This window comes from Equus asinus, chromosome 14, assembly GCF_041296235.1.
Source record: "Equus asinus isolate D_3611 breed Donkey chromosome 14, EquAss-T2T_v2, whole genome shotgun sequence".
NCBI lineage: Eukaryota > Metazoa > Chordata > Mammalia > Perissodactyla > Equidae > Equus > Equus asinus.
The window spans coordinates 4,618,731-4,682,935 of NC_091803.1; the positions used below are offsets into that span (position 1 = coordinate 4,618,731).

Below are 64,205 nucleotides of genomic sequence, written 5' to 3' on the forward strand. Positions count from 1 at the left end.
GAGCACCCACCTCAGGGGGAAGCAGGAGGTCAGAATGGAGATGGCGTGGACGGACGGACAGAGACCGCCTTTCAAGGGACTTCGACGCAGTGGGCAGCTCCGTGCTTCGTGTTCCATGCTGCCTGCACAGAAGATAGAATTCTTCCCGGGCTCCGAATCAGCCTTCAGGGATGCTCGATTTCTCCAGTCAAGAGTAGGCAGAATTTACCTGCACTGATGCTACCTCTAAGACTCCTAGTTCCTGAATGGACCCTCCAGGGGATATTTTTAGGAAAAGTCCCCTCCTGGAATCTGGGACTCCGGCCTTGGGGTACCGTCAGGGCTATGAAGGTCTCTGAGTGCAGTTAACTTGCCAAGTTGCTTCCGAGGCTCCTTGCACTGGGAAGTTGGGTCCGAGAATTGCTGGATGGAGTTCTCGCAGCCATCTCTGACGCTCTGAGAAGAGACCCCAGAGCGGGATGCAGTCTTACAGACTCAAGAGCTGTGTCTCTGGCCCGAGAGCCGATATGTGAGACCCCCAGAGAACCCAGAGCTTGTCTGGTTTATTCCTCCGTAAGTGTTTATTGAGAAGTTCATGGATCTTGAAACATAAAAACAGGGTCCAGGATCTGGCTTTAAAGAGCTCACAGGCTAATTGTGGGGGAGGTGGGGGGGGGGGAGGTGGGTGGAAAGTGAAGCAGATGCTAAAATGATATTTCAGAGTGACAGTAGTTGTATCTGAGTGGAGGAAGGACAGGCTACCATCTTAGTCCGTTCGGGCTGCGATAACTAACTGCCACAGACTCGGTGGCTTAGAAACAACAGACATTTCTTTCTGACGCTTCTGGAGGCTGCAAGGCTGAGATCAAGGCTCCAGCAGAGGCCGTGTCCAGTGAGCACCTGCCGCCTGGTTCATAGGTGGCCGCCTTCTTGCTGTGGCCTCACATGGTGGAAGGGGCGAGCGAGCTCCTGGGGTCTCTTTTATAAGAACACTAATCCTGTGAATGGGGGCTCCACCCTCAGGAGGCCTCACCCCCTAAAGCCATCCCACTGGGGATGAGGTTGCAGCATATAAATTTGGGGGGACAAAAACATTCAGTCTCTAGCAGGTATGGTATTTGGGCTGATCACTGACTAATAAAGCGATTAGCAAAGGGCACGGATCTTAAGTATGCATCTTGATGAAGGTTTGCACACGTACATACCCACGTAATTACCACCCAAATCAAGATAGAGAGCATTCCCAGTGCCCAATCTCCCCATGCCCTCTGCCATCCGAATCCTTCCCCCAGGCAACCACTCTTATCACATCGACCACCATAGATTAGCGTGTCATTGGCCTTTATTTCAACGGAGTATGTACTCTTTGTGTCTTGCTTCTTACGCTCCGTAGTATGTCTCTGTTGTGCTTGTTTTTTGCTGGTAACTTTAGTTCCTTCTTTTTCTTTGCTGTGTAGTATTCTATTGCGTGAATATGCCACAAGTTGCATCTATGCCATGTTCACGAACATTTGCATTGTTTTCAGGTTTTGTCTATTGTAAATAATGCTGCCATAAACTCCCTGTCCATTAGTACTCATTTTTTCTTCAAAAGATACCATGTGGCTGCAGTTTAGAGCAATGATTCTCAGCCAGGGGTGATTTTGCTCCCCAGGGCATATTTGTCAATGTCTGATGACATTTATGATTATTACAACTTGCCGGGTGGTGTGTGCAACTGGCATCTAGTGGGTTGGGACAAGGGATGCTGCCAAACATCCTACAATGCATGGGATGTCCTCCCACTGTGGAGAACGATCCAGCTCAAAATGTCAATATCATGGGCCAGCCTGGTGGTGCAGCAGTTAAGTTCGCACGTTCCGCTTTGGCGGCCCGGGGTTCACCAGTTCGGATCCAGGGTGCGGACATGGTGCCGCTTGGCAAGCCATGCTGTGGCAGGCGTCCCACATATAAAGTAGAGGAAGATGGGCACGGATGTTAGCTCAGGGCCAGTCTTCTTCAGCAAAAAGAGGAGGATTGGCAGCAGATGTTAGCTCAGGGCTAATCTTCCTCCCAAAAAAAAAAAAAAAAAAGCCCATATCAGCAGAACGAGGCTGGAGCTTGATTTTGGAGTCCTCATATGCCATACTCAGGTTTACGTTCAGTGGGCCCTGGGGAGCCACAGATGGCTTTGGAGTGGTGAGATTTCCATCCATGGGGGGGAGGATTTCAGGGCAGACACCACCTGGCATCCAGCATTAGGTGACATCAGCCTGGCGGACAGTCCCCGGTGTCCTGTGGCTGACCGCCCGCTGCAGCGCGCCCTGCACGTCCCGGTTCCGCAGCGTGTAGATGGCCGGGTAGAGCAGTGGTGTGAGATTGATGTAGATCAGGGACACGAGCTTGTCCTCCTCGAAGGAGCGGCTGCTCAGGGGTCTGGCGTACATGGCCGTGGCACAGCCGTAGTGGAGCACGGCCACGGTGAGATGCGACGCCACCGTGTTGAAGGCCTTGCGGCGGCCTGCGGCCCCACCGACCCCCAGGATGACCGCCAGCACCCTGGAGTAGGAGAGCAGGATGAGGGCCAGGGGCAACACCAGCAGCACCAGGCACGCTGCCAGCAGGACGCGCTCCTGCAGGTCCCGGTTCCCACAGGCCAACACCAACACCGCCGGGAGGTCACAGAAGACGTGGTTGACCGAGCCCCCGCAGCAGAAGGGCAGCCGGAATATGGCGGTGGTGAGGCCTAAGGCCAGGACTGAGCCCCCAACACAGCAGGAGGCGAGAAGACACCAGCAGAGCCCCGTGGTCATGAGCTGAGGGTAGTAGAGAGGGCGGCAGATGGCCAGGTAGCGGTCCAGGGCCATGGCAGCCAGCAGCAAGCACTCGGAGCCTCCCAGGGCCACAAAAAGGCCCATCTGGGCAGCACAGGTGGAGGGGGCCACCGCGTGGCCGCCAGGAGGCAGGAGGAAGCCAGCAAGCATGCGTGGCGTCAGCACCAGCGTGTAGGCCACCTCCACAGCGGACAGCGCCCCCAGAAAGAAGTACATGGGCGTGTGCAGGGCAGGGTCCGTGACGGCCAGGCCCAGGATGAGCAGGTTTCCTGCCAGTGTGGCCAGATAGAGCGGCAGGAGGAAGGCAAAGAGCAGCCCCCGTAGCCCCTGGGGCCACCTGGAGAAACCCAGGATGACAAACTCCTGTGGGGCGGTCCAGTTTGACTCGGGCCAATGGCTCATGTTGGGACCTGGGGGAAGACAGGCATGCAGGCTGGAGAGGAGAGTCATGGTGACTCCCAAACCCCATTCCAAGAAAATACGCATCCTTGGCCTCTGCTAGGCTGGGAACCTGCTCTCAGGTTTCTATGGCCTGTCCTTGTCTCCCACACCTCCACTCCACCCTCCCCCAGGGACTCAGGGTTTCCTCCCCAGTCCAGTACTTTCCACCCCTCGTTTCCCGCAATCCAGTGTCCTTCAGGAATTCAGATGTCTGGAGCCACTGTCCGCTCTCCCTTCTGGCCTCCTGTGCCCCGTGCTTTGCCAGGCACCCAGGCGTCTCCTCCATGCCTGTCACCCACCCTGCAGTTCGCTCCAGTGTCCTAAATCCCACATGGCCCCTGTCCAAGGAGCCAGGCATCCTGGGTTCCTGCCCCCAGTGATGCAGCTGAGGGCTGAGCACCAGGGTGGAAAATGACTGAAGGCTTCAGATTTCTACCAACAACCTCTTCACTGAGGGGGCTGCTTCCGAGTGAGAGAGAGGGTCCTTCCAGCAGACAGAGCCAGGGGTCAGGGGCTCGAGCGGCATTCGAATCTCCTGTTCACCGAGGCCCACCTGAGCCCCCACGCTCTCCACTCCTGGGGGAGACTCCCCTCCCAGGGCTTGGATGCCAGACCAGGTGGAATCTTCTCTTCACCTGCCCTGATCTTTGCTTTTTATTTGATGTTTTTGTTTTCTTGCTCTTAGCTGGATTCAGGACAAACCCACGGTAATCCGGGGCCTGTCGTTTCTCTCTGACTCAGCTATAGGGAAAAAAACGACAAGGGGAAACGGTCCACCCCTCCCCATGTTCTGATGAACTGTAGACTTCACGAGCGATAGCGCCCACTCCCGGGGCTTAAGCTGTGATGAAAACCCTAAATGTGTCTCAGGACCCACTCCCTTCTGTCAGCTGCAGACGGCAAGCGTTCCCACCATGTCCCACCGACACTTCCAGTGCAATCCGTCCCGGACTACAGGCATTATTTCTAACCCAAACTGCCCCCTTCTTCTGTGAACAGAGTTAGCCCGGCGCCAAAATTGGAAATCAGGAAGTCATGTAGATGAGTTCCCTTTTCTGCACCGTCAAGGACAACCGGGCACCGTGTCCCGTCAAGTGCACCTCAGACTCCAGAATTTCTTCTCCTTTCCCTCACAGACTCTTGTTTTCTCTTTCCTGAATGTTTACAACATATCCCCACTGGTCCTCCTGCCTCCACTCTGCTTCCTTCTCATCGTTCTTTTGTGCCACCCACTGGAAAGACCCTTCTAAGCTGCACATACTAATTCTTTGCTTAACTCTCCCTTCTTTACCTTCAGGATCAAGTCCAAAGTCTTCAGCACAGCACCCGGGGTCCTTCAGCCCTTCCCACTGGGACTTCCAGCTTCATCTCCCGCACCGCAGGCTCGAGCTGGAGTGAGTGACCCACCAGTCCCCAGTGGACAGTGCCTTTGCACGTGCTCTTCCAGAGTCCTGGAACCCTCCAGAGTCCCCTCCTTGTCTACCTGGAAAAGCTGGAAAAATTCTGTTAGCCATCCAAGGCTGAACTCACATGCCGCATCCTGGGTGAAGACTCTTGTCCCCGAGGCAGGTTTGGTGTCATCCTCTGATTCCACGGTTGTTATGGCAACTCCACTAAACTCAGTCTCCTGGAATCAAAGGTTTGAGTCGTATTTGTTGTTTGCTGGATTACTCTAAGTGAAGGAATTAGTTACTCGATCCTCATTTCTCCCAAATATATATCACCTCTCAGTGTCCCTATTAGGTCCCTAAACTGAGTTTCTGGTCCTGGAACCTCAGAGTCAGAGGCCTCACCCCTTTACGACAGCCGATTGCCCCAACTTCTGTCATCTCCTCCCCGAAAATGCCCCTCGGCGTTTACCATCCATGTTGCCATCAGTCTCAGATGGGGTACATGCAATCAGTCATTTTCAGGGTCAATGCTCCTCCCCCCCCCAAAACTACCAGAATCGTGTTCATCTCCTATCCCAGCCATCAAATGTCAATCAATCGTCCTGCTTTCCCTTTAACTCACTCAACTAAGGGACACATTTTTCTCTTCTTCTTTCTCTTCATACACCCTAATCTTAAAACTTGACCCCTTTGAAACCTAATTCAAGCTCCTCTTTCCTAAAGAGCCTTACCTGGTGAGGTCAAATTGCTACCTCAGGCACTTACATACGTAACATAGTGGATGCCCAGCAAACTACCAGATCAGGCTGGCATCGATGTTGATGCTGCCATTCTGCTGTCAACTGAGTCATTCCTTGACATTTAACCAATGGCTCCTCTCCTCTCGGGAGGCTGGCAGTGCATCGAGGTCATTTTTATAGAGCCTAGACCAACACCCACTGCATTGCAAACCATGAAACCCATCCTTGACCATCTACCGTGTGACGGGGAGCTGGTCATGACGTATCATGATGTGCCTGGTTCCTCACCCGAAGACGAGAGAGTTGGATCAGATGATCTTTAAAGTTTCTTCCAGTTCTGATATTTTATGATTCTATCAAAAGTTGTGTTTATGGTTATGCTTTTATTCCCAAGGTAGACCATTTTTTGAAAGATATTTTGGTGTTTCAAGAGCCCATAAAGAAGTCTGAAGACGCCGGTTTAATCTAGAATATTAGGTCTGCAAGGGAGATGTTAGCTCAGGCCCAACGTAGTTGACGTCAATTTACGGATCTTAGATCAGTGCACATATCAAAACAGCTCTTCCTAGACATCCCCGTGTGTTCGTGTAAGGGTCCCTTTGCACATGTGTGTGCGGTGTCCAGTGCATTGTGGGATGCGTTCTGCCTCATCACTCCACTCTGGGCCAGCCTCGGATAACAGGGATGTCTAGGGGCTGTGAAGGGGGTTTGGTTTCTAGTCCTACCTGTGATGTTGCCCAAGTCTCATCCTTTCTCTGGGTCATGGGTTCCTCATCTGTCCCCGTTGCTCAGGGACTCAGGCTCTGTGGCCCCCAAGATAGAATTGTCTAGTTCTCTGGGGACAGGGGCCTCTTCTTTGTTTCTCTCGGAGCCAGGATGGCACAGCGCACAAATGGGGCCTTTGGGTTCACACACCCCTGGGTTTTCATCTCACCTCTTCCACTGACCAGCGTGGAAAGCTTAGAGAGCCGTTAACTTTCTGAAGCACCCACAGCCTCATCCACCCCACAGAATTGCTTTAATCGTTGACCGAAATGATGCGTGGAAAGCTCCTCGCACAGCCGTCCCTGCCTACGGGAAGTATAACTGAATGAAAAACATCACAATATCAAGACACCCTTCGTCCTTTGGTTCGCTTCCGGCTCCCTGTGTGTTTGCTGCGTTTCACCCAGCTGAGAGTCTCAGCATGGAAGGGTTATCTGGAGAAATCGGACAGCCAGGGGGGAGAAGGAAGCGCAGGCCGCTGGGTGGCGGAGGCCACAGTAGAGAGATGACCTTCCCTCTCTGCTCTGATTCCAAGACCCGGATGTCTTCACGTTTCCAGCCACTTGTTTCTCTTCCTCAGTCCCTCCCCCAGCTTCTCCTCCTGGAAAATGGCCCAGAGACACTGACCTTGCCTCCAACTTGCCTTTCATTGGCAATAGCCCTGTATTCCCTCTAAACACCGATGGGACTGAGAGAACAGACTCAAAACAACAACCACCACTGCTATTACCATTACTGCTATCTGTTGAGCCCTGATAATGTGCAGGTATGTTCAAAGCACACTGCATGCACAGTATTGTTTAATCCTTGCAAGATCGCTAAGAAGTAGTGGGCATTACTATGATTCTTAATTTACAGACGAGGAAGCTGACACACAGCGTCTCCCTTAATTAGGATTTGTCTCAGGTCTGACTGGTTTCAAAGTCTGTGCTCTTAAGTAGGGGCAGCCTGCTCTTCTCTGTATCTCTCTTATCTGTCGGTCCTTCCCCGCCCAAATGAGGGGAATGAAATGGGGAGGGACTGGAGGAAAGAGAAGAATCAGACAGAGGCAAAGAGGCACAGACACAGAGGCAGACGACCCGGAAACAGGCAGAGGCGCGTCTGCGGAGGGCGGCGGCCGACAGATTCACAGATTCGGAGTGAAGACGTGTGCTGTTTGGTAGAGCATCCGCAGCCCAGGGGTGCACCAGGCTCTGGGCTAACCGAGAGACAGAGACAGACAGACAGAGAGAGAAACAGAGAAGGAGAGATGAGACAGACAGACAGACAGAGACACAGAGAAAGACAGACACACACAGAGACAGAGAAACAGAGAGAGAAAGCCAGAGATGGAGAGATGACACAGAGACACAGAGAGAGACAGAGAGATAGAGACAGACACAGACAGACAGAGGTGAAGAGACAGAGAGAGACAGAGGGAGAGACAGAGAGAGAGAGACAGAGATAGACAGAGACACAGAAAGAGATAAAGACAGAGAGACAGAGAGAGACAGAGACAGAAAGACAGAGACAGACAGAGAGACACAGACAGAGAGAAATGGAGAGACAGAGAGAGACAGACACAGAGAGAGACAAAGAGAGAGAGAGACACTCTCCCGTGGCCCCCCAGCCTTCTGGCCCTAAGCTTCCCTCCTAAGCTTCCCTGCCCACGAGGGCTTCCGTTGGTGAATTCTGGCTGGGGCTTTGCACACCATCCCTGGCACCCACACCCCGCAGGAGCCATCTTCCACGGCGTCCCTGGAGGAAAAAGACCAGAATATGGAAATTCACTAAAAGGAGACCTCCAGACTCAGGGCCACCAGACCCCGAATTGCGGCCCGACTTAAATCCTCAGCTCCTCATTGGCCAGGTGCATTGCCCAGCCTCCTGTCCTGGAGGGAACAGACGTGCCAGCAATGACTTCTGAGACGGGGGGAGACCCAGTCTGGGTTGAGAAAGTGACTTGAATTCTGTTTGGAAGAGATGCAGGTTCCAACCATCACAATATGGACCCACTGTACCTTTTTGTTCTCATCCTCCACCATCCTCTGCCCCCCTCCTTCCTTGCAAGCCACACAGCAACCTGCACGCGCCACCATCGCTCATTTCTCCCTGACCTTACACTAATTCTCCATATCAGAATGACCTTTCCCCACCTGGAAATCTACTCATTCTTCACGGCCCAAGATCAAATGCGAGCTCGTTTGTGAATAAAAAGAATAAAGTAGCAGAGTAGATCGTGGAAGGATTTTGTAGAAAAAGGGGAGCAGACAGACTCCACCGCATCATTCTCCCTCTTCTCGCCTGATCTTCCCCTCCTGCTCCCAGGGACTCGCAGGAAGAGAAGAGTCACTTAATAGGTTTCCCGGGGCCCACTTAAGGGTCTGGCTTGATCCAAAGCCCCGGGGCCTCATTAGTGATCTTCTCCCCCTACCGTGGACCCTGAGGAGCAGGAGGGTCTCAGAAGGCTGGAGGCTGGAGGGATGAGAAGAGGAAGGACTTGGGAAACCTGAACTGGGGTCTCCCGGGAGAGTCTGAGACGTCGGGGCCGAGGGGACAGGAGGCCACCTGCCGGCAGTGACGAAGAGACTGTCCGCAGCTAGAGCTGGCGGCAAACTTGGACCCGGGGGAGCGAGTAGCACGAAGCAGGTTGGCAGACAGCTCCCTGGAGAGAGGGAAGTTACTGCTCTCTCCACATTTTCCCAAAGTTTGAACCAAGGGTGGCCGAGAGACTGAAGATCTCAGGATGGATTGACTGGTGTGGTCGATGGGGGCAGACATCTTCATCACCATCATCGTCACCGGAAAATACTCCAACGTGCTGAGCAACCAAACCCCACAACACAGACTTCTTGTGTTCTCGTTGTCCATTTGCAGAGAAAATTATAGCAATGCAGAGTGTGTGGTTTTGGGTCATGCTGTTCCCACTTAATATTGAATTCCACACATTTTCCACGTTGCTACGTGTTCTTCTGAACTGTCCATTTCAAGTGTTAATTTCATTTATCTTTTAAGATATGAAATACCTGGTTCACAATTCAAAGGGTGGAAACGTCGAGTCTGCTCCAGGAATCCTGCCTCCTGACTCACCCGGAGGCAACAGCGTTGCTCAGGTCTGCGGTTCTCCTGACAGAGAGATGTGAGATCTATATAGGATAGTACCCACATGGATGTGTTATTTGCTGTTTTAAATTGACAAAATGTTAGCGGTGTCCCCAAACTATTACGTATATGTCCTCTTTCACTTAGCAGTAAATCTTGGAAATCACTTGATATCGATATTTTTTAGTTTAACAAACACTTACGTAGTGTTTACTGTCTCCCAGACACTGTTCTATGGTGATAAAAAACCATCGATCCATTCAATCCTGGCAGTAACTCTATTGTGTAGGCCCCATTATCATCACTAGGGCACTAGGGCATAAAGATGGGGAGTAACTGGGCCGTGGTCGCACAGCTGCTAAGTGGGGAGGTAGGATTTGGACTTAGGTCGTGTGCCCAGGCTTTCATCTATCCTGCTGTGCCTCCGTGTGATGAAGAGTGTCCTTGTCCTTTTATCACATTGCATCACATGTCCTTTTACGTAGAGGCCATAATTTATTTAACAAGTCCCCACTGGAGGACATTTAGATAGTTCCTGATCTTTGGCTCTTCCAATCAATACTGCAATGAATAACCTCGTCCTTATGGCCTTTGCCACGTGTGCAATTAGTAGGTCAAAGGGTCTGTACATATTAAATTGTCTAAGCTTTTTTTTTTTTTTGAGGAAGATTAGCCCTGAGCTAACATCTGCTGCCAATCCTCCTCTTTTTGCTGAGGAAGACTGGCCCTGAGCTAACATCCGTGCCCATCTTCCTCTACTTTATATGTGGGACGCCTGCCACTGCATGGCTTGCCAAGTGGTGCCATGTCCGCACCTGGGATCCGAACCAGCGAGCCCTGGGCTGCCAAAGCGGAACCTGTGCACTTAACCGCTGCGCCACAGGGCCGGCCCTGTCTAAGCTTTTTTGTTAGTTATTGACCTGTTACTCTCCACAGCTACTGTAGCACATTGCGCTCCCACCTGGAATATATGAAAATACCTGTTTCTGCACCCCTTCACCAACCCAGTGCTCATCACATGGTTTTGTCATTGACGATTTGACAGAAATGCGGTGTCTCGGTATAATTTTAATTAGCATTTCTCAACAAGTGACATTGACCTTCTTTTCATATTTTAAAAAGACATTTGTATTTTTTGCACTGTTTATATTATTCTCATATATATATTTTTTGCTTTTGATTCTTTTTCCTATCAATTCTAAGTAGTCTCTAATATACACATTAAACGAATTAAACTTAGTCTGTATAGGAATTGCAAATCGTTTTCCTGGTTTGCCACTTGTCTTCTGATGTGTTAATAGCGGGTTTTGCACTGCAGAATTTTTTATTTCAATGTAGTCAGATTTATCAATATTTTTATATCTTCCAGGTTGTGTTTCATACTTGAAAGACTAGCCACACTCTGCAACTAAAAATTATCTGCCTATGTTTTCTGCTTAAACATTTGTGGTTTGATTTTTTGAACAATTAAATGTTTGACCCATATTCATTTTATCCCTTAAGACGTGGGGTGGGAATCCAATTTGGTTTTTACCAGATGTTTTAAATCTGATGATTTAATCAGATGATTTAAAAACTAACCATTATAATTGACATATAACAGACCTAAGAAAAGTGCACAAAATAACAGTCCAGTTGGATAAATTTTCACAAAGTGACAAAATAAAACATTAGCAGAATTCCACAAACTCTCCTCATCCCCCCTTACCGTTGCCTTCTCTCTTCCCCAAAGGAAAGATTATTCTGTTTGTTAGAAACTTATATTAGTTTTGCTTGGTTTTGAGCTGTAAAGTACAAATTCTTTTGTGTCTGGAAGCAAGGAAAAACTTACAGACACATGGTGAACTATCAGTACCCCGTTTCGTTGTATACAACGGAGACCCAAACCATGGACTGATTCTAAGTAAGTAAAAAACAACCACAACAACAGGGGCCGGCCTGGTGGCATAGTGGTTAAGTGCGCACATTCCGCTTCGGTGGCCCGGGGTTCGCCGGTTCGGATCCCGGGTGCAGACATGGCACCGCTTGGCAAGCCATGCTGTGGCAGGCGTCCCACATATAAAGTAGAGGAAGATGGGCACGGATGTTAGCTCAGGGCCAGTCTTTCTCAGCAAAAAGAGGATTGGCGGCAGATGTTAGCTCAGGGCTAATCTTCCTCAAAAACAACAACAGCAAAAACCAGGATTTAAATAAAAGAAAGAGGGAAAGGAAAGAATAAACACTGCCGACGGTCTGGGAAGAGCGAATCCTATTTGCACATTTTTTCGGGTCCATTGATTAGCTGTAAACTAGCAAGGAGGTCAGAAAAGTCTGACTTTATGTAGGCTGGCTAGTGGTATCAGAGAAAATAATTTCAGTGTTTTTAGATTCACCAGAAAACCTTCAGAGTTTAGCTGTGGAGAATAAATTACAAGCTATCTGTCTGCAATGTCCGATCTGTAATAAAAAATTACCTGGTATGCAAAAAAGCAGGAAGATATCACCCATAATGAGGTGAAAAATCGATCAATCAGAACCAAACCAGAAATGACGCAGAGGATGGGTTCAGTAGACAAGGATATAAAGACGGTTATTGTTGACTGCATTCCACACAGTCAAGAAGCCAGAGGAAAGACTGGACGTGTTAAGGAGAGACATGGAGTATGTAAAAAAGAAGAAAATCAAACTTTTAGAGAAGAAAACTACAACATCCAAATGAAAACCACACTGAATGGGATTAAGAGTAGATTAGACGATGCAGAAGAGATTCATGAACTTGAAGACATTGCAGGAGAAACGATCCAAAATGAAATACAGAGAGAAAAAAAATGACTAAATCAAGTGAGTCATCGAGTTAGAGACAAATTCAAGCAACTTAACATGTGTGTAATCGGAATCTGAAAGGAGAGGAGGGAGCAGAAAAATATTGAAAGAAATAATGATCCCCAAATTTCCAAGTTCAATGCAAACTAAATCCACAAATCCAAGAAGTTCAACAAACCCCAAGCACTAGAAACATCAAGAAAACAATGAAATAGCTTTAAATCAATGGCAAAAAGAAAATATAAAGATATCTAAGTAATAAAGACACTGTATACAGAGGAATAAATACAGGAGCAACAGCCGACTTCTTTTCAGAAACAACGCAAGCCTGAAGACAGTGGAGGGACATCTTTAAAGTATTAAAAAATGTCTGTACCCAGTGAAAATATCTTTCGAGAAAGGAGACAAAATTTTAAAATTTCTGAATGTACAAAGGCTCAAATAATTCATCACCGGCTGTGAATCTTCTAAGATGTGTTGCAACTGATGTTGGCAAAAGTATTTGCAGAGCAGAAAAAGGCTTTGTTTGACAAATGTACAAGGCTTGTGAAGATAGAAGGTTTTTATAGTCTATGGTTATTAACTGCATTATTTATCAGCAAGTACCTTTTGATAACTATTTCAGCCAGTTGTGTTATAAACCAGTAGCGTCCGCCATGAACTTTATTTGCTCTTCTGAACTTAATCTTCTTCTTTGAAAATATTCTCACCTGTTGTTGTTACTTGCTATTTATAGAGGCTAATTCTTCAATCACTTCAAACCTGAGCAGTATTAGTAAAAACCGTCAACTCATCAAGAGGCAAGGAAACCCACTCGAAACCACCTGCCTTACTTTGAAACTGACTATTGATGTTGCTTTCAACGTCCTCAGCTCTTCGAATGACTCCTCTCGCCAGAAGGCTAAAAATCTTAGAATATGTCTATTTTCTCCATACACATTTTCTTTTTCAGCTGCCTCCGTCATGATTTAATGAACTCACCATTGGTAAGTGGCTCTCCTTGCTTGGCTAATATAATGGGCCACTCAGAAACTTCATTTACTTACAGCCTCATTTTTATTTTTTATTTTTGTGAAGATATTCTGATATGACGAGTTGTTCTCTTTTAAACTTTCAAGTTTTTCTAACTGTTGCTTTCCTGTGAATTGGGAATATCACGATGATGAATGTTTAGTCTGGTAACGTTAATGTGTTTTGTATTCTTTAGCACAGCTGTGGTGTCATTACATAATAAACACAGTGCTTTGCCATTGAAATCTATAACAAAATAGTCTTCACTCCACTGGGTCTTTTTTATTAAATTTTTTTTTTTAAAGCATTGGCACCTGAGCTGACATCTGTTGCCAATCATCTCTGTTTCTTTTTTTGTTGTTGTACTTCTCCCCAAATCCCCCCAGTACATAGTTGTATATTCTCATTGTAGGTCCTTCTGGCTCTGTTATGAGGCACGCCACCTCAGCATGGCTGACGAGTGGTGCTAGGTCTGTGCCCAGGATCCAAATTGGCAAAACCTGGGGCCACCGAAGCAGAGCGTGCGAACCTAACCACTTGGCCATAGGGCTGGGCCCCCTCCACTGGGTCTTTAAAGTACAGTATTTGAAGCCCACTTTTCTTGTTTTACAGAATAGATATACACTTGTAAGTTCAAAAACTGTTGCAGTACAGTGATACATATGGCGGTACAGAGACCACATATTGTCTCTCTTGCAACTGCTTGACTCTGCCTTCATAGTGTGGATGATCATGGTTATGTCCCAGTAACACTCTATTTATGGACACTGAGATTTGAACTTTGCATAATTTTCATGTGTCACAAACTATTATTCTTCTTTTGATTTTTCTCAAACATTTAAAGACGTAAAGTTGTTTTCAAGCTAGGGGTGGTACAAAAACCTGTGTTGGGCTGGATTTGTTAAATGGGTCATAGTTTGCCAACGGCTGGTTTAGAGAGAAGATTAGAGTGCTAAATTCCTATGTTAGAAAAGAGAAAAGATGTCAAAATCAATGACCTCAGTTTCCACCTTAAGAAACTAGAAAAAGAATAGCAAATTAAATACAAAGTAAGCAGAAGAAAGGAAAAAATAAAGATCAGAGCAGAAATCACCAAAATGGAAAATGGAAACACAATAGAGAAAACTAATAAAATGGAAAGTTTATTTTTTTGAGAAGAGCAATAAGATTGATAAGCCTGTAGGTGGATTGATCAGGAAAAAAATAAAGACACAAATTATCAACATCAGGTAATATGTGGAGAAATGGAGCCATATGCTCTTCTCAATAGATGCAGGGAAAACGTTTGGCCAAATCCTACATCCATTCCTGGTAAGTTCTCAGCAAACCAGAGAGAGAAAGGAATTTCCTCTGCTTAATAAATAACAAACAAGCTCGAGTGAACTTTGGTGTCTGTATCTTTTGAGGAATTGGTCCACTGTATCTGAATTGTTGGATTTACTGACATAAAACTGTTGACATATTTTAATATCTGCAGGATCTCTGGCTATGTCATCTCTCCCTCTGGACAGTGATAAATTCTGTCTTCTCTCTTTTTTCCAATTCATCTGGCTAGACTATTAATTTTATTGATCTTCTCGAAGAATCAGGTTTTAGTTTCATTAATTTTCTCTATTAGGTTTTCTATTTCATTGATTTCTCCTCAAATATTATGTCATTTCTTCTTCTTGCTTTTGGCGAGTCTGATCTTTTTCTAGCAGCATAAGGTGGAAGCTGACTTCGTTAACTTTAGACCTTTGTTCCTCTCCATTATAGGCGTTTATGGCTACTTCCCTCCAAACACTGTTTTAGCTACATTGCACAAATTTTGATACATTGCATTTTTATCATTCGGTTCAAAATACCTATTCATTTACTTTTTGATTTCTTCTTTGACCAGGTTTTCTGCACATATTTTGGGGCTCTGTTGTTGGGTGTATATATGGTTATAACCGTATGTATTGCTGATGGATCAACCCTTTGATCATTATAAAGTATTCTTCATCTCCAGTTACAATTTTTGGTCTTGGAGTCTACTCCATTTGGTATTAGTGTAGTCATTCCACCTATCTTTTGGTTACTCTTTATACGGTATATCTTTTTTCATCCTTTTACTTTCAATCTATCTTTGTCTTTTAATCGAAAGTGATAATCTCGTCGATGGCATATAGTTGGATCATTTTTTAAACCCATTCTGCCAATCTCAGCCTTTTGATTGGAGTGTTTAATCCATTTACATTTAAAGTAATTACTGGTAAGGAAAGACTTACTTCTGCCATTTTGCTACTTGTTTTCTATGTCTTATGTCTTTTTTATTCCTCTATTTCTCCTTTACCGTCCTCTTTTGTATTAATTAGATATTTTCTAGTGCATTATTTTAATTCCCTTGTTGCTTCCTTTAATACATGTTTTTTGGGTTATCTTCTGAGTGATTTCCCTGGGGATTACGATTAACGTCTTAATTTAAAACAATCTAGCTTGGATAAATACCAACCTAATTTTGATAGAATACAAAAACACTCCTCCAATATACCTACATTCTCTACCCCCCTGCTTTGTCTCTTATCATCCTACTAATTATGTCTTACAAGCCCATCAACACAGTTTTAATAATTTACTTATTTGGACATATTTATAATAGCTTATTTAAAGTCATTGTCTAGTAAATCCAACATCTGAGATTCCTCAGGGCCGGTTTCTATTGACTGCTTTTTATTTTCTGTGTATGGGCCACCCTTCTCTGCATGAGACTTGCAGAGATGTATCATGTGTCATTTACATGATGATGATACATGATACATGCTTTGCATGTATCTTTTTTTTTTGCATAAAACTGGACATTTCAAATAACATGATATGGCAGCTCTAGTAACCAGATTCCCTTCCCCCTCTCAGAGTTTGTTGTTTTTGCTCTGTTATTGTCATGCTGTTGGCTTAAGTGATTTTCTTTGATGGATTCTGTAAATTCTGTGATCTTATTCCTCGTGTGAAGCCCTGCTCAGTTATCTTGGCTCTCAGCTAATGACTGGACAGAGCTTTCCTTATCTGCCTTAAACCAATAAGTCTTCCAGGCCTTGCCAAGAGGCCCCTGTGTGTTGGAGCCACCTTCAACGCCCCTGCAGTCCACAACTCTGCCTTAGCTCTCACCTCCTGCTTGCTCAGAGTCTCAAGGCCAGCCGGGTGTGAGAGGTTACAGCTGTCTAAACATTTCCTGGGCTTGTGCACAGCCCCATGCACGGGCACGGCCTTCTAGATCCCCAGGAACAATATGTCAGAGCCTTGCAAAGCCCCTTGCAGGCTTCTCCTTCCCAAAATTTTCCCTTTTTTTGGTCAGCCTCTTGTTTGCCTCACCTGATACCATCACCCCAGGCAGCTGCAACATTATCCAGCTGCCACTGATTGTTTTTGACAAATGCCAGGGGCAGAGAGCTTTACTCCCGGTGTGAGTTCTTCATCAGAGCGAATGTGGATAGGGACAACTCCTGTGGATGGGGATTTTCTAGGGGGTCACCATACAGGTCAAGTGCTGGCAATGGGGATGGGGCTTTTGGGGGAAGCTTCAAGCCCATGTGGCCCCCTCCAGTGGCTGGTAGGCTGATGCTTTTCACAGCCTCTGTGTTTCCAAGCCTCCTGGTTTCCAAGGCTACCACAAAGCTGGGGAGAAGGGGATGGAAATAGGGCAAATTAAAATGCTCTGAAGTTCACAGTTCTTATAGATACTCAGCCATTTCTCTTGAATAAACTCCCCCCAAACTGTGGTTAATTGCCAAAGTCCTGGAAAAGGTTTTGACGATTTTTGGCAATGTTTTTGTTGCCTTTATGGAGGAGCAGGTTTTCAGAGGTCCTTATTCTTCCATTCTGGGAGGGCTTGTCCCCTCAGATTGACTCTCAATTCAATACACGAAAAAAATGAAGATGCAATATTTTGCTTCTGCGCAAACATCAGCAAAAAGCTTTAAGATGTCTAAATCCAGCGCTGGCAAAGGTGAGAGGAAATGGGCTTTCTCGCACGCAGTTGGTGGGAGTGGAACTTTCCGGATGGAAATCTGGTACTTGCCCCAACAAATTGGAATTTCAAGTCTCCTGTCTGCCTGGTGGAGCCCCTCGGGTCAGAGATTCACAGGGTTGGAGGAGCAGCGTTGTCCTCCCAGGTCCGAGGGCAGAAGGAGGGCGTTTGCAGAGCGGATCATGGGGGGGACCTCCACCTGTTGCCCCCAGAGGGCAGGGCTCTGTGCTGTTCTGTTGGAGGAAGGGGGTGCTGCCCCCAGGGGTCTTCAGGAACCCCTCACAGATGGCTCTGGAAATTGGAGGGATGGAAGGGTCCCCCTTGATTTAAAATGTACCTGGGACTTCATTTCTAGGTATGACTGAGCGAAGACAGGGAGAGGTCCATGCCATTGAAAGAAGTCTATTACTCAAAGTTCCGCAGAAACCAGGGAACATGGAACCCTGCAGGGCCAGGCGAAGCCTCAGTGCACCCAGGAGACGGGGAGAGACACAGGGCCAGAGAGGAGCTGGGACCGTGCCTTCACTGCTGCTGTGGTGGGGAGCAGCCAGGTGGAGGCATTTGTGACCCGGCAGGAAGTGAAACGCACATGTTAGGGTCTGTGGATAAAGGGTTTGCAAGGCGATTTTCGCTTGTCCGCAAGAGCCAGACCCCGGGGGAGATGGAAACAGCTTTGGCTGGTAGTTTGGCCTTGAGATCAAGGGATGCCAGATCATCCATAACTAAATGTGTAAGAATAGGTTAGAACACCCCTTTCGTCACAAGCTTGGGCTCCACACTCTGGGCCAAGCGTAGCAGCCCAAGAGGACGGAATGCTCTCTTGTGGGAACTGGGGGGCCCGTCGTCATTCTGCAGATGGGCAGATGGAGATCCAGACTTACAGAGGAGGGGCGCTCACATCTCCGCAGAGACTATCCTGGGGCAGGACTGGAGCCAGACGTCTGGGCCTGCCTTACGGGCCCCCGTTTCACACCCGCTTCCCAACACTGGACCTCATCCTGCTTCTGTACAGTGGCTGCTGCCCCGGAGGGGCCGGGTGAGTCTGCGCTACTCCTGAACTGTTCTCCAGCTGGAGGGGCCTCCCCAGGCTCCCCATTCTTCCCCACACTACCCAGACTCCTATCTGGGTACAGTTGGGGGAAGCTGTCCCCCTCTCCAGCCACTAGCCCAGTCCATCCCCTCGAGGGCTCTGGAATTCTTTCCAGGGAAGCCTGACTCCTTGATGTAGGTCCTGTATCTGAAACTCTCTGCCTCCATCTCCGTCTGCCTCGGGGCTGGTCTGCGGCGTCAGTGAGAACGGGGTCCCTCCTTTCCCCAGGACCCTCACCTCAGCTCTCACTTTTCCAGACCCAAGGATCCTGGGGGCAGGTCCTGAGGAGGAAGAATGCTTGTGGATCCTCCCTGTGTGGCTTCGGGGACCCCTCCCCCTCCTCTACCCACAGAGTTTGCAAGCACAGGTCTGGGTGATAACAGGAGGTTGGCACCAGGATGAACTGGCTGCCACAGCGAGCAGCCCCCACCCAGGGATGCTGCCACGCAGAATGCGCCAGCTGTTCCCAGCATCCCCATGATGGTTCCCCAAGCTACCGCCTTCTTCCCATACCATACCAGTGCCCTTGGGTCTCAGCCCCAGAGAGAACCTGAGCCTAGAGCCTACCCTTAATCCTAGGCTGGAGCCAAAGCACCCAGGACCCGGACCCCTGAACCCTTCTGCAGGAGATGCACTGGGCCACCCGGCAGCGGCCAGCCCAGAGACCTCGATACCATAGGGAAGCCTGGAGCCCACAGCCCGGTGCTGGGAGCCTGGAATGAGGAAGGGGGAGACCAGAATGGAGAGCCTGGCTAAAACCCCTGCTCCACAGCCCAGAGTGGCACCGGGGACAAAGGCCAGCCGAGTGAGCTCAGCCCTGAGTACCCAGAGGCCATCCTTCAAATCTATCGTGTCCCCTTCACAGCAGTAATGGTTTTTAATAAAACGTCTGTCTGTCTGTCTTCCTTATATGGTTAGGGCACTTAGGGTTGCACCGGCCCCAGGTGGTAGCAGCCCTGGGGGGATATTTCTGGAATGAAGGAACCGGCGTTGCTGGTGTAGTTCCGTGTGCTGCCACCAGAGGGCAGGGCTGACCCCACACGGTTCCCCTGGGACATCAGTGGGCACCCACGCCTTTCCCTGGGGTGGGACCGTTTCTCCTGAGAATCCGCGCTCTCCCGCCTGGGGTGATGGGTGAGGGTGCTCTCGGCTCTGGAGCCGAGCCACCCCTGGGGGCTGTCGTGGTCTCACTGCTCACGCGAGGTTCGTGTTTTCACTCTGGTCCTCCAACTGTGCCACCACCTCCAAGTTCAGAGCCTCTTTCTCCTCCTTCCCGGCTCAGGCTGGGGCAAGTGGCTGCTCTGTGCAGGGTTTGAGGACGCCTGGGCCACTCAGCTGTGTATCCAGGCCTCCTGTTTTCAGCCTCGCTCCTCATCCCCACCCACTGGGGTCCCTGGGTCCCCCAACCCTGAGTCCCCCCCCTTTCGCAGTTACTCCTGCAGGAACTCAAGCTTCTGTCTGTTTTGCTCTGCTTGGGCCCCTCCCATTAGCACATCCATGTTTCCTCGGACATGGGTGGACAACCCTCGGCTGCTCTCAACTGTTTTCATGTTCCCTAACCCTGTGGGTTTTTAAATTTCATTTATTTACTTATTTTTTCATTTATTTACTTACTTATCATCAAAGGTAAGGTGCCCTGATTCTGAACTCTTAAAAATAAATGCTGCCCTACTTTTTTCTTCCTTTTTTTTTGGTGAGGAAGATTGGCCCTGAGCGAACTTCTATTGCCAATCTTCCTCTGTTTGTTTTTTCCTCTCCAAAGCCCCAGTACATAGTTGTATATCCCAGTTGTAAGTCCTTCTATTTCCTCGATGTGGGACGCTGCCACAGCATGGCTCGATGAGCATGTGTAGGTCCACGCCCAGGATCTAAGCCCGTGAACCCCAAGCCACCGAAGTGGTGGGTGTGACCTTAACCACTAGGCCACCAGCCTGGCTCCTACCTTTTTTTTTTTTTTTACTCTTGTAAATTTCAGACTCAACAGATGGGCAATTCCAGTAAAAAAGAAAAAGAAAGAAAAAAAAAAAAGGAAAGGAAATTAATAGGGCTCTTCAACAGTCCCCTAAAACCACCACCCTCCCAACAGCAAATCTGATATCCCCAGGTTGTTCCAAGAAAGGGAGATGGGGGTGGGGGAGGCGGGGGGTGGGGGGAAGAGCTGATACAGAGTAAGACCAAATTGCATGACTTGCTGGAAAAGAAGATAGAAAAACCAGCGGCCTCAGTAGGAACCTGGGGTCCCTCCCCAGCCTCCCTCACTCCCTCCCTCCCCCTCTCAACCCAGCGCCTCTGGTGCTGGTTGTCGAATTTCAACCAGCTAGGAGTTTTGAGCCCAAAACGATTTCGACAGCAGGAAAAACTACCTGTTGCCCTTGAGCACGGCTGCATCGGTAAAGGGGGGGGGGGCCACCCCGTCACTGGGAGAGAGCTCGGAGGAGGAACGGACAGAGGGACACAGAAATGTAAGACTCCTGCCGCCCGGTGCCTTGTCCTTAAGTGGAAGCTCTCCCAGGCCTCAAGGGACATGGACAGAAAAGAGGGTCTCACGTTGCTGGGCCTGGAATGCTGTCCTGGGGGGGCCGGGGAAGGCAGGCTGCTTCTCCCCTCTCAGGTCTACCTCGAACATCACCTCCTCCGAGAGCCCTCTGCCCCCATCCCTCCCGCCCACGGTCGCTGTCATTCTAAGGGAGCGTTTCATTATCTGCCAGTGACTGTGTTTGCTACCCTGTTTCCCTCCAGAACGGGAGCGCCGCTGCCCCACGGCAGAGCGCCCTGATGGTCCCAGATGGCCCGCAGACCCCATCTCAGCCCGGCCCCACGCACCCGGGATGCAGGGCGAGTCCCACCGGCCAAGATGCCGTCTAGGACGTGGTCCTAGGCCTGGGGGGCTGGCCAACCTGGGCGCAGCGGGCTGGGGGAGACCCGGCAGGAGGGGACCCCGCGCCCTATGAGCCGCAGGGCCCCACTCACTAAGTGGTCTAAGCCACTTTCGCCCACTCGTTAAGCCTTTTAAAAAAATAAATTCCTTGTTGTGGGTTTTCAGGCGGAGTGGGGATAAATATGTGTGTTTAACAGCCACGCCTCCCCCACCCCCCGCCCCAGATTGTTCCAGGTGGTCAGTAGGTCTGGGGGAAGCTTAGGTGTCACATCCTGCATGTTCTGGGGGCAATTATAGTTTTGGCCCTGTTGTTATGGAGAAGCGGAGGATGGAGCAGAGCAAAGATGTTGAAGCTGACGCAGACACTCACGTATGCAGCCAGTGTCCATAACAACGCACATCTGGGGGCCCGTGGAAGGCAGTCAACACCTTTCTCTTCCCGTGCTGAGTTTGCGATCCAGAGACACACACACAGGAGTCAGACATGTGGAAGTGACAATACCAGCTTCATTACGACGAATACTGAATGGGAGGCACCACCTGGAGCTGGGACCACATGGGCTGCCCACGTGTGCCTGCCAGCCAGGGGTCTTCTGTGAGGGAAGGGAGAAGGACCTGAGGACCGGCTGCCCCTCGGGGAGACTGGGTGGGGTCTGCCTGGAGTACTCAGTGCCTTCTGTGAGCTCAGCAGCACTGTGTGGCCAGGTGAGCAAAGGGCGGAGGGCGTGGGAAGGCAGTCCATACTTCCTGGAAGTTATCAAAATCCCTTTCCGGGAAACGTGAGGTGTGGGAGACAAGTGTTGCCCATGGCCTAAGATTTTTCCAGATCCCAATTTATTTCCCAGTGGGGAAGGCCACTTTTGTAAATAATCGGATCCCTGGCACCTCATTTTCAGGTAACTGGGCATCATGCATCCCAAATATGGTCAACGGAAACTGATGTATAGCAAACAGTAACACTTTAGTGAAAAAAACCACAGAGAGATGTTGCCACAACTCCGTTGAAGAGCTGCATGCCAGTGACCTAAAAGGCATTGACTGTGTGCACCAGTGGGGTCAGGGCCACGGGGAGTGGTCTTTTCTGAGGAGTGGAAGAGATCTGAAGAGCTCTGTTCTGTTACGGTGACCTCAGCCCCACAGAGGGTGGCCTCGAAGGAGTATGGGGAAGAGGGAACCCCCCGCCTTCCAGTGGGTCTGAAGAGCGATGAGTCCCCTCCATTCCAAGTGACTTGCTCAAGGGGAGACCAGACCCCCGGGGACCCTTTTCTGAAATCTATGAGAAGCTTCAGGAGACCAGACCAGCTGCGCCAATTTCCTTCCACAGAAGCCTTGACCCACAATGACCTGCATCAGGATCTCTCGCGATTACTGCTCTAAAGTGTGCCTTCTAAGACTCAAGGCAGATAATTGTGAAATTATGATTCTGTCCTTTATCTGCCTTCTGCAGAACTTCAGACGTCAGGCCTGTCAGCTTTTTCTCACCAGAACAGCCCTTCCACCCACTGGCCGTGGCTGCAGCGTCCTTTCCCGCCTGCCCCAGGTCTTTGCAGGAAGGCCTGGATGATGTCGGTTCCAAACGGTCTGAGGAGATGAGAAGCAGAAGACGGCACCGTCTGTGAAGATGGAGGGCTGGAGGTGTGGCTCCTACTGGCTCCTGAGAGCCAGTTCTTGACTTTTCAAGGATTTTGTGAGCCGGTTCACATCACATTGGTAGCTTTAGATGGACCAGAGCAGGCTTATTGACACCATAGAAACTGGCAAATGCTATCATTGAGGGCTTTGTGTTCACTCAGAGAGCCGGTTGTTGGTGCTCACCGTCACACCACTGCCCCAGTGCCCTGCTGGCTTTACCACCTTCGGGGACCACACTCGTCCTTACGGAAAGCAGTTTCCCTCCTCCTGAGTGAACCCCAAACCTGCTCCCCCTTCCTCTTGAGCATGCACACACAGCAGTAAGAGCCTACGCAGGTTTCTTTGCAACCATAAAGGCTAGAACCCGTCATCTGGGCAGAAAGGATTGTAAGTCAGTCATCCATTAGCATCTGACACTAGCGACCTGCTTCTCCCTCTGGACACAGGCCCCCGTGCTCTGGCCTCTGTAGGGGTGGCTTGTGGATTTTTCCCCCAGGCGAGCTCCATTCTGGGTGAGGTCCTCAGGAGTGGTGGCTCCACCGTGAATGAACCTTTTGAGATGCCTTTGTCAGCAAATCAGAGTCTTGCAGCAGATCAAAACCAGACTAGAAGAAAGGAACATCTGTCCAGGATAGGTTTCTTCCTTACTCTCTGCAAAATTAACATTTCATCTGAGTCTCATTTTCCCCTGAAGAAAACTAGTCCAGCACTGAAGTTCCACACATGTGAAATCTTATTTCTGTCTTCAGTTACAGGATCCTATTGTGTGGCTCACCAGAAAAGCTGTGTGGCCGGCAACCTATGGCTGAGCGTTTCTACCTAAGTCAGTCATCATTCCCACAATTCCCTGCCTTCTGGTGGTGATTCATTTTGCTAACATCTTAAGATCTTGGCACCTACGTTTATGAAAGATACTGGACCGAAACTTTTCCTGTCTCAAAATTTACTTTTTGGGTTTTGCAACAAGCCTATTCTGGTTTCCTAACACAAGTTTTCCATTCTCTGGAGTTTATGTAAGATTGCCGTTAATATTTTCCTAGATTTACTAATGAGGTCATCTGAGCCTGTAGATTTGTTGGTGGGAAGATTTTAAACTACAGATTCAATTTCTTGTCTCGGTTTCAGTGAGTGTTTTCTAGAAAGTTGCCCATTTTATCCCGATTTTCAAATGTATTGGTATAGAATGTTTGGAACAGCTTCTTATAGGCTCTGTAATGATGTCTCACTTTTCTCCATTCCTGATGGACTGAGGAGAGGACAGAGATGAGCAGGGCAGGCCATGGAGCAGCATGAGCCAAGCCCTGGCACAGAGAATGGACCAAGAGCTGGACCCGATTATTTGGAGGTCTGGGGCATGTGCCCCAAGGCTATAGAGGGTCCCCAGACCAGGCCCTGCTGATACTGGAGGGGTTCACCTATTGGCAGAAGTAGCTGCCATTTGATTGGATGGTTCCATCAGCCTGGGGTCCTGGAAACAACCTGAGTGACTCTGCAGCTTGAAGCCAGAGGCAGGACAACCATCACCCCTCCTACAGGCTCTGCTGCCCTATCGGGGCCCCATTTCCTGGGCCTGACATCTCCGTGAGGCACGCTTACCCCAGGCCCCACCCCCACGCTTGCCTGAGCCCAGCTCATCGTCAACAGTCACACCCACCCATGTCACCTTCTTATGCCAGCCCTGCTCTGCACGGTCCTGCCCTCTCTGGCCTCCAGCTCAACCCCCTGCCACTTTTTCTGATGCCCTCACATCCACCTTGCTCCACCACCCAGCCAGCTGAAGGCAGATGTCACCCTGGGCCACCTGCTCAGCTTGGATCAAGTGGGGACCTATCCAGGCAATAATGGCCAGGACCCTCACAGGCTGGAGCAGAGCTGGCATGGCTGTGCTGCCACAGGACCCAGACATACCCACGGCCTGGTGTCCAATGGACCCCAGAACTCAGGACAGAGCCCAAGGGGAACATGTCATCGCTTTAGCCTCAAAATAACAAATAGTGCTTCTTTGCCTCCGAATAGAGGTGAGTGTCCTCCTTTGTGAATGACCCACTTATTTTCACTCACCCATCCATGTGTGTGCTATCTTCAATTTTCAGCATTAGGATGACAGGACTGTAGCATCTTTAAACAGTCTCACGTGATCACCGTTTTAGGAAATACTGACGCGGAAGCCTGGCGCTGGGGCGTCAGAGAGGGCGTCCCTCCAGTCAGCCGTGGACTCAACTCAACTCAATTCTCGACAACGAGCTGTTTTTGAGAACTAAGCGTGAGCCACGCTCTCTGGTAAGCATCAGGCAACACAGCAGGAAGCAGGACCGGTTCCTGCCTCAGGAGCTTGTAAAAGCAAAGAAATCGTTTCAGTCGGCCGGGTGCTGGGGACAGGTCCCGAGAGGAAGCAGCGCAGATGGCTGAGAGAAAGAACTTGATTTCTCAGTGGCGCTGGGGTGGGGTCTGGGGAGGGTGCACGTCTGTCCCCTGCCAGGGCTCTGATGTCCACCCCCAGCCCCTGCGGCTGCTGAGCCTGGAAAGGGACAACAAGTGGGTCTTGGGGCGGGCCCTTTGGGGCGGGGGAGGCCTCAGGTCCCCGTGCCAGGAGGGCCCCCTTAAGGAGACTGTCGCAGAAGGCTGGTGGCCATGGATGCTTCTGAAGGAGCTGCAGGCCTGCCTCCCAGGCTGCTGGCTGCACCGCCAGGGCAGTCACCTCACGACCTGGGAGGACCGCCAGAGTGAGAGGCCGGATTTGCCAGTGCCACCAGCTCTGCGTCTCCTCCAGCTTGGGCACCTGGTGAAGAGGAACAAGTTGGGCTCCGCGACGGGCTTCCTGGTGCTGGCTAGAAGGGGTGCTGTTCTCCAGCCAGCACTCCTGGTCCTCTGCGCAGTGGCAGTCCTGGGGAGGCACTGAGGTCCACGGGGCAGAGAGGCAGCTGTCCCTGTCCCACAGCAGGTGCCACGAGGGCTCGCAGAAAGTGGTCTGAGTGTTGGATGCCTCTTCGGGCCGGGCCCCATGTCCCTCCCACCCCCTTTCCTCTCCACCCTCTTCCACGATGCTCTGACCCTCAGGGCCGAGCCAGTCCACCCCCCAATCTTGTCCCCTGTTCTTATCTGGGTCCCTATCCCTCTGCCCTGTCCCTATTCCATCCACCATCTCCTTATTCCTGCCCCTCGTCTGTCCTGCTGTACCTCTGTCTGGGTTCCTCGGGCCCCTCCCTATATCGCTGTCTGTCTCTCTGACTTCCTCTCTTGCTGTCTGCCCCCGCCCCTCCTCTCTCTCCTCCTCCTCTCCCCAAACCCCAACAAGAGGCGATTGCAACCTGGGAGTAGGCTCTGCAGGCCGTCCTGGGGTTTGGCGGCCTGGATGAGACTGGCAGTGGGGGCGGGTGCGCAGGGGAGCAGCAGCAGCAGGGGCGGCAGGACCAGCGGGCGCCACATGGCTGGGAGGGCTGGGCAGCTGGGAGGGGGCGAGGGGTGCGGTCAGAGGCCGTGCCCTTTGTCCAGGCCCCGCCCCTTCCCCAGGCCCCGCCTCCCATCCCGCCCAACCCCTCTACATCCCTCTTCTGTCCCCTCTCCCCGGTGTGCCAGGCCCACCGCCCCCGAGACCCCGCACCGCACGCCCAGGCGCCAGTCACTCTTCACTTGCCTGCAGCCCTGCTGTGTCTTCCGGGCGCCTGCGTGTCTGCCCGCGGCCCGGTCACCGGCATCGGCTCCCCAAGGACTGTCAGATCCAGAGAGCGCTCACCTGAGCGCCCGGGAATGCCTCCTTGAGCCCGAGCCACGCCCCCTGATGACCACGCCTCCAGCCCGAGCCACGCCCCTCCACTGCTACACCCTAAGCTTCACACAAAGGCCACGCCCCATGACATAGCCACGCCCCATCCTCTGTGAGGCCCCGTCAATCCTATACACAAAGGCCACGCCCCCATGGCATAGCCACGCCCCATCTTCTACGCCCCACCCACTGGCCACGCCCCACGACCTAGTCATGCCCACATTCTTTAACCACTCCCCTGGAGTCGAGGCAAATCCCCACGCGCTGGCCTCCTCCCTATCGCGGTGGCCACGGCCCCAAGTCAGGGCATCGCCTCTATTTGTTGAGCAAGGCCCTGCAGACCCACCCACCCCTTGCCCCTCTTCCCTGACTCGAGTCCCGCCCTTGTCGCAGCAGGCCACGCCCCCCGAATTAAGTCACCCAGCACTGTCAGCCCGGAACTCCTCCTTCGGGGCAGTCCTGGGTCCCTCACTCCCGTCTCTAAATTCTCCATTCTTCTTGAACATATGGAGTACATTTATAATGGCTGTTTTAACGTCCTTACCTACTGATTCCGTCACCTGTGTTATTTCTGGGTCCTTGTATTGACTGACTTTTCTCATTATGGGTTGTAGCTTTTGGCTTCTTTGCATGCCTAGTAATGTTTTAGTGAAAGCTTGACATTGTGAATTTTATGCTGTCAGGAGCTCACAAGTCAGCAATTCAGTGGTAGTTCACCAATTTGACAGGAACTACATAAATTTGGTTTCTTTAACGCGAAAGATTTTTTTTGTCATGATTACCAAGGTGGCAATTGGAGGGAATTATACTTTATTTCTGTGTGGCTTTCACATAATTTAATTTGGGGACTATGCTAACCATGCTGTCACACTGGTCATGATTTCCCCTCTTTGAAGAGTTTAGTTGGCAGGACAACATACGTGGGCATAATTTGGGATGGAACAAGGAACAGGGAGGGAAGTTTTTGTTCTCAGGTATAGGTGGTCTTGCATTAACGTCTTTTGAACCATTTAAGAGACTTTAGAGAAAAATCTGGAAACTTAACTGCTAAGCGGAACAGTAGTAAATACGGGAATGGGGGGCACCTCATGATGAAGGGCTGGTAGGAAAGGGGGCCTGGCCTTGCTTGACCATCCGCCCTAGTGGCTGAGCCCTAAGCTTAGCCAGCCCTCCCCCTCGCCAGGCCGGGTGCTTTTATCCTTTGTGGTGCAAAGTCTCACTTAACCCTTTCTTCCACTGACTCACATTTATGCTGTTAACTGTGTATCTTACATTTGCTGAAAGGATTACCCAAAAACCTCTTACATATAATTTTTCATCAAATCAAACTCACCGTTATATTTATTTACCTCCAAGAAAGGTCATCTCTATGATAGGGTAATGGTTAAGATGCACCCCGAATTCAGAAATGTGAGAGACAATTTGTCAAAATATGAGAGGTTCACACACATTGGTTCTTTATTGAAGAGGCAGTTCAGATCCATCTACATATGCAAGAAGGTAGGATGACAAACTACGTATGTAATGGCCCTGTCACCTTTCCAAATATTTTACTTAAAATATACATTATATTAAGCTTTAAGGTCACAGTGTAGGAAATCGTAGTAGTTGCCATTAAAAACTACCATAAGGAGTATTTCCTGCACAGAATTATGCAAAATCTTCCATTTAATTCCTGTTGTGCAGCATATTCATATCTATCTAGAAAAATACGGCAAGAGTGCTGAGCAACAAAAATGGTCGACACATGATTTTTAAAAAAATTTTATGAAAGTATAATATACATGCAGAAAAATACACATATCTTAAGTGCATAGAACACTCAGATATCCAGCACCCACACTGAGACAGAGTACCACCAACACCAGATACCACCCCTGCAGCCTTGGCCAAGCCTAACCACGGCCCCAAATTCTACCTGCATAGACAAATTTTGCCTTTCTACTTCACATGAATGGAATCATCCAGGATGTTTGCTTTTGTGTCTGGATTCGTTCACTCAGCATCGTTTGGGAAAGTGAACTAGGTTACTGCATGTACTTAGAATTTGCTTGTTCTCATTGTTTTCCAGTATTCTCTGGAGGAAACATACCACATAAGTTCATTCTACTGCACAGATGCCTTCAGAAAGTTCTCGGCTTTTTGCAGTTTTATGCCATGAACATTCTAGTACATGTCCTCTGGTGGACATACACATGCACGGTGGACATGCATGTGCATTCCTGCCAGGTTTGGGTTAAAGGGGTATACATACATTCAGCTGTACGTCCTAGCTTTCCAAAATTGTCCTATCAATTGGCAATACCACCAGCAGCATGGGAGAGCTCCTGTCGCTTAGATCCTTGCCAAAACTTGATGCTTTCTCATTTTCACCTTTTAGTGGGTGGGTAGTAGTACCACTTGGTGCTTTAAATCTGCATTTTCCTGATTACTAATAAAGTTAACATACCTTTTCGTGTTTCTTGGCCATCTGGCTGTTCCCTTTTGTGAAGTGGATGTCCAAGTCTTTTGCTCATTATTTTTTTCTTGTTGACTTGTAGGTGCTTTATATTTTAGCTCAGAGGTCAGCAACCATGGCCTGCTGGCCAAATCGACTGCCACGAGTGTTTGCGAATAAAGTTTTATTGGGACATAGTTATGTTCATTCGTTTACATACTGTATATGGCTTTCACACTACAGCAGCAGTCAGGCAGTTGACAGAGAACTTCTAGCTTGTAAAGCCCAAAACAGAATCTGGCCCCTTACAAAACGTTTACCAACCCCTCTTCAACTCCCTGCTGACGCATGTATGAATTGCAAATACCTTCTCCCCCCCTGCGGTTTGCCTATTTGTTTTAATGGTGTCTTTTTGATAAACACAAGTTTTTAAACTTAATATGTCCAAATTAACAAGTTTTACTTTATGGTTTAGTGCTTTTGGGGGTCTTAAAACTTTGCTTACTTTAAGGTTACAATCTCCAAAGCTTTCTTAAAGCTTTATTTTACATTTTCATATTTAAACCTGCAATCCATCTAAACTGATTTTCCTGCTAAATTATGAAATTTAATTAACAAGGCTTTTATTGGAAAGAACACTTTCCTTGCCACCACTACACTGCATTATCACCTTATTCTGTCCCATGGCCAATGTGTTTATCTCTGCACCAGGACCGCACCATCATTCCTATGGCTTCATAACAGGTCTTGATATCCTGCTATGTAAGTTCTCTAGCTCCGTCTAGTCTAGAAGAAACCCTTGACTATTAGCAGTCTTCTGAATTTTCACGTTTATAATTAGCTTAATTTTGATTAAAGAACTTGCTAGAACCTTAAGATGGCACTGAATATACGAACTAATTTGGGAGAAGCCGACATCTTTTTAAGATTGTCCTGCAGTCCACAAACAAGACATGTCCCTCTGTTTGGTAGTTTTTGGTTTTGGATACAGTTCTTGAAAATATGGTAGTCAGTACTTTTTCCCCTAGGCACTTGAGGATTTTTGATGCTACTGTAAGCGGTATTGCTTTTAGAAATTTCATTTTTTATGTTTGTTCCTGGTATACTGAAAAAAAATTTTTGCATAATGATCTTGTATGTAGGGACCTTGTTAAATTTACTAATTCTAATTATCTGTATATTCTTCAGAATTTCCTATGTACAAAATCGTGTCATCGGCAAATAAAAGTTTTACAGGTTCTTCCTAATCCTTATGCCTTTTGATTATTTTTTCTTCCCTGACTTCGCCGGCTAGGCCCTTCTGCACAATACTGAATAAAATTAGTGGTAGCAGATAGCCTTGTCTATTTTCCTGATGCTGGGAGAAAACTTTCAGTATTTCACCATTAGGCGTGCTGTTTGTTGTAGTTTAAGACACGGTTCATCCAATTAACAAAGTTCCTTTCTATCCACAGTTTGTTAGGAACATAAGTGGAGGTGGATTTTGCCACACGAATTTCCTGCATACTAGAGAACTTTTCCCCATGGGATGTGTGGCAGTGATTGAGTTGTGATGATTAAAATACCCTCGCATTCCAGTCGCTCACTGTTTTCTCCATTTCTCCAAAATGGAAACCGTCTCCATTTAGTTCACTCAGGTTTGGTTCCCGTGACCACTAGAAATGAGTTCCCGACAATCAGAACGGAATTATGATTGGATGAGACTTATCAGGTTGTACCCTCTGTGTCACGTGAAGAAATGCTAGACACCCAAACTCTTCCAGCGAGGAATGAGGGGAGAAAGGACACAGAGTTAATCAACCAAAGATGCCTGCCAGAAACGTGTGTTTTTTGTTCCAAAATACTGAGACGAAGGGGCAGTGCACAAAATAATGATACTGTATTCACATCAAATAAAACTATAGATAAAATTTCTGAATTACAGAATAGTGGCACACTGCACATTCAAACCTATGGATTAAAAAACAAGAGTGCTCTCAGAGCTGGGAATACAATACAGCTGTCCTCTTACAGGGAAACAGACTTAATTCCAAATTATCTACGTGTAGTTTATGAAAATAGTATGTTTTAAAATCTTTTTTTGCTCAAATGTGGTTGAAAACCTTATAAAAATCACTGGATCCTCTACTGATGAGGCATTCATTAAAAACCCATTTGTAAATGCCCCTAAAGAATAGAAAGTTATGTACTGAACTATTTTGTACCTATCAAACATCTCACCAACAATATATCCTGCGCTAGTACATTTTGCCATCTTAATACTCAGATATTTAATATTGCCTTTTCACAAATTATTCAAATCCAAACTTACATAGAATTGCATAGAATTAGTTACATTGCATTTTTAAAACATGATAGAAACTGCCATATATGTATTTAATGCTACTGTTCTCATCAACTTCTGATGATTTGAAAATTTCATTGTATACAACGGTTTACTTGGAACTGATAGCTTAGGATCTCTTTCCCATAAACATTTGACTTTATATCAGAAATATGGCTTTTAGTATGACGTATTTCCAAGACAACATATTTTTCCACGTTCATCACTTGGACAGATTTCGCCTTGGCATGATTCCCTGATATGTAACTACAATTTGAACCCAAAATAAATATTAAATATTTATAAAGTTTCACTCCTGGAGAAATTACCTAGTGTCCAACGAGTTGTAGGTCTTGCTGAAGGATCTACTACTTGTTGCGTTCTTAGGGATTCTGCTCTGCGAAAATTCAGATTAAAACAACTCTAATGCCTAAAGGCTTTTCCTCATTCAGAAACATAACTTTCAAACGACGACATGTGACTCCCTATTGGATTTCCCGTATCCATTACACTCAGAGGGTTTTCTAAAATAAAACCTGACCTCACAGGAGATTTCCCACATCAAGTACATTCACACTCCCTCTCCTGTGAATTCTCTGATGGCTGTTGAAGGCTGATCTGTGGTGGAATTTCTTCCCACATTCGTTACATTCATAGGGCTTCTCCCCTGAATGGGTCCTATAGTGAACAGTGAGGTATGACTTCTGTGAAAACACTTTTCCACATTCGTTACATTCATAGGGTTTCTCTCCTGAATGGCTTCTGTAATGTACGGTGAGGTTTGACATTCGGGAGAAGACTTTCCCACACTTACTACATTCATAGGGCTTCTCTCCTGAATGAATTCGATGATGTATAGTGAGATAAGACTTCTGAGAGAAGAACTTCCCACATTCGTAACACTCATAGGGTTTCTCTCCTGTGTGTACTCTTTGATGTCTAAACAGGGACGAATTATGGGAGAAGGTTTTCCCACATTCGCTACACCCATAGGGCTTCTCTTCTGAATGACTTCTGTAATGTATAGTGTAGTATGACAACTCGGAGAACAATTTCCCACATATGTTACACTCATAGGATTTCTCCCCTTTTGGAAGTGACTGGTGCCCGTTGAAGGCTGGATTTTCAAGGAAGGTTTTCCCACATTCATTACATTCATAGGGTTTCTCTCCTAAAGTCGTATGATGGTCAGTGAGATGTGAGAACTTTCCACATTCACTACATTCATGGGGTTTCTCATCTGTGTGTACTTTCCGATGTCTAATGAAGGCTGAATTTAAATTGAAGGTTTTCCCACATTCATTGCATTCATAGGGTTTCTCTTCTAAATGACTTCTATAATGTATAGTGAGGTATGACACCCGAGAAAAGAATTTCCCACATTCGCTACATTGATAGGGCTTCTCTCCTGTGTGTGTTCTCTGATGTGTAATGAGGGTAGATTTTCGGTAGTAGGATTTCCCACAGTCGTTACATTTATAGAGTTTCTCTCCTGTGTGTGTTCTCTGATGGTCACTGAGGGCTGACTTGCGGGAGAAGGATTTCCCACACTCGTTACATGGGTAGGGTCTCTCTCCTGAATGATTTCTCTGATGTAGGGTGAGATGTGTTTTTTGGCAGAAGGTTTTCCCACATTCATTACATTCATAGGGTTTCTCTCCTGAATGAGTTCTCAGATGTTGAGTGAGATGTAACTTCTGACAGAAGGTCTTCCCACACTCATTACATTTATAGGGCTTCTCCTCTAAGTGGGATCTCCGATGTACAGTGAGGGTTCCCTTTTGGCTGAAGGATTTCCCACACACATTACATTCGTAAGGTTTCTCTCCTGTGTGAGCTCTCTGATGTATAATGAATTTTGACTTTTTACAGAAGGATTTCCCACACTCACTGCATTCAAAGGGCTTCAACTCCATCTGTGACCTCTGGTATATGTTAAAATTTGACATCTGGATGAAGCCTGGTCCAGAATCATTCCACTCATAGGGCTTCTCTCCCAGGTAAGCTCTCTTATGAGTAATGAAAACGGCTTCGTTGCCTAAGGCTTCCATGCATTCGTTATATTCAAAGGGCTTCTTCAAAATATTAATTTTCTGAAGAATATTTTCTTCATTTTGAGAAGAGCTTTTCTCATTTTGAAATTCATAGGGGTTCTCTCCATGGTCCATTTTCCCACATTCACTACACTCATCAGATTTCTTTCTTGCATAACTTCCATCACTAATAATTAATTCCGAAGTAGATTCTAAATTCTTTCCACATGAGACACAATTATGAGACATCATGCCTGAAGGAACAAGGCTTGTTTTGATATTATAAGTTTTATCAAACGCATTCTCTCTCTCTTCAATCAGGGTTTTGCTGTTGATATGAACAGCTTGCTTTGAATGTTCATCTTCATTTTCTTGGATTCTCTCTATGAGGTCATCAACTTTCCAAATTTCTAAAAAAAAAAATAAAATTAAACAAACCTTGTGAATCTCAAGACTGGACCAGCTATAGGACAGGAGTGGTACTTCACTGCCCTATTGTGGGGTTGACTCTGGCTTTAAGGCCAATCTCCACAGATAAAAATAAATACAAGTGTATAGTCATCTTTCCCCCTTGATTTATCACACAAGACAGACAGACACACAGGGTTGGGGGAGGTATGAGGAAGGGATGAGGGTGGAAGAGGGCTTGACAATAGTGGAAAAAGGAAGAGTAAATTCACACTGAACACAAGTACCTTTGTTACTTTACAAATATGTTCAAAACTTTGGTAGAAAAGGGGAAATAAATCCAAAAAATTACAAGTAGAGGACAAAGTCATTGAAAAAATGCTAGATTCAGGCAGAAAAGAGACTCAGGGAAAATGGGGTCAGTGGGAGAAGAAGAACAATCCTGACATATATTCAGAGGAGAGATTCAAGCATGGACTGCATTTAGGAGAAAGACATTACGATTTCACTTCATACCGAGATTATGACGGTGACATCTTCACCAGCCTAGACCCTTGCAAAATCTTTGCCCTTCTACTCTGCACATAAATCTAAATAAATATTTGAAAAGCTCAAATTTCCTTGTGTTTAGAGAGAGTCACACAAGCAGGCCTGACTCACAGTCGCCTAGAAGGAGAGGTCCAGGCACGTGAATGTCTGAAGGAAATGTAAGACAGACCAGATGACAAGACCTCTTTCCCCTAAGATGAGCTCTCTGGAGGGTGCTGACAGTCTTATTTAACCCTAACTGAACCTGTTGTTTGCACAACAGAGCACGTGGCCAAGAGCACTGGACCCCCAGCTCCAGCACTTCACTGGCTGGGGGACCCTGGGCAAGTCAACTCATCTGAAATGTTCACAGCGGAGCCTAAATCAGAGGGCTGGAGAAGGACTAACTTACTTAGTCCATGTAAACTGCTTAGGATAGTTTGCGACACAAAATCCATGCTCACTAAGTTTCACTTTTAATTTTCTTTCAATTTGCTAACTTAAATTTCCTAAAACCAGTCATGTTCCTGACATAATACCCTTCCTTAATTCTGAATACAAACAAGAGCTCCCTCTTCCTGGGTCTCACTTGGTGTAAAAGCTTCAGTATCAGATTTCCGATGCTGCCCGTACAATATTGACTTTTATTTCCACATATCTTAACAATTTTTGGATCCTCTGAACTACTGTCAGTTGCTCTCATCCACGTTCAATGCAACACTGACAGTTCTGTGCTCAGAAATCTACAACATCGCTGAGCCCAAATACCAACAGAAAAAAACCAGAAAAGTTATCATTCCCCAATAAGATTTTTCATTATCTGGATTCAAAATATATATTCAAACTAGCTGTGATATTGTGATTTATTGTAAGAAACATATAATTGGTCTTCATCCCTATTTTTGACTCACAGCTCCCAAAACCCTTGGAATTTCCAAAGAGTTGAGAGAGAAAAAGTTGTCGCTTGTTTCTGTTAATGAAGGTCATTTTTGGACCCACCCAAGGGTGGGGACTGGTTGGCAGGAGAACCAGCTCTGTGATCGGAGGATTGGAACTTTCAGCCCCACCCCGATTTCCAGGGAGGGGAGGGGAGTGTGAGGTTGAATTGACTGTCAACGTCCAGTGACTTCCTCAATCATGACAATGCAATGAAGCCTTTATAAAAACCCAGAAGGATGGCTCATCAACCCCTTTTTCAGACAGCTCCACGCTGGGGAACCAGAACACTGCCACGTGCCACTGTGTGGGGCCCCAAGCTCCACTGGGACCTTGTTCAGGACGTCATCCTACATATCTCCTCATCTGACTGCTGATTCCCTTCCTTTAATGGCCTTTGTAATAAATTGGTAATCTAGTGAATAAATAAGTTTTCTTGAGTTCTGTGAGCAGTTCTAGCAAATGAATCAAAACTGGAGAGGGGGTGGTGGGAACCTCTCATTTATAGCCAGCCAGTCAAGTGCAGGTTACAACCTAGACTTGTGATGGGCACCCTGGGCTGGAGGGGTCTTTGGAACCCCCAGTTTGTAGCCAACCGGTCACTCAGAAGCAGAGGAAACAACCTGTGCAGGTAGACAGTGTCAGAATTAAGGTGAATTCCCAAATACATGCTGCACCTGAGAACTGCTTGTTGGTGCGGGGAAGCCACACACACACACACACACACACACACACACAGCAATGCTGGAACTGGGTCCAGGAACCCTTTGCACTAGCATTGCACTAATCTTCCAAAGCCCTTCTGCTGCAGGAAGCCTTGGCTGTGCTGTGCTTATTCCCAACCACCATCTGTGCTCGTGTTCTTGTTCACTCAATCTGACTGTCACTGTTGGCTATACTCAAAACCTATCTATGTTTCCAGGGGGGCTTTCAAATATTTATCAAATCTCTTGCCAGCTTTTTGAAGTTCTCCTTCCCTTAAAACTTAAAGTAGCTTTAACTCAAAGTTGTCTAACCTGTATCTGAATATAAACATTGCAGGTGAGGGCTGAACTTTAAACTAGATCACGCAGCTATGTTTTCCTTTCCCGACTAAAACCTGCGCTTGTGCAAAGTATGACTTCCCATTTTCTTTGAATCTGCCCAAACAGAAACTAAAGGCATAGCTCCTAATCCGAATCAAATGAGGTGCTTTCAAGTTCTACTCCAATCCCTTCTGTTTTATCTGAATCTGCAGTTCAGAATACATTCTCTCTCAATGAATAAACAACAGAGGTCTTTCATTTACTGAGCTCCTCAGTTAGTCAATAAAAAAATCCACGGAGTGCCTACTATGCGCTACATATCAAAGCAGGATAAAAAGAGCCTTCCTCTTTGGAGGATTATAATTCAGATGGAGAAAGACGCTCCACCAACAGAAACATGCCACTACATGGCAGAGCACTCGGCCACCTCTCACTGCTGTGCTAATGAGCACCAAGGGGAAAGGATGTTACGATGGGCATGGTGGGTGAGCAAGGAAGGAAACTTCAGGGAGGAGCTGAAGTTTTAAGCTCAAATTTAAAGGCTAAAGTTCTAGAGATTCTGTTTCACAAGCGTGTGAATGTAGTTACCAATGAACTGTCCACTTAAAAATGGCTACAATGATAAACTTTATTTTTCACTACAATTAAGGAAGGAAGATATGTTATCTGGGCAAGTAAAGTGCACGCAAAAGACAAGGACAATGACAGCCTGAATGGAAGACATTTAGAAATCTGGACCAAATGGCATTTAACAAGCCTGGGGAAACAGAGAACATTAATCCTGATAGGCAACATCGCATCACACTCAAGGAGAGGAGAATTTAAATTCCCTTTAAGAAGAACCGTTACAGGCTTATCTTGTCAGTCTAGTGACAGGATCAAGCGGAGGTCTCAGACAAACAGACTGTGCCCTTTCCAATAGGATTCTAAGTAATCCAGGTAGGAAGAAATACTGTTTACACCAATGTCAGAAATGCATGAGAATATGCAGAAAAATTTCAAGGCATTGCACAAAATACAAAAACCCCAGAAAACACTAGTACAATGTAAGAAATAAAGGGAGGTGGAGAAGACGCACAGTCTGTGGTTTGGAGAGTCTGAGAAAGAAGGAAGTGGACTGTGTCACTGACACTGTCACCGATCACGTAAAGAGCCAACTAGACCACAGGTTAAAGGCGTCAGATACCAATTTAGAGGAGCAGCATAAACACAAACAAAAAAAGCCTTAATAGCTGAGACTAGATGAACCCTTTTAAGGTACACAAAAAAAACTAAACAAGTGGAAAACAGGCCTGAAGAGGGCACTCCCAAGGAAGGCAAAAGAATGAATGGAAATTCACTTAGGAAATACACATCTTCTGAACATCTACTGTGGACCCTTGACAGAGAGGCAGACCAGACACGAATGAGCACTGGGGGAAAAGAGGAAGGCCCAACTGTGTCGCCTCACCAGACCCACCCAGGGCACACCCCAAAGATAGAGACAGGCACTTCAGAACAAGCACGGGGCACGCCAGGAGCGGCAGTGACTGACCTCACCAGCCGAGGGCGAGGGCAAGGTTTGGTACCTGAGTGCACAGATGAGGAAGTGAAACTGGGGCAGAAAATCAGCCTGAGGCATTTCACAGCAAGGAGGGAAAGAAAATGGAAGATAAAAAGAAGGAACGTGAAAGCGTTGAGTTAATTTTTGAATGCCTGAAAACAAAAGAATTCTGTGGTGACGGAGAGTAGGTAAGTCATGGAGAATGCACGGGAAAGAGGAGGGAAGGATCCTTGGTGCTGGTAAGCAGGGACAATCCGTCAAATGTAAAACAAAGTAAAATCAGAAGGGAGCCTGAGCGTCCGTGTGGGAGGGCAACGCCACTGGGTACCGGGAGGTGTGATTTAGGGCACCTGAGGAGTGGACAGACCACAGTCACTCCAAAGGCCCAGAGTGGACACGTGCACAAGCGTAAAATTCTACTCACTTACCTGCATGACCCCGACACGGGAATTCACCCTCGGCCACCCACGGCTCTTCGCCTTGCTCCAACTTGACGATCACGTTCGGTTTGGTGCTATCGTACCCTGGGAATGAGAAACGGAGGGCCTTGGACCAGCTGCTTGGCGTCGGGACCTCCGAGGAGATGGTGCTGCCTCAGAGGCCGTGTGACAAAGTGCCCTATTTTTCAAAATTAGTACCTATCATTGGAGAAGCAAAGATGCGAATGCTCTACTTGGTGACCAAAAGGAATTAAATGGTCTTTTTACTTAATTTCTTCAGACTCGAGGAATAAAATCATTAAATTGGAAGCGTTCACATAGCAGCGGCTCAGAAAGCGAGCTCTCCTCACCCAGGGACACGAGATGGCTGTAGTTCTCCAGCATCACATCCCTGTAGGTCGTCTTCTCATCAGGGTCCAGCTGCTGCCACTCCTCCTGCGTGAAGTCCACGGCCACATCCTTGAACGACACTGGCCCCTGTAATGGCACCGCGATCGGAACTGGGTGACGTGGAGAAGGCACACAGGGACAAGAGCTTACCGAGCTCGCTGGTAAAGTTAACTACGAACACTGAAAACCTGATTTTATGTTACAGATCACGGAAGGAAAACCACCACATTGGAAACATGACTGCCTTTGGGTTCTTTAATGTGTCCCCCCCCAAAAAACCGCAAAACAAATCCCTCAAACCAAAAAACATCTGAGTTCCAATTTTGCAACTGAACTATCTTGAGGTTTGCGGGCAAAGAGGAGAAAAACACCATTCCTGTTTGCAAAAAGCTTTTGTCGTGATAAAGGAGACACCATGTAAATAAACATGCATTTCAGTCCTCGCCATTCCTTCAGCTGCCTTTGTGGGCTGGGGTCGGGCCTCCTCTTCCCGACCTCTCCACGCTGGTGCCCCCAGGACTCAGGCCCTGGTCTCCCCCTCTGCACTCTCACTGCTCTGCTGCCCTTGGCCTCGTTCAGCTCTTTGATTTTTTGACTCTTTAGTCTCACAGCTGCTATCTCTAGCGACCTGCGTGACTAAGCTTCTACTTCCTTCAAGTTTTATCTTGAACATCTTCTCTTGAACATCTCTTTCTGGCAGCAATTAATATTCGCTGCTTGAATGAATGCCCAAGGTGTCAGAGTGCTGTCCACCAGGTGGAGTGGTATAACCAAAGAGAAGCAAATTATTTTAATTTTACCTTGCCAGATTAAGCTTCACGAGGTGTTAAAAGTGCCAACGGCAAAAACCAAACTAGCATTAATACTTAAGAGGCTGGCAGAGAAGAAGAGGGCAGAGAGACCAAGAAAGGACTTTCTGAGGGACAGCTTTTTGACAGCAGGACTTGACTATAATCCAACAGAGCAGTTGAACATACATGATTACTTTCCTGCCTCACAAACAAAACTCCCAAAAAGTTCAATTCAAAGAAATTAAAAAATAGAGCACTGGAACCCAGGGGTTACCAAGAGTAGGAATTTCTTTGAGGAAGTTCTTGACACATGGAGCCGAGTAGAAGGTGAGAAATCGGAGCTGCAGGACACACAGCTTTACTCAGGGCAGATGTGGGCCCACGGCAGGAGTGCAGCCCAGACTCCCCAGCAGGGCCCTGGGAATCTCCAGGCCCGTCACGGGGGCAGCAGAGCCACTGACCGACAGGGAAATCAACCCCAGGGCCGCCTGAGCAGCCGAGCAGCTCCCTGCTTTCAGGGCACAGAGCAGCCAGACGAAGGGTGCGTTTGATGAGAATGCTCTGGCTGCTGGCACTGTGCCCAGATGCACAGCAGAGGGCAGCGCACTTCAGACCTCCGAGGTTAGGGTGACCACACACTCGCTGTCCAAACAGAAAGCTCCTGGCTGGGACCAACGTTACACTAAACCGGAGAGCAGGGATAGAGGTGCAGTGGCAGGGGACCTCAGGCAAACCGGGACATGCACTCCGCTCTATCCGTGTTGGGCATGGATGGTTTTCCTCAAGGTGACTCTTGGAAAACTGCTCTCAGTGTAAAGCAACTTGAGCGACTTAAACTTGTCTGCCAGCCGCCAGGTCAAAGTGGAGTGCTTCCTGTGAATTCTGTGCATCAGAAAACACTATCAACAGAGGAAAAAGGCAGCCCACAGAATGGGAGAATATATGGCTACTACGAAAAAAATAGGAAATAACAAATGTTGGAGAAATGTAGACCCCTTGTGCATATTGCTGGGCACGTAAAATGCCACAGTCACTGGAAAACGCTATGGTGGCTCCTCAAAACTTAAAAATAGATGGGGCTGGCCCCATGGCCGAGTGGTTAAGTTCACGCGCTCCGCTGCAGGCAGCCCAGTGTTTCGTTGGTTCGAATCCTGGGCGTGGACATGGCACTGCTCATCAAACCATGCTGAGGCAGCGTCCCACGTGCCACAACTAGAAGGACCCACAACGAAGAATATACAACTATGTAGCTTGGGGCTTTGGGGAGAAAAAGGAAAAAAAGAAAGTCTTAAAAAAAAAAACAACATAAAAATAGAATTACCATGTGATCCAGCAATTCTGCTTCTGGGCATATACTCAACAGAATTGAAAGCAGGGACCTGAAGAGACATTCACACGCCTACACTTACAGCAGCATTATTCACAACAGCTAAAACGCAGCAGTAACCCAGGCGTCCACTGACCGACGAATGATAAGCAAAAGGTGGTATCTACGTACAATGGGACGTTATTCAGCCTTAAAAAGGAAGGAGACTCTGACATATTCTACCACATGTGAACGAACCGCAAGGACATCATGCTAAGTAAAATAAGGCAGATGCAAAGAGATGACTGCACTTAGATGAAGTCCTCAGAGCAATCAAAAGCAGAGACAAAGCAGAATGGTGGCTGGGCTGAGGAAGGGGACACTGGGAGTTAGGGTTTAATGGGGACAGAGGCTCAGTTTTGCAGGATAAGTGTTCTGGAGACGGATGGTGGTGAGGGTTACACAACAGTATGAATCTATTTAATACCACTGGCCTGTACACTTAAAAATGGTCAAGCTAGGGGCCAGCCTGCTGGCATAGCGGTTAAGTTTGTCCATTCCGCTTTGGTGGCCTGGGGTTTGCAGGCTTGGATCTTGGAGGTGGACCTATGCACCGCTCATCAAGCCAAGCTGTGGCAGCGTCCCACATACAAAATAGAGGAAGACTGGCACAGATGTTAGCTCAGGGCCAATCTTACTCACCAAGGGAAAAAAAAGGTTAAGATAATAAATTTCATGATATATTTATTTTACCACAAAAGAAAATACTGGAAAAAAAAAAATGAAGTGATGTCTGTCTAAATACATATCCCTATGCACTCACTTCTGGAGCTGTGTCCATCCCCTCCATAAAGGAAAGAGGAGTCAAACGGGGTCAGCAGTCGAATATATTCACATTAGCCATTAGTAATCATTCTCTCAAAAACTGAAATTGAAAAATCAAGAAACATCAGGTCATTGAGGAAACCAGTGTAAATAAAAAATAAATGCCAACATTTATGGGACACAGTAAAAGTGGTTCTAAGAGGGAAGTTTATAGCAATTCAGGCCTACCTCAACAAACAAGAAAAATCTCAAATAAACAATCTAACAGTGCACCTAAAGGAACTGGAAAAATAAGAACAAACAAAGGCCAAAATCAGCGGAAGGAAGGAAATAATAAAAATCAGAGCAGAAATAAATGTAATAGAGACTTAAAAAAAAACCCAGAAAAAAATCAATGAAACAAAGAGCTGGTTCTTTGAAAAGATAAACAAAAGAGACAAACCTTTAGCTAGACCCACCAAGGAAAAAAGAGAAGGCTTGAATAAATAAAATCAGAGATGAAAAAGGAGAAATTACAATGGACACCTCAGATATACAAAAGATTATAAGAGAATACTATGAAAAGGTATACGCCAACAAATTGGATAACCTATAAGAAGTGATAAATTCTTCAAGCCATACAACCTTCCCAAACAGAATCAAGAAGAAACAGAGAATTTGAATAGCCCAATCACCAGGAAGGAGATGGAAACAGTAATCAAAAAGCTCCCAAAAAATAAAAGTCCAGGACCAGACAGCTTCCCTGGTGAATTCTACCAAACATTCAAAGAAGAGTTAATACTTATCCTTCTCAAACTCTCCCAAAAAATTGAAGAGGAGGGGAAGCTTCCTAACTCATTCTACGAGGCCAACATTACACTCATACCAAAACCAGACAAGGACAACACAAAAAAAGAAAATTACAGGCCAGTATCACTCATGAACACTGATGCAAATATCCTCAACAAGATACTAGCAAATCGAATACAACAATATATTAAAAAGTTCATACATCATGATCAAATGGGATTTATTTCAGGGATGCAGGGATGGCTCAACAGCTGCAGATCAATCAATGTGATACACCACATTAACAAAACAAAGAGTAAAAATCACATGATCACCTCAATAGATGCGGAGAAAGCATTTGACGAGATATAGCATCCATTTATAATAAAAACTCTGAATAAAATGAGTACAGAAGGAAAGTTCCTCAACATAATAAAGGCCATATATGACAAACCCACAGCAAATATCATTCTCAATGGAGAAAAACTGAAACCCATCCCTCTAAGAACAGGAACCAGACAAGGATGCCAACTGTCACCACTCTTATTTATCATAGTATTGGAAGTCCTAGCCAGAGCAATCAGGCAGGAAAAAGAAATAAAAGGGATGCAAATTGGAAAGGAAGAAGTAAAACTGTCACTATTTGCAGATGACATGATTTTATATATAGAAAACCCTAAAGAATTCACCAAAAAACTTTTAGAAATAATAAATGAATACAGTAAACTTGCAGGGTACAAAATCAACATAAAAAAATCAGTTGTGTTTCTCTACACTAACAACGAATTAGCAGAGAGAGAAACTAAGAATACAAACCCAATTATAATTGGAACAAAAAGAATAAAATACCTAGGAATAAATTTAACCAAAGAGGTGAAAGATCTGTACACTGAAAACTATAAAACATTGTTGAAAGAAACTGAAGAAGACACATAGAAAGACATTCTATGCTCTTGGATAGGAAGAATTAACATAGTTAAAATGTCCAGACTCCCTAAAGCAATCTACAGATTCAATGCAATCCCCATCCAATGACATTTTTCACAGAAATAGAATAAAGAATCCTAAAATTTATATGGCACAACAAAAGACCCCAAATAGCCAAAGGAATCCTGAGAAGAAAGAACAAAGATGGAGGTTTCATGCTCCCTGATTTAAAAATATACTACAAAGTTATAGTAAATTGAAACAGCACGGTACTGGCACAAAAGCAGACACACAGATCAACAGAACAGAACGGAGAGCCCAGAAATCAACCCAGACACCTATGGACAGCTAATTTTTGACAAAGGAGCCAAGAGCATATAATGGAGAAAGGAAAGTCTCTTCAATAAATGGTGTTGGGAAAACTGGAGAGTCATGTGCAAAAGAACGAAAGTATCTTACACCATACACAAAAATCAACTCAAAATAGATTAAAGACTTGAATGTAAGACATGAAACCATAAAACTTCTGGAAGAAAACATAGGTAGTACCCTCTTTGATGTTGGTCTTAGCAGCATATTTTCAAGTCCCATGTCTGACCGGGCAAGGGAAACAACAGGAAAAATAAACAAATGAGACTACATCAAACTAAAAAGCTTCTGCACAGCAAAGGAAACCATCGACAAAATGAAAGGACGATCTAACAATTGGGAGAAGATATTTCCAAACCATATATCTGACGAGGGGTTAATATCCAAAATGTATAAAGAACTCATACACCCCAACAAGAAAAAAACTAACAACCTGATTAAAAAATGGGCAAAAGATCTGAACAGACATTTCTCCAAAGAAGATATACAGATGGCCAACAGGCACATGAAAAGATGTTCCACATCACTAATCATTAGGGAGATGCAAGTCAAAACTATAAGGAGACAGGGGGTGGCCCCATGGGCGAGTGGTTAAGTTCACGTGCTCCAGCCTGGGGTTCACCAGTTCAGATCCTGGGTGCCGATTAGCACCGTTCATCAAGCCGTGTTGAGGCAGCATCCCACACAGAAGAGCTAGAAGGACCTACAGCTAGGATATACAACTATGGTGGGGGGTGGTTTGGGGAGAAAAAGAGGAGGACAGGTGACAGATGTTAGCGCAAGGCCAATCCTCCTTACCAGAAAGCATACCTTAAAAAAAAAACACAACCCCCTCCTTCCCAAGGACGTGGACTCCAAAAAGAACACAAAAAACAAAAAACTACAATGAGATATCACCTCATGCCGGTCAGAATGGCTATAACTAACAAGACACGAAATAAGTGTTGGAGAGGACGTGGAGAGAAGGGAACCCCCGTACACTGCTGGTGGGAGTGCAGACTGGTGCAGGCACTATGGAAAGCAGTATAGAGTATCCTCAGAAAATTAAGAATAGATCTACCATATGATCCAGCTATCTCACTGCTGGGTATTTATCCAAAGAACCTGAAAACACAAATGCGTAAAGATACTTGCATCCTCATGTTCACTGTAGCATTTTTCACAATAGCCAAGACTTGGAAGCAAACTAGGTGCCCATCAAGGGATGAACAGATAAAGATGTGGTATATATACACAATGGAATACTACTCATCCATAAAAACGAGGAAGTCTTGCCATTTGCGACAACACGGGTGGACCTTGAGGGTATTATGCCAAGTGAAATAAGTCAGAGGGGGAAATCAAATATCATATGATCTCTCATAAGTGGAAGATAAAAACAACACACAAACACAGAGAGACAGAGACTGGATTGGTGGTTACCAGAGGGGAAGGCGGGAAGGGAGGAGGGGGAAAGGAGGCACAAGTGGTGATGGATTGTAATTAATCTTTGGGGGTTGAACATGATGTAATCTACACAGAAATTGAAATATAAGACGTACACCTGAAATTTACATAATGTTATAAACCAGTATTACCTCAATAAAAAAAATTTCCTATAACTGAGAAAAAAAAATAAGCATCAAGATGAACAACTCAACAATGACAGAACCAAATTCATAAAGGAAAGAACTTTTTTCCTGTTGATTTATATTTTTTAACAGATTAAGCAGGATACTGCTCCCTTGAAATGAGAACATTCTGCTAAGAAACAGCCATCAAAGAATACTTAGAAATTAAAGAGTGGATTGTTGAATTAAAAAAAAAATCCTCAAGTAACAAGCTTGAATAACAAATGGGACATAGAATATCTAAGTTAGAAAATTTCTCAGAAAATAAGAAATTGAAATGGTGAAAGAAAATTTGAGACATGCCAACCAGATCCAACAGATACAAAATCTTTAGAAAGAGAGAACCAGGAGGATGAACAAAAAAAAAAATCAAAGGCAGAAGTGAAAATGGTGCCTGTGCTCAGAAAGCTGGGAGCCTTCACATCAAAGGTCTGTCTAATGTGAAAACAAGAATGTTGGGGAAAATACAGAGATCCAGAAATCTCTTGATAAAATATCCAAAAGTGAAAAATTAAGGAAAAAATCCTAAACTTATAGAGAAAAAAATATACTAGTTACCCTGGTAACTGACGTTCCACTCAGCTGAGAGGAAGCAGTGGAGAGCTGCCCAGGACTTCCGAAAGAGAGAGGATTTGGGACGCAGAGCTGGACACCAGCTGAACCATCACTGAAGCCTAAGGACACCACAAAGGTGTTTTCAGAAAAGCAAGAGAGTTTATTCCCAAAGAAGACAGTTTCCTTGAAGCGTTCGCTGATGTCCTCCACGGGAACCCAGGAGATCCAACAGGGAGGAGCACAGGGACGTGGAAACCTCGCTGATAGGCCAGCCAGAAAGGGCCTTCGGTGCTGTCATAAGGAGCAGTTCTAGGTACGGGAAAGGTTTAACTCATATTCTCGAAGGGACGCACTCAGCAGACACGCTCCTCATCCTATTCTGTACAAGGATGTATCGACAGTGGGTTTCCATCCACTGACAGCCACACTGTGTGGGTCCCACGGCTGAGATTCCCCAAGACCACGGAAGTAGAGCTGCTCCACTGACCAGTGAGAACCCAAAGACCACCCAAGACCATCCAGAGGGCAGCCAATGAGCACTCAGGACCCCTACTGAAGAAATAACCTGTGGGTGAAGTCAGTCCAGAAGGCATGGGGTGGAGGGGGTTAGCAGACTGGTGAATCAAATAAATAAATCAAATCACATACCAGCATCACTTATATCAACATAGATGTTCAAAATAAAACATTAGTAAACAACCCAATACCAGATGGAAAAGATAATATGTAATAGCTAAATGGGACCTGTTCTGAGACTACAGATTGGTTTAATATTTGGAAACCCATTAACATAATATGCCACTATAATTCAGCCAAGAAGAAAATTCTTCTCTCTCCAAACAGGCTGAACAAGCCTCTGACATTTTTCAAAATGCATACCTGATTAAAAAAACCCTCAAGAAAATAGGAATTGATGGATACTTCACAAATACGAATATATGTATATACACACACTTTTATACCCTAATATGCATAGTACATATGACATACACATATGTATGTGATAGATATGCACATCTATCTCAATTTAAATAAGCACATATATACACTTTTTCTTTTTTTTTTTTTTGGTGAGGAACATTGGCCCTGAGCTCACATCTGTGCCAATTCTCCTGTATTTTATATGGAGGACACCGCCACAGCATGGCTCGATGAGCAGTTCAGAGCTATGCGCCCAGGATCAGAACTCACGAACCCCGGGCCACCAAAGCAGAGTGCATGAACTTAACCACTATGCCGCTGGGCTGGCCTCTACACTTTTTAAGCTCACACACTCACACCCACATGCACCCACATATATATTCATGCTTCAGGCCTCTCAGGTCTAAAGCCAGGATGTTACTTTATGGAGAAACGCTAGACACATTCCCACTAAGATCAGGAACCAGGCAAAACGCTCACTCTCTCCAATTAGAGAAAAGAATTAGAGGCATAATAATCAATAAGAAAAAGTAAAACTACTTCTACCCGCAGACGGTATACTATACATAGAAAACTGAGAAATCAACAATGAAACCAATTTAATAAAAGAACTCTGATAGGTAGCAGGATATATAACAACACACACAAAGTGACAGCCCTCGCTACATAAACAAGAGTTAGAAGATGTAATTCCAGTGTACGCACAGTGCACAGTAGGAAAAGAAAAGAGAAAACTCTAACAAGAGACGTACAAAATCTATACTAAGAAAATTTTAAAACACTCCCGAAAGAATGGAAGTAGACTTGAACAAACAGAACGATATCCTTTGTTCTCGGATAGGTCAACTTAACAATACAAAGATGTCAGTCACCCTAAATTACTTTAAAAATATATGACCCCAATAAAAATACCGAAGAGCTTTTTCCTGGAACTACACAAGTTGACACTAAAGTTCGTATGAGGGGGAAAAATCAAGAACAGCTAGTAAGATCTCCAAAGAAAAGCTGTGAAGGGAGTCTAAATTACGATATTTAAAAGCTAGCCTCTATGACTAAAAGTTTGGTACTGGCACATGAATGGAGACAGACCAGGAAAAGAAAGAGAATAAGAAAAGAAATAAGAAAAGAAAATGAAAAGGAAAAGAAAAGAATAGAGCACAAAGTCTGGAAATAGACTTCTATGATTATACGATATATTATGACGATTATGACTACATTATGATTACTAAACCATAATATAGTGATCAGGTGGAACTGACTTTTAATAAACAGTGACAGAGCAACTGATAGTCATTTGATGTGGATAAAACTACATCCAAATCTTGCAACATAAAAGAATAAACTCCAACTGGATCAGGGTGCTAAGCGTAATATGAAACTGTGCAGAAAGACACATACTTGAATTTCTCCTTAACACTGATGAGAGGAAAGGCTTTCTAACTATGACTCAAAACACAGACATTAAGAATTCTGCTTTCAGCCAAGACGAACAAGGATTGGATTTACCCTCCCACCTGAAACAACACCAAAAATCAGACAAAATATACAAGGCCATGGTTTTCAAGACCCCGACCATGAGGCAATGATGGACGGTAACCCCTGAGAGGTGGGACATAAACAAGGTGAGCCCTACAGCTACCACCCGGAGTTTCCAGCCATGGAGCAGGGAGGGAGAACTGAGAGGAGAGGAGAAAGAGCTGGGAAATTGGGGTAAATAGGTAGGAAAGTATAACACACAAGAAACTAATCAATCAATTGATGTGGACCTGGAACTGCCAGAGATGTTACAATAGCAGAGAACATGAAAATAGCCTATAACTGTATTCGAAATGTTAAAAAAAACTGAGCAGAGACAGGGAACATATAAAAAAAGACTCAAATTGAACTTCTACAGATAAAAACAACATCTGAAATGAAAATTACACTGGACTAGATTAACAGCATTGCCGAAAAAAATATTAGTGAACATGAAGACACAGCAACAGAAGCTGTATAAAATGAAACACAGAGAAAACAGAATTAAAAGAAAACGAAGGGCAGCAGTGAGCTGAGGGACAATTTCAAGCAGCGTCATATTCAGGTAAGAGGTATCGCAGAGGGAAGGGTGGGAGAGGCAGAGGGAATATCTGAAGAAATAAAGGTCAAAATCTACCCAAAGTTGATGAACACCATTAATGCACAGATCCAAGAAGTTCGATGATCCCCAAGCACAGAAACATGAAGAAAACAATAGCAAGACATATCCTAATCAAACTGCTCAAAACCAGTGATAAAGAAAAAACCTTAAAAGCAGGAAGAGGAAAAAAAAAACGACGTTACATACAAAGGAACAGAGATGAGGCTGACATCAGATTTCTCTTGCAAACAACGTGAGCAAGAAGACAGTGGAGGAACACCTTTAAACTACTAGAAAAAAAAACACAGCAAAGCTCCTTTTAAAAGCAAAGGCAAAACAAAGACATTTTCAGATATACAAGAGCTGAAAGAATTCATCATCATCTAGATATGGTAAGTTCTTCGGGCAGAAGGAAAATGGCAGCAGATAAAAATCTGGATCTACACAAAGGAATGAAGAGTACCAGTAGTGGTACCTATGTATTTTCTCTTATCACTTGAATCTCTTTAAAAGATAACTGTTTAATTAAAAATAACAATATTGTAGGATTGATACTATCTGTAGAAGTAACATATAACAATAGTATAAGACCAAGAGGGGAGAAATGGAAATCATCGTAAGCCTCCTATACTCAAAGTGAAATGGGATGCTCCTTGAAGATGAACTATGATAAATTAAAGTTGCATAAACCATAAAGCATCCACTAAAATATCAACTCCATTGTAGCTCACAGCCCAACAAAGGATATGAAGTGGAATAATAAGAAATGCTCAACTGAGAACCAGCCCTGATGGTCTAGTGGTTAAAATTTGGCCCTTTCACTGCTTCGGTGGCCTGGGTTGATTTCCCGGTCATGGAACCACACCACCCATCTATCAGTTGTCATGCTGTGGTGGCAGCTCACATAGAAGGACTTACAAGTAGGATATACAGCTATGTACTGGGGGGCTTTGGGGAGAGAAAAAAAAAAGGGGAAGATTGGAAGCGGATGCTAGCTTACAGTGAATTCTTCCCTGCCAAACAAACAAAACAAAACCTCAATCGAAAGAAAGGAAGACAAGAAGGAAAAGGAATCCAACAAGGTGAGACAAATAGAAAACAAAGACAAGACTATTATCTCCCAGTTACGTCAGTAATCACATTACATGTAAATGGTCTTCACACCCCAGTTAAGAGGCAGAGATTGTCAGATGGGGGGGAAAAAAGCAAGACCAAACTATATGCTGTCTACAGACATGCACTTTATTTATTTATATTTTAAACTTTGGCACCTGGGCTAACAACTGTTGCCAATCTTCCCTTTTTTTTTTTTAAGGATTGGCACCTGGGCTAACAACTGTCGCCAATCTTTTTTTTTTCTGCTTTATCTCCCCAAATCCCCCCTGTACACAGTTGTATATCTCAGTTGCAGGTTCTTCTAGTTGTGGGATGTGGGACACCACCTCAATGTAGCCTGACGAGCGGTGACATGTCCGCGCCCAGGATCCGAACCCTGGGCCACCGCAGTGGAGCACGCGAACTTAACCACTCAGCCACGGAGCCAGCCCCCAGACATACACTTTAAATGTAAAGATGCAAACAGGTGAAAAGTAGAAGGATGGAATAAGACACAGCATGCCCACACTACTCAGAAGAAAGCTGGTGGGGCTCTATAAATGTCAGAGAAAGTCCATTTCACAGCACAGAATGTTACCAGGGGTAAAGAAGGCCATTTCACAAGGACAAGGTGGTTAATCAATCAAGGGAAGATGGCAATCTTAAATGTCAACGTGCCTAATAAAATACATAAAGGAGAAACTACAGAATTGCAAGGAGAAGCAGATAAACCACGGTTGTTGCAGGAGATTTCGGTTCCCCTCTCTCACGACTGATGGGACAAGTAGGTGGGAAATCGGCGAGGATACAGCACCCCTGGACAACAGTGCCACTTGACCTGACGTTTACAGAACAGCCCAGCCTCCAAGAGCCGGGCAGGCAGCTTCTCCAGTGCACAGGGAACTTTCCAAGAGACACCCTGTGCTGGGCCACACATTTAAAAGAGTCATTGTTCCTGTAGTAGCCAGGCCAAAAAGTCACACGAAATCCAGTCATGAAGAAACATCAAAGAAATCTAAATCCAAAGAATTCTATAAAATGATTGGCCGCTATTCTTCAAATATAATAACAGCATTGAGAAACTACTCCTTTTTAAACAGACTTACAAAGCATGAAACCCAAATGCAATTTATAAACCTGAATTGGATCCTCTATGAGAAACAAAAAATTGCTATAAAGAAGTTACTGGGAAAATGGGAAAAACTGGAAGATGAATTCCAGATGAGATAAAGTACTATATCATAGTTAATTTTCCTGAATTTAATGACTGTGTCAGGATATGTAAGAGAATATTCTTGATCGTAGGAGATACTATCTGAAATGTTACAGGGTGAAGGGGTGTGACATGACATCTACTCTCAGTCTGGGAAAAAATATGTATCTACACACGGAGATGCTGATACAGCAAATGTGGGAAAATGTCAAAAATTGGAGAATCTGGGCAAAAAGATCATGGGAGTTCTTTGTACAATCCTTGCAACTCTGCCATAAATTTGAAGTTTTTCCCCAATAAAATGTTGAACAAAAAAGAACGCTATCTAATAGGTAGGGAATGTTTGAAAAGGACTCAGAAACCGACTCGAAGGGATTCTGCTGGTCAAAGATGGACCCATTTAAACATCAGAAAAACTAAAAGTTTCAGTGTACTGAAATACTTACAAATACGTTTAAACCCATGAGTTCATGATAACAAAACGAAACAAACAAAAATCCTGTGGCTCAGGAGCCTGTTCAGTATTTTGAAAATGTTCTTTCCTGTATGAACCACAGACCAAATAGAGAGAGGTTTTTCTTTAGAAAAGTAGTCTGGCTGGTAAATGAGAAGAAATGGCAGTAGCCGATGATGTTTCTGTCTCCCCTCTTGAGTTAGTGGATCACAACAACAAACATCGCCAACAGATGCTGACGTCGCAAAAACAAAAAGAGGAGGGCGATATGGGCCTCCAGAAGAAAGGACACAAATGTCACAGCCAAGGAAATCTTGCCAAAACAAGTGAACATAAATCTGAGTAAACTTCTAGATTTAACTACGGATTTCACAAGGCGAACTGGGAATAAAAAAAGGTGCTAAATTAAAACGATGGCGAGGCAATCAACACAACCCAGACTGTGGGAAACTGAGGACAATCCACCCAATTTCTTCAGATAATAAATTCCAAAGAACTAACACAAGAGAGACAGAGCGGGAGATACTATTAAAGATTTAAAAGAATTAGAACCAGCTGCAACGTATGGACTCTACTTGTATCCTGAGTGAACAGAACAAACCAGAAGACACTGAGAAAATCGTGAAACTTTGAACACTGAATATTATATATTAAGAATGAATGGTATAGTGGGCTATCCCCACCCACTTTGTAAAAGACTCCTTATCATTCAAAGATACATTCAGAAATATTTACAGGTGAATTATTCTTAAGCCAAGACAACCCCAGGCACCCAGTTCTCCCTGGACAGCAGGCCCTCTGCTTACGTAAGCAACAAGGATAAGCCATAGATGCACGATGTAGCTGTCTTATGAAGAAAGCTATCCACAGCTTATCAACTTTGTGAAAGAAGATTTTCCAGATCCTAGGAAATCTTTACAACCCACAAGTAACAACAATGGTGTCTTCTTGTAGTGAATACAAACCGCGTAAAGGATGGCATTTTCCTTTTTCTGTGACCATCAAGGACATCAGTCCTATCTGCAGCTCAGCTTCAGCAGCCCTGGGGTCCCACAGCGCCCACACACAGGAGCTCGACGAGGACTCTTGGTGCTGATCTCTCGCTCTCACCACTGTACTTCAAGTGATCATGTCTTTTATCTGTTTCTACGTTCCCGTTTTAAAGTACAGATCCTTCTAAATCTCCTAAGACGCGTTAGAAAACAAGGTGGGGGAACGTATGCGCAGACAGGAAGACTCACCTGGGATTCACTCATTTTCTGCTGTTCTTGGAAAAGCGTAGAGACTGTTAACAGTGGACCTGGGGGAGGAGAAGCAAGTGATTGAAGTCCTGGGTGAGCTGGCCCGGGAGGCAGGAACCTCCTGCCTAAGAAGCACCAAGGAGAGCTCAATGGAGGGACACCCTGGGCACAGTCAGCAGGGCTGAAAGGGCGATAGGGGACCGCACACCCCACGGTGGAACTCCAGCACGATCAGGAGGTAACTGGACACGTTACTCTCGTTGGTGAACAGAGACATTGATGCCTTTTTCAAATAGTTTGCCACCATTAAATGAAAGGTGCAAAAAAATTCCCATTACACTGCTTACGATTTTCCTACTGTCTTTCTAAACTGTTTAAAATAAAAGAATCCACAGGAACAGAGAATATGAGCTCTCAAAAGTGAGATACATGTGCATTACAGCACGGTTTTGTTTTTAAAACGACTGACTAAACATGGTTACCGCTGCATTAAGAAAACTGTAATAGAGGACACAGCACTCGGCATGGGAGTTTGAGTGCTGTTAGCAATCCCACCCACAGACCCACTGACCCTGGACAAGTCACCTCCCTCCTCAGGCACCACCTCCTCCTCTGTCATCAGAGGCTGCAGGAGAGAACCCAGCAAACTCATCCTGCTCTGCTGGCTGTGATCCCAGAAGGACAAAACCCAGGGGGAATCAGCATCCCTAAGATCAGAGAACAAAGGTGCTGGTGGCCTTTAGAGACACATGTGGAATTTGTAAAGGGCAGGAGGAGCAGGAAGGGGTGCTGGACGTGAGAGAGGAGTGGACACGGCGCGTCCGCAGCCGAGGCCGTGGCCCTCCAGCCCCGGGAAACCCTGACCTCACCAGGCCCCGCGCAGCGCCCACCCCAGGCAGCCACGCGGCCCCCGGGAGGCCTCCACCTCCCCGTCGCACACGCTCGCGCCCTCCGCCCGCGCCCGGCCCCCAGCACCGCTCACTGCGGCGGGAAGACCCACGGCCGCCTCGAGGCCCGCACGCCCGCCACCTACCCCGCCGGGACTCGCTCATCCGCCCCAGCCGCCGAGGCCCCGGGCCGGGGGCTGCTCCTCCGGCGCCTTCTCTCCCGGATCCCCTCCTCTCCGCCTCCCAAGGCCGCTGCCCCGCAGGAGCCGGCTCCGGGCCTACGGGACACACTCACTTCGGGCCACCGTCCCTCCCGGGCCCAGATCGGCCTCCCGGGGACGCCCCGGCCCACGAGCCTCGCCCGGGCCGCCGGGGGTGCACACGGACCGGGACCGGGGCCCGCCGACCCCACGGCCCAGCCCGCGGGCTCCGGGGCGCGCTCGGGGGTCCCCCTCGAGCCACAGCCGGCCCGCAGAACCCGCACCCGCTGAGGGCCGGCCGGCCGCACGGCGTCCGACCCCGCAGGCCCGGAATGCTAGCCGCCCGACGCCAGAGCCTAAGAAGGAGGGTGAGCGGTGACCTGGGCACCGACAGGAAGCCCGGGCAGCGCGGCGGCAGTGCGCGTGCGCGGACACGCACACAGTGCAGCTGCACATGCGCAGCACGATGCCGGAAGTGCGCCAGCCAGGGCCCGCTCCAGGGAGCCAGACACACACCAGGACTCTCTTTCCCGTGAGTCTACGCGCCGACACGTTTAGGGAACGTCTTAAAACTCTGTACATCATCGAGCCATATTTTGAGAATTGGCCGCTAAGACCAGGCACTCAATTTCCCCTTTATCTTCACTGCTGTTAGGGCTCAAGGAAAGGTGTCGCCTCAACTAGGAGGCGGTGCGATTGTGGCCTGGATCCCTGATCTTTTCCCTGCGCTGAGATCTTTTGGGTTAGAACTGAGACTCCCCCACCACCAGCAGAGGGGAAGGAAAGGGTGGATCATGTCCCCTTAACTGAAATACCTGGAGAAGTTTCGATGAAAGACTAGCGTCCAGTTTATGCCCCGCCGTGACGTGAATTACTATCACCCGTGGGCGTATAGTTTCTCCAAGGAAGAACAAGAATACAGACATTGTAGCTCTAGTCGATTAGACACCTAATGCATACAAAGTGTAGGAAAGTCAGAAAGGAAACACAAACCACAAAATAAAACAAATACCTGGGATCTTACCTCTCAAAGAGGATGCAGTTTGTGGTAGGGAACAGTGTCGTTGTTCAAACATGGGATCAGAAGGACCATGATTATCGTTACTGTTTTGGTGAATTAATTTGACCGTGTCCTTGACCAATTGTTTCTTAAAAGCTGGGGTTGGGATTAAAACTAAAATCTCCTGCCAACCCAGATCCTCTCCAGAAATGTAGAAATAAGGAACAGTTTTGTTGTTGAATGACCATTAAGTCAAGACACTGTTACGCATTAGCACGGGGACCACTAGTGAGACTGCAAAGAGAGAAAAGGACCTCATCTTTTTATCCAGCTCAACACAGATAATCCAGTAAGTACATGTTCTCAAGGTTGCCTCCTGTAAGGGGACTAGACAGCCCCATTTGCTGTGCACTCTTTCATAGTTCATCCTCAATTCACCTGGTAGTCAGGGTGGCCGTCCACCTGTACCCAAAGGAAAAAGAAAACTTCTATCTCTATGACAAGCAGGGAGTTATAGCTCAGAGCGAGGTGCCTAACATCTAGCCCAAAGGCCCATGGTGACAAAGATAGGGACAGTATCTTCCCTGAGGTTTACATTTTAAAGAGAGAGCTCTTATCAGGCCCTTAAAAAACATCCCTGGGTTGTAATGCTGGGGAGAGTCTTACTTAGCTTTTCAAAGATTTAGATACATATGAAACTGACAGAGGAGGTATTTATAGTACAAGTTTTCTACAAAATGCTCTTAAAAAAAAAAGTCAACTGATTCACCTAGATGAATGGGCCCATCACCCATTCCTGCTTTCCCCAGCTGACCTGCAGCATTAGACGAATCCCGAATGCCGCACAAACAGGTGCGCCTCCCAAGTTGCTCTGGGAAGGGGCTGCGTGGCCAGGAAGGGTCTTTCCCGGCTTTGCTGCTATCAAGCGTGGCCTGTGCCTCAGTTCTCACAGAGGCAATGCTGCAATGGGAGCAAGCGAACCACACTTCCTCCGGGCCTGAGCCAGGAAAACATCCAGGGACCATTTCCCCACATCCTTTTCCATTTTCACCAGGTGAAGGATGGCGGCTTCTCTGAGCAGCTTGGAACTGCCACGGTGAAGTTGAACGGAGGGCCCGTCAGCCTGGGTCCCCCGCCTCCGCTGCTCACTTGTACTACTGAATACCGTCATGTCTAAAAATCAAATACTCGAACCCAGTTTCCCACCTCAACAAAGAAAATGAGACAGTGCTCCCGAAGTGTCTTATGAATGACAAATCTTTATTTCAAAAGACTTTTTCTAACATAAATGGGCACACCGATGTTTCGACAACTTTCTGTAAGACTTAGCAGATGGGCGATGAATCCCAGAGTCCAGCGAACCTTCTTTGGGGATCCACCAAGAATACCTCAGCCATGAGGGAGGGGGGTATAAAAGTTAACGAGCAAGATTTGCCCGTAATAATTAGCTTCAGACACCAGACCTTCGAGGGCAACAGCTAGCACCTCTCCTCCATGTCCCCGTCACGGAGTTCTCTTCTGTGATTTAGCAGTCGCTGTCATTCTCCCAGGGGTTTTTCTAGGTCTTTCAGGTCACAGAAGGGGAGGTACAGTGACCACTGTTCCCTGGAGGACGACAGAACGGGCAGATGGGCAGCCCCTGGCAAGGGGTGAGCTTCCTGGAGGAGAGGGCAGTTTCTTCACTAGCACATGCACTATTGGGTGGGTGCTCAGGACAAACTCCGATCGCAGGTCTCCTTGTCCACATCAGCACCGAGGCTGCTGGAGGGGTTGGCGTGGGCCAGTTGGCAGGAGGATTGGAGGCTGGTTCAGAAGACCCGCTCAGCATGGACTCAGCCTGGCCACAGCCCTGCCATGTGAGGCCCAGATCATAGTTGACCTCCCTTCTGTTTATTTCACTCAGCAGTGACATTGCTTTCTTTAGGATCCCCATTGCCCTGACCTGAGTGGCACATCCAACCCGGAGATTTCCAAATCCGAGTGTGCGTCCATGAGAAAGTTAAATCAGGCCCCACCTCAGTTCTGTTAGAATCTATGGGGCTGGGTCCAGGCATCTGTATTTGAATTTCTCCATGTGACCCTCACGTGGAAAGGACGGTGTTTGCACAGCACTTCTGCTTCACTCTGCTGATATTTCTGCCCTGTCGCTACAGCCACTGTGGTGAAACCGCTCCACAGGAGGAGTTTCCCCCAAACATGTCACACCCAATGTGGGCTCTTTAGTCCACTTTTGAACAACATACCGACGTATCTTAAGATGGGCACTGCCTAGTTGTGACTTATCTAGACAAGGTGGCTATTTCCTGCACTTTGTACTTCCATGTGCTCCCCATCTTCACAGAAACATCATAGTCTGTCTTGAATTGGAGATTCCTCTATGTCGTCTTTTTGTGCATGTGACATTTTATTCATAGGATACACAAATGGTAGTGAAATTTCTGGGTCAAGAGTGATGCACACGGTCAAAAATTTGTTCTGTAGACTAGAGTTTCTTAACTGGAATCGAGCGGCAGACTTTAGGCAATCCACAGACTCCTTGAGATTGGAGACACCATGTGAAGTGTCAGGGTGTGTGTGTGTGTGTGAGCACAGGTACAGTTTTCTATGGTCTTAGGTGCTCAAAATGTCCCTTGACTCAAAGATGCCTGAGGGTAGAGGCTGTGCATCCCCAGCACAGAATCCTGAGCAGAGTGTCAGTAACCACGGAGCAGAAGAGCTTGGCCAAATTGAGTGTTTTAGTGACTTTTTAATCCAGAAGTCAATGTACCTGGGATGGTTTCTACATACTTATTTCACTCTTGTAAGGTCTTCCCATTTCTGCTTCCCCTCAGTTTCCTCCTCACTTCCCTTCCTCCCCCACAGACTATGCTCTGAAATAGGATCAGGAAGGAGGGAGAGAGTCCAACGTGTCTCAAGTCTAGAATGGAGAGACAAGGCATCTGCTGAGGTGGGGATGACGAGGCTGAGGAGGATGGTCAGAGGTTGGGTCAGTGGCAGGAGTTCTCGCTTACCCCTGAACTCCAGGAGAAGTGCACACATTGGTTTGGCAGTTACACGCATTTTCCTTCAAACTGGTTGCCAGGTTGGAATGACGATGACATCAGAGGCTTCCGACCTTCCTGATTGGAAGGACCAAACTCCGTGGTGCTTGGCAGCGGAGGTGGTCAACAGCATCTTCTCAGAGCTTTTCTCCGCTCCTAGCTTCTCCGCAGCTTGGAGAAGGGATAACGGGCTTATATTCAGCCAGAATCCAGAGGAGGATTTTGGGCAGACTAGGGTGTAGCTTTCGTGGCAGGGAAGAAAGAGTTTGAGAGAAATCATGACCAGCCGTCCACCGAGTCCCCAGCCTAGCACGTCAGGGTACCCCCTGGAGGTGATAGTGAATGAAGAAAGCCCAGGACCATCAGGTGAGGAAGCTGGAGTGAGAAGGGGTCTGAGAGGGTCGACCAGTAAGGAGGAGAAGGAACAGAAGTCAGGAAGGAGTAGCTGAGCAGGGTGTGTGTGCGAGAAGGACAGATGCCGAAAGCCGGGGATTGGAGAAGGAGCACACAGGAGCGGGGGACCAGGATATCCACATGGAAGGAAGAGAACCTGGGAAGCAAGGGAGGAGGGTTAGGAGCTGAGATCCAAGGATGAGAAAGGGGAAGAGAGGAAACAAGTGGAGGCTTCCTTTTGTGTTCTTTTCCAAATGAGAACATTCTCTATAATGCGGAGGAGTTTAGAGCACAGGGCGGGGGAACAAAGACCAGGCGAATGGGAGCAGATGGATGTCATCGAGGAGCAAGATGGAGAGATGGATTGGGAGAAGGCCAATAGTCTACGAGGCTGCAGAGAATGGAGAGGAGGTTTGGTTTTCGGGGTGGCTGACGCTTGGGTGACCAATGGCTGAATTCCAAAGACAGAAGCTTTAAGTGTTGGCCTGGTCTCTTTCCTCAGCCCGCTGGGTAGATCCCAGGCCCCTGCCTGAGTCCTCGGGCCTGAAGAGGAAGAGGGAGTGGTCGGAGTCTCTCCAGGAGGAGACGGAGGAGGAGACAGCCGCCAAGGCTGAGGACAGCTGGGTGGTGGAGTGGCTGTGTGGACTCAGGATGAAGCTGAAGAAACAGCGGGTGTCCACAGTGCTGCCTGAACACCACGAGGTCTTCAACACACTGCTCGGTAGGAAGAGCCCCCGACAGCAGCCTCCATCCTATTCTTTTTTTTTTTCGGTTAGGAAGCCTGTCACTCAGCTAACATCTGTGCAATCTTCCTCTATTTGGTTTGTGGGTCGCTGCCACAGCATGGCTTGATGAGTTGCACATGGGTTTGCACCCAGGATCCAGCACCATGAAACCTGCGCGGTGAAAGTGGAATGCGCGAACTTGACCAAAACACTGCAGGGCCGGCCCAATCCTATCCTTTTTTTAAAAAGAGAAGAAACTTCCAATGACTACCCATTTCCACTGGAAAAAAAAATCCCTGCCAGGTGCTGTGCTCTCCTTCTTGGAGCACTGAGTAACGATCACTCGCTGGGGACACTTAGGCGTCACAGAGGGTTGGGCTAGACTTGGGAAGAGTGTGCACTTGGGATAAGAGCTTGGTTTTGACTGTCCCTCTGAGACGTCTTCACTCTTGCTGGCCTTTGAATATGTCTAAGGGGGATGGCAAGGCTCCCTCTGCACTCTGATGTGGCTGTCAGTTGAGAAAGTGACTGAGTGGCTTTGCGGCCTCTGCAGTGTACACTCATGCATGGTGAGGAAGCATCACTGTTTATGTCAGATCTGAGCCACGCAGACATGCGACAGACACCTACCTCTCACTCAGCCGCCTCAGGCAAGGGGGGCACCATCTTTCTTGAATGGTCTTCTCTCCCCTTTTCCCATCAGCCTCACCCTTGGCCACAATGCAAACACTTCTCCCAGGGAGGCCTGGTCCTCCTTACTCTGGAATGCTCCCAAAGCAGCCCTGTTGCGGTTGTCACCCTAACATGTGCCCTCTCTTCTCAGAGGATCCTGTCGTTAAAAGATTCCTGGCCTGGGACCGAGATCTGTTGGTATCTGACAAGGTACGGTGTTTTCCGCTCAGATGGACTCCTGCTCCAGCATCTCTCCTGGGGCACGGGAGCACTCTCAGATGCCACAGGTCACTTCCCTCTCCACCCGGACGCCTGTCCCAGGTCCCGTCGGGAGCCTCGTGGTCTCTTGCAGATCCTCCGGGACCTGAGCGGGAGGCGAGCCCCTTTCATTGTTGCCACCTTAAGTCCTCTCTCCTCTCAGCTCCTGGGTCTCCCTTTTGCTCCAGCTTATGAAAGGCTCTCCTGTGCCGGCCGACCTCAACACAGACCCTCAAATGAGCAGAGCCCGCCGTCCTGGGAGCATCCCAAACTCTGACCCTCTGACGCCCCCTGCCCCTCCTCAAATGCGCAGGCTCACTCAACACGGGGGGTCTCCTCTCTGAGTAGCAGCAACACCTGCCCCAGTTCCCGCCCCCTTATCCCGCTGTTCCTCCCGCTCCAGGGTGGGACATCCTTGGTGATTTTTTCCCCTCCTGTTTCCATCAGTATCTGCTGTCCATGGTCATAGCTTATTTCAGCCGGGCTGGCCTCTTCTCCTGGCAGTACCGGCGGATTCATTTCTTCATCGCTCTGTGAGTATTTCCCCTGCTCCCTTCAGTCAATGTTCTGCCCCCTGGGAGGGTGGAGGAGAGAAGTGGGACCCTGCCCTCTCCTCTGCTTGAACTTATTTGTCTGGTTTCCTCTCTGCATAAAAATGACAGGGTTACTGTGTAGTGTTTTTTCATGCTGTTCTTTGCAAAAACAAATAATGGAAAGGTCAGTTAAAAGATCAAACAACAGAAAACAGCAAACATCCTAAAAGTAGGGAAAGGAAGAGCTGACAGCTTCCTGCCCCCAAGCAAACAGGCCATCGAAGGTGCCCTTTCTGATCCCCTCTGTCCTCCCAGATCAACACCAAGTGTCACTGTCCCCCTCCTCTGGATTCCCAGGACGGAGGCCGCAGTTCAGGTCCTCGTGACCTCACACAGATCTATCATAAAATGCAGATGTTTCCTACATTCTCCTCCCAGGCCAGTGGGCTTTATCTGCCTGAATATCCTTCCAAACACAGGTCTAGCGCCTCCACACCCTCCTTCACCGTTCCCTGGGCTCAGTGCCTCATAAATCAAGGCCAGAGTCCTCCGTTTGAATGCAACCCTCTCTAGTGTCTCCATCAAACCCGCTCCCTCCTGATATTTCATCCCTCTGGTCCATTGCTCCCTCCAAACACCCTTCCCTCTGCTTCCGTATGGTGCTTTCCGTCTAGCTGCCCCTCACACGTATTTATCTGGAGAAAATGCTTCTCCTTAGAGTCGGTTCAAACATCGGAACCTTCCTGACAACTTCCTGGCCCTCCCTGACTTCTGCCTCCCGGTAGCACTTTAATTATAATGCGGTCTCTTGGATTATAGTTATTTCTTCTCTCTCCGCTCCCCTTCTTTAGCCCATTAGACTAGACACCTGTTGACGGCAGGTCCTGTCAAAACCTCAGTGCATTCTCAAAGCACTCAGCACAACTCTTCTCATTTTGTAAAAGTTTAAGGTATGTTGTGTCTAAGAGGTGATCAGTATTGCATTTGGCTATGAGATAAAGCATTTACTCACTCATCCATCCATTCAATCATTCATTTAACAAAACCATATCAAGTGTTTCCTGCATGCCAGGGAATACGAGGTGACAGAAAGAGACAGTCAAGATGTGCTGTTGAATTAATGCATCAATAGGAACCAAGGCCTGTGTCAGTCACTTGGCGGGAAGGGATGAAGTCAGAAATAGCGCCACATCCCTTCCCGCCCTCAGGAGCTGCATGTGTGCTCACAGTCTGAGGAGACGGCTGTGGGCACAGACACCCGGGGAAGGGAAGAGGGGTTTTGGGTTTTGTCTTCATCATCAAAGTGTGAGAGGCATCCTTCGGGTCCCTGCCCAGCAGTGGCGTTTTGGAGGCTGGGTGGCACTCTGAGACGCTGGGCAGGGCTCCGCAGGTCCGGTGTGAAGATGATGAGCCTGCGTCCTGTCTGGGAAGCTGACCCCAGGCGGAGGGCCTTCTTGGTCTCCTCCTGAGCAGCATCCTGATGTCTCCCCCAGCTACCTGGCCAACGACATGGAAGAGGATAACCAGGCCCCCAAACAGGCCATCTTTTCCTTCCTCTATGGGAAGAACCGCGCTGAGCGCCCCTTGTTCCACCAACTGCGATTACAGTTCGTCCGTTCCATGGGCTGGAGGATGAGGGTCACCCGGGAAGAGTGCGAGGAGGTGGGTGGGCTTGGGGGCTGGGGGAGGGGCAGGGCCCAACTGCAGAGAGAGGGGATCCTGGAGGATTGGAGTTGGGACTTGGGAAGAGAAGGAACTGGAGGCTGGACAAGGGTGGGTGGGGTCCAGCTGCAGAGTCGTCATCTCTTCAGGAGGCTGTTTGTCTTTCCAGATCCAGGCTTTTGATCCCGAGCTCTGGGTGTGGGGCCGAGACCGCGCCCTGCTGCCCTAGGGCTCCAGGGACCATGGAGGCCTGAGGGAAGGTAGGTCTGTGTCCTCTCAGGTGTGGACAGGACGGTTTCCTGTCTGTTTAGGAAACCTGAGGAATCCACTTGCTGGGCCCACCGTCAGGGGCCCCCCACCCCACGTCACCCTTCCACACACCGTGCAGTCGAGCAGCCGCGCTCCGCCAGACACCGACCCAGCTGCAGCCACGAACTGACAGCCACACACACGCACGGCCTCGGGGGCTGCGTGCGTGGCCACACCTCAGGAACCAGCTTGTCACCGAGGCCTGGATTTGGCTGAAATCACTGCACCCAAAGCAGTTGGGTCTTAATAATAGCTTCAGTGAAACATTGATTTTTATGAAAAATGAATACGTTTCCCATTTTTTCCATATATTGTGTTTTTCAGTTTCTTTTTTTTAACTCATTTTTGGCCTGTCATCCTTCGGGGATACCAGCCATAGGAACTTGTTCACAAAAAGTCAATGCTTAACAAGAGGATGTTAGATGGGACAGTCTACGTAGCCAATCAGATGATAAATGACGACCAGCTATGTTTTCAACCAAATTTACTTTCAAACAAACTGCTTGTGGCCAGATCTCCCATGAGCCCTTCCTTTCGCCCGACTCGCCCCTTCTGGACCAACCTCTCCTCTTGCACCATTGCACTTTTTCCCGCAAGTTTCTGGTCAAGGAATGTGTCGGACAGAGCAAAGGCTAAGAAAACTAGCTTCAGTTCGGCTGCTGACAATCAACACGCGAGAGTGGGAGATTTGGGCAGAGGATGAAGCAAAGATTTGGTTTAAACCTGTGAACTAGTGTCTTAGTCCAGTAGGGCTGCTAACAGAGTACCGCAGGCTGTGTGGCTGATGACCAGCATTGACTTCTCGCAGTTCTAGAGGCTGGAATTGGGAGCCCAGAGGAGCAGCGTGGTCAGGTTCTGGTAGAGACCGTCTTCTGGGTGGCCGACTGCCTACTTTTGCTGTGTCCTCACCTGGTCGAACGGGCCAGCCAGCTCTCTGGGGTCTCCTTTACAGGGGCACTGATCCCATTCATGAGGGCTCCACCCCATGACCGAATCACCTCCCAAAGGCCCCATCTCCCTACACCACGGCCTTAGAGGTTAGGATTTCTGCGTGTGAATCTGGGGGACACAAGCATTCAGACCACAGCAGCAGCCAAGATTAGGGCTAAGTGTCATGGTTAAACATTGGGATCCAGGGTTAGCATTAGGGACCAGGCCTTCATCCTCAGGGATCTGGTCTCATGGTTCCTGATGCTGACAGGTTAGTGATGTTCATAGTGTGGTTGGAAGTCCAGATTTTAAGCAGCACAAAGGACGAGGTGCAAGGTAAGCCTAAAGCAGCATCTCCTCCACGTGGGCGCCACTCCCTGAGCAGCATCCCCCAGAGTCCTGTGTATAAAGCCGATCACTGGGCCTGCCCTTAGGCGTGTTAAGTAATTTTTGGCGTCAGGGTCACCAAAGTCCAAGAATCACACTTGAAAATGATGGTTCAGGATTGGGGTTTGGAATGGAGATCAGAGACACAGTGGGATTTATCAGTTTGTTTAAACTCTGGTTAGAGTTGACTGAGAATGTGACCCATCTTCGTATGTGGGTAGTTGCCTCTTCACAATCTGACCTCCTCTCTTTCTCTTACTTCCAGGTCACTGAGGCCGGGGAGACGCGGGTTGTGAGCAGGAAGTCATCCCAGACACCAATGACAGACATGAGGAAGGAAGAGAGGAGCCAATTGTGCACATAGTCTAGAAGAACCCAGAACCTGAGAATGAGCCGAACGGTTCTCGTGTCGTACTCCTAGGAGCTGGGGGCACAGCCAGGAGTCCAGGGAGGGACAAGAAGGAACCACGGTCTTCTCAGCGTCCACCCCTTCCTAAGGCACTGCCACATCCTCAGACTGTTGAACTCAACCGTCCCCCGAGGGAGAAGCTGGAGGCCTGGTTGTTACACACGTGGTTTCCAC

General features: G+C 47.2%; 3 protein-coding genes across 3 annotated transcripts; 1 reads left to right on the top strand and 2 right to left on the bottom strand.

The window, feature by feature from the left end:
- Positions 1-2,216: 2,216 nt before the first annotated feature.
- Positions 2,217-3,242, bottom strand: LOC106827318 (olfactory receptor 10AC1-like). The gene has a single exon (XM_014835091.2). The coding sequence runs from the start codon at positions 3,240-3,242 to the stop codon at positions 2,217-2,219; it is 1,026 nt and encodes a 341-aa protein (XP_014690577.2).
- Positions 3,243-27,811: 24,569 nt separating this feature from the next.
- Positions 27,812-54,120, bottom strand: RBAK (RB associated KRAB zinc finger). Its single transcript, XM_070484156.1, has 6 exons — positions 54,093-54,120; positions 53,659-53,790; positions 52,626-52,684; positions 38,395-38,521; positions 38,033-38,128; positions 27,812-33,574 (listed from the first exon to the last, which is right to left on the bottom strand). Exons 2-6 carry the CDS (start codon positions 53,675-53,677, stop codon positions 31,674-31,676), a joined length of 2,202 nt encoding a protein of 733 aa, XP_070340257.1. The 5' UTR covers positions 53,678-53,790; positions 54,093-54,120; the 3' UTR covers positions 27,812-31,673.
- A 3,911-nt stretch (positions 54,121-58,031) lies between these two features.
- Positions 58,032-62,225, top strand: LOC123276948 (speedy protein E4-like). The gene is made up of 6 exons (XM_070485381.1): positions 58,032-58,119; positions 58,649-58,867; positions 59,695-59,753; positions 60,249-60,334; positions 61,828-61,996; positions 62,166-62,225. The coding sequence occupies exons 1-6, from the start codon at positions 58,032-58,034 to the stop codon at positions 62,223-62,225; spliced, it is 681 nt and encodes a 226-aa protein (XP_070341482.1).
- The last annotated feature ends 1,980 nt before the right edge of the window (positions 62,226-64,205 follow it).

Excerpts from the sequence above, each read along its gene's own strand:
- RBAK (XM_070484156.1), bottom strand. Across the intron at positions 38,129-38,394 it reads CAGCCATCTCGTGTCCCTGG|GGTACGATAGCACCAAACCG; the intron begins GTGAGGAGAGCT and ends TCTCATTCCCAG. Across the intron at positions 33,575-38,032 it reads CCCGTGTCGGGGTCATGCAG|AAATTTGGAAAGTTGATGAC; the intron begins GTAAGTGAGTAG and ends TTTTTTTTTTAG.
- LOC106827318 (XM_014835091.2), bottom strand. The coding sequence starts at position 3,242 with ATGACTCTCCTCTCCAGCCTGCATGCCTGTCTTCCCCCAGGTCCCAAC.
- LOC123276948 (XM_070485381.1), top strand. The coding sequence starts at position 58,032 with ATGACCAGCCGTCCACCGAGTCCCCAGCCTAGCACGTCAGGGTACCCC. Across the intron at positions 58,868-59,694 it reads GGTCTTCAACACACTGCTCG|AGGATCCTGTCGTTAAAAGA; the intron begins GTAGGAAGAGCC and ends CTCTCTTCTCAG. Across the intron at positions 61,997-62,165 it reads CCCGGGAAGAGTGCGAGGAG|ATCCAGGCTTTTGATCCCGA; the intron begins GTGGGTGGGCTT and ends TTGTCTTTCCAG.